This window comes from Malus sylvestris, chromosome 13, assembly GCF_916048215.2.
Source record: "Malus sylvestris chromosome 13, drMalSylv7.2, whole genome shotgun sequence".
Classification (NCBI taxonomy): Eukaryota; Viridiplantae; Streptophyta; class Magnoliopsida; order Rosales; family Rosaceae; genus Malus; species Malus sylvestris.
The window spans coordinates 39361815-39433903 of NC_062272.1; the positions used below are offsets into that span (position 1 = coordinate 39361815).

Below are 72089 nucleotides of genomic sequence, written 5' to 3' on the forward strand. Positions count from 1 at the left end.
ATAGGTGCGAAGAGTGATGTTAGACATCAAAAGTTTCCGAGGCAAGTCCATTGAAAAATCACTTTCTTCCTATATAGAAGTGAGAATTGAAAGAAACAGGACCAGGAATGTCACTGAGAAGCAGAGAGCAATGAGTGATGAGATGGTAAAGGAACTGAAGGCTGGCTTGCCCCTAAGAATTGGTTCGTCTGTATTCTGATCAAGTCCACCTGGTACAGTCGCTGATGTAGCAAATGCAACTGTTGCAATGAGCGCTGCAACAACAGAGCATCACTCCGAGGTTTTGATAAGCCAATTGCTGCCTTCTTTTATAAGACCTTGGTCTGTATGTATGAAGATCTCCTTTGTGGCCTAGCCCTTTTGTTGTACCGAACAAAGAAGTGACAAGGCATTGAGCTTTTGACCAACTGTGCATTCAATTAACATAACAGTACTCGTCAAAGATATATACATTTATGTTGCAAGACTATCGAAGTGAAGAGTTGTATGTAAGAGTTTTGAGACTTTTGGTGTCCCACATCGGGGAACCTTTAGTTCCCATTGCCATTTATATAGGTCTAGTCCTTTGTTCTAGTAATTAGAACGTGGACCATTTGAAAATGGATTAAAGGCTTAGGCCTTATGGTTGTGTGGATTAGGCTTATATAATATAGTCTAAATACAATTAATATTAATTAATCAAGACAAGGGCCTTGGGGCACTTGGGGCCTTGAAACAACCTATATATTTGCAATCACACTTTCCAAGTGAGATCATCTTTTCTTCCTCCTTCTCTTCTGTACAAACTTTCCAGAGAGTAAATACACAAAGCAATTTGCTAGAATTCTATAATCCAGTGCGGGTTATAGAATTGGGTAGTTGTATCCTGATCGAGCAGACTTTAATTTAGGATTAAGTTTTTAATTAATTTATAAATTAAAAACGTTTTGATTAAAAGACACAACTCTTAGAAGAGTTGTGTACTTTCAAATACGCAAAACATGTATTTGAAAGGGTGTGAAACAACCTATATATTTGCAATCACAGTTTCCAAGTGAGATCATCTTTTCTTCCTCCTTCTCTTCCGTACAAACTTTCCAGAGAGTAAACACACAAAGCAATTTGCTAGAGTTCTATAATCCAGTGCGGGTTATAAAATTGAGTAGTTGTATCCTGGTTGAGCAGACATTGTAGAACACAAGCACAAGAGTGGGACGAAAATACTGTTCGAAGGACATAACTTTTGCGCTAGTCTCTACCTATAGTTAATGAAGTTAGTACCATTTTAATTTTTGTATTCGTTTCTGTATTTCATTATGTATAAGCAAGTATTTTTGGTTAATAAAGTGTTAGAATTTCAAGTTCTATTTTTCTTGTTATTTTTATTTATTTCTGAATTGTTCTCCAACAATCTTCAAACAGTATGGAACAATCAAGAGCTAAACCTCATTGTAAAAAGTCTAAGAAATTTAAGGGTGGAGATTTCAAAAGATGGCAACATAAAATGCTGTTTTATTTGACAAATCTGAATTTGGCTAATGTTCTGTGCGAGACTGTGCCTACTACAGATGGAGAAAATATTTTTTATGCAGAAACTTTGACGGCTATAGATGTCTGGAATCATAATGATTTCTTCTGTAGAAATTATATTCTCAATGCATTAGATGATTCGTTGTATGATGTCTATGTGGTATGCAAAACAAGCAAGGAACTTTGGGAATCACTTGAGAAAAAATATAAAACAGAGGATGCTGGTTCAAAGAAATTTGTCGTGGGCAAATTTTTGGACTACAAAATGGTGGATTACAAGTCCGTTGTCTCTCAAACTAAAGATCTCCAGAAAATCATCCATGACATTCATGTTGAAGTGATGGTTATAAATGAGTCTTTTCAGGTGGAGTCTTTTATAGAGAAATTGCCACCTTCTTGGAAGGAGTTCAAGAATTATCTCAAGCACAAACGTAAAGAGATGACTCTTGAGGATCTCATTGTAAGGCTAAGAATTGAGGAAGATAACAGAAAGAATGAGAAGGGCCTGGTTTCGAGTATGGAAGCCAAGGCGAATATTGTTGAAGGAAGTTCATCAAAGCAAAGGCCGAAATTCCAAAAAACTAAGAAGAAGGAAAAGAATTTTGTCCCTGGTATGAAGGGCAAAGACTTCAAGAAAATCAAGGGATGGGTTTGTGGAAAGCAAGGCCATAGAGCATAACAATGTCACCATCAAAGGGATCAAGGTCCTGGAAATCAAGGCAACAACAACCGTGCAAACCTGATTGAAAATAATATGGATGCCTTGGCTGCAATGATTTCTGAAATCAACATTCTGACCACGGTGATTGGTGGATAGATACGAGTGCGACCCATCATGTAAGTGGTGATAGAAATATGTTCTCCTCGTACCAGAAAATTGAGGGGAACGGGTAGCTATTTATGGGAACTGCATCTGCATCTGTTGTGGCTGAAATAGGGAAATGTGTTCTGAAATTCACTTCTAGAAAGGAATTAACCCTCCTTGATGTGCTGCATGTCCTCGATATAAGGAAGAATCTTGTTTCTGGTCCTATCCTTCATAATAAGGTATTCAAACTAGTTTTTGAGTCCAATAAGTTTGTATTAACCAAGGGGGGAATGTTTGTGGGAAGGGGTTACCTTGCTGATGGATTATTCAAACTAAATGTACTTGCTAATGCTATGAATGAAATAAATAATGTTTCTGCTTATATTGTTGATTTGTCTAATTTATGGCACTCTAGGCTAGGACATGTAAACTTTCATTCTCTTTTTCGAATGCATAATTTAGGCTTGTTGCCCAAACATGATTATTTAAATAATATTAAATGTGAGACTTGTACCGAATCGAAATTTGCAAGTCAAAGCTTTAAATCAGTGCATGAAAAATCCAATGATTTGTTAGATTTAATTCATAGTGACTTGTGTGATTTTAGATCATATCCAACTCGTGGTGGAAAGAACTATTATGTAACATTTATAGACGATTTCAGTTAGTATTGTTATGTTTATTTACTTCATAGTAAAGATGATACCTTGGATATGTTTAAGACATATAAGGTAGAAGTTGAGAATCAACTTAATAAGAAGATTAAAGTCTTAAGGTCTAATTGTTGGAAATGTGCCCTAAAACCAATCATATGATGATACTTTACGGACATTTCAAATGTTAAACTAATCTAGTTTAACATATAAAGGGCAAAGATTATTGTTTGAGCCGTCTCATATAAATGTTATATGCTTAAACGATAAAGTCCAAGGAATATGTGATTGGGAGAATGCAATCTAATGAAGTTAGATTAATGAGACCATTCTTTCGTAGACACATCCTAAATGTTCCTGATCATAGGATTACCAATTGGGCATTGACAGTCCGTTAAGATCAGTACGTACTGTGTCTTCTCTCAGGGAGAGTGACTAGTCTCGAGTCATTGGTGTGTGTGACATCAAGACAAGTACGTAGGTGCTCAATAAGAGAATGAGTTCACTGAACGTGATCAACGAAGAGTTCTTATATTCCATGTCACATGAGAACTCATGGTTGGGATAATGCAAAGTAGTCCTTTGACCTGAGGCATCACAGTTGTCTTGTGGTTAAGTCCTTAATCTTTGATTATGTCTAATTCACCCCCTAGGGGTGTCACGGCATCGTTGGGGTTAAGCCACTTAGCTATGGAGACAAGTAAATGCGCAACAAGGGATCTCTAACCTTCAAACAGTTAAGGGAGAATACTCTATGATATGATTTGGAATCTCTGGCCAGAGTATGAATGAGATTGGGGAATGCGTTCCAAATCACATTCAAGGAAATCATATAAGCAAACGATTCACATTGGATAGTAGACATGAGTAAATAAACTATCATACCAAACAATGTGGTCAAGAGTATTAGATTAGAGAAGGACCGTATTGCATTTGTAATCCCGAACTGAATAGGTTCTCTAACCTCTTCTGATTAGCTTGGGTAACCATGACATGCTGCTAGGCGTCAACCATGGTTTGTGGAAGCCCTATACGTGTATAACCACTAAAGGGAGAATTGAAAATTGTTTCAATTCACAATCGATGTAAAATTGTTTTAATCGCCCACTGCCTCGCTAAAAGGAACCTAATGGATCGCACACCATAAAAGGTAGAGATTGAAGATTAAACGGAAATGAGTAAGAATGATTAAATGGTTTAATCATTTATTTATGGCAAGGATTAATTAATATGTTAATTAATCAAACGAATAAGTTCGTTAAAGACTTCGGGATAGTTTTGGACCTTAAGGCCCAATGGGCTTCGAACGTCAAGCCCATTAACTTAAGTTGTATGACAATTTAATGAATAAAGATTCATTAAGGCCCAAAAGCCCAAAACTCCCTAAATGGCCAGCCATATGTGTATGAATTAGGGTTTTGGTTGTTTAGGTCACTTAAAGAAGTGACTATATAAATGACTTTATAGCCAAATATTCATTAATGTGATTAAGGGTTTATTTTGGGTGAAAATGGGTGAGAATTGTCTCTCCATTTTCTCTCTAAAGAAGCTAACACCTTGGAGGGTACATCTAGCAATACTACTACTCCAAGGTCACTCATTTCTTCTACAATCAAACCTTGGTGAAGAGACTTAGAGGTTCCCTATTTTGGGAACTTGGAGAAACCTATTCTTCCATCCAAATCCATGGATCTAAGAAGCAAGGAATGAAGGCCCCTATCTCTTTGGGTGATTAGCCTTTGCTTATGCAAAGAGGAATCTACAAAGGTATTAATTTCAACTCACTTTGTTTTGAGTTGATTATTGGTTCACCAATCTACTAGGCTTTGAATTTCATGGGTAATGTTTTGTTTTTGAATGCATACAAGCATGATTCCGCCTTTAATTTGTTAATTGCATGCCATATGATGTTATTCAAATGAACATGTTTTTCAAAATAAATCCTTCACTAATAGGGGAGGAGAACATTAGTCTCATGCCTTTACTGAATTTTGTGCCACACATGGCATAATTCATCAAACAACAGCCCCCTATACACCGCAACAAAACGATGTTGCCGAACGAAAAATAGGACTTTTAAAGACATGATCAATTCCATGTTGAATAGCTCTTGGCTTCCACACAATTTGTGGGGTGAAGCTGTACTTACTGCAAATAAAATTTTGAATCGAATTTCACCTAAAACGAGGAAGGAATCACCATATGAATTATGGAAAGGAAGAACCCCCAACGTTTAAATTGCTTAAAGTGTGGGGTTGCCTGGCAAAAGTACAAGTCCAATTGCCAAAGAGAACGAAATTAGGGTCTAAAACTATAGATTGTGTTTTTATTGGTTTTGTATCTAATAGTTCATTTATAGATTCTTAGTTTTCCATTCCGAAGTAAGTGATATACATGTCAATACTATTATAGAATCTATAAATGCAACATTTTTTTGAGGATATATTTCCATATAAAATGGGCAAGTCTAACATCTTGGAAAAGAGATTACATGGTGATGTATCTGAGGTTAATGACAAATCTAGTGAACATGGTGATGGTTCATCCACATTTAGAGTTCAAGAAGAAGAACTTGAACCTAGAAGGAGTAAAAGGACAAAAATTCGAAAGGACTTTTAGCCTGATTTTGTGACCTTATTAACTGACACCGAGTCTCAATCATTCAAGGAGGCCATGTCCACTCCTGAAGCTCCATTTTGGAAGGATGCAGTTAACAGTGAGATAGATTCCATTATGAAAAATCATACATGGGAATTAGTCGATTTGCCCCCTGGCAATAAGCCAATTGGGTACAAATGGAACTTTAAGAAGAAATTAAAACCATATTGTACAATTGACAAATATAAGGCTCGCTTGGTAGCTAAAGGATACAGTAAAAAACATGGTTTGGATTTCTTTGATACATACTCACTTGTAACGAGAATTATGTCAATAAGATTGTTGATTGCTATAGCTGCACTCCATAACATGGAAATTCATCAAATGGATGTAAAGACTGCGTTCTTAAATGGAGACTTAGATGGGAAAATATATATGGAACATCCCAAGGGGTTTGTGGTTAAAGGTCAAGAACACAAAGTTTGTAAACTTGTGAAATCGCTATATGGGCTTAAACAAGCTCCAGAGCAATGGCATGAAAAATTTGACCATATTATAATCACTCATGGGTTTAGGATAAATGAGTGTGTTAAGTGTGTCTAACAAAAACTCGAAATAATGCTTGTGTTATGTTGTGTTTATAGGTAGATGATATGCTTATAATGGGAACTAACAAAGAGATAATAAATTGGACCAAGAAAACATTGAAATCAAGTTTTGATATGAAAGATCTTGGTTCTTGGTATAAAAATCAAAAGAAACCAAGAAGGTTATATTCTTACACAATCCCATTATATAGAAGCTACACTTAAGTATGGTCATTTGGAAGGAAAAGATGCAATTACTCATTTTGATGCCAATAGCAAACTAAAGAAAAATAGTGGTGATGCTATATCTCAACGTGAATATTCACAAGTTATTGGAAGCCTTATGTACATTATGAATTGTACAAGGCCTGATATATCATACTCAGTGAGTAGACTGAGTAGATATACATGCAATCCTGGGCATGATTATTTGGAAGCTTTAATTCGAGTATTAAGATACTTAAAGTATACAATGAATTATGGATTGCATTATATGAGGTATCCTCCTGTGCTTGAAGGATATACTGATGCAAATTGGATATCCGATAGTATTGATACAAAATCCACAAGTGGATATGTATTTACTTTGGGAGGAGTAGCAATATCTTGGATATCTTCCAAACAAATGTGCATAGCCCGATCAACAATGGAATCAGAATTTATAGCGCTCGATAAGGCTAAAGAAGAAGCTAAGTGGCTAAGAGATTTTTTGGAAGATGTTCCCATATGGCCTAAACCTATAACGACAATATGTATACATTGTGATAGTTTAGCTACACAATATCGAGCTAAAAATAGTGTATACAATGGGAAGTCTAGACAAATTAGACGAAGGCATAATACAATAAAGCAATGGCTCTCTAGTGGTGTAATTTCTGTTGACTATATTAAGCCAAAAGATAATATTGCAGATCCGCTTACTAAAGGTTTGTCTAGAGAGCAAGTTAAGCATAAATCGAAGGGAATGGGTTTAAAGCCAATAGCGTAAAATGAAACAGCTAAATGGAAACCTAACCTAATTGATTGGAGATCCCATGGTCTAGGTTCAATAGGCAAACTGGTTTGGCTAGATTCAACGAAGAAACCCACTTACATACCCATTCCTATGATGGAAGAAGTGTGGTGACTACTAATGGGTGTAGGATACTTTAGTTTAATGTTATTGATACTTGTAAATCAAGTGGAATAGTAGTAGCCTATTCTTAATCAAAATCACCTATATGAGAGTAAATGTGGGGTCGCATTTATGAGAATTACATGGCTACATTCTTTAAAGCTCTCAGGAATCCAGGATTTGTTCAGGACCAAAAAGAACACAAACGTATGAATTCATGATGTGTTGGTGTGGCATATGTTTTGCTTATTGTCTTGGTTTACTGCGGAGATGAACAATTCAAGATTTTATATTCATTGCGTCATCTAGTAAATCCGATAAGTATATACTAAGGTAGGTTCAAGTCCAAAAGACACCTCACCTGATGTATGTCACATCTATTGTTTACTTTTGTATCTTAGTTTCTCTAGGACCACATAGTCATCTCAGAATTTGGGGTATTGTAAGAGTTTTGAGACTTTTGGTGTCCCACATCGGGGAACCTTTATTTCCCATTGCCATTTATATAGGTCTAGTCCTTTGTTCTAGTAATTAGAATGTGGACCATTTGGAAATGGATTGAAGGCTTGGGCCTTATGGTTGTGTGGATTAGGTTTGTATAATAAAGCCTAAATACAGTTAATATTAATTAATCATGACAAGGGCCTTGGGCCTTGGGGCACTTGGGAGGGCACTTGGGGACTTGGAAGTTAAAATTAATTAGATTCATTAATTTTAATTTAGGATTAAGTTTTTAATTAATTTATTAATTAAAAACGTTTTGATTAAAGGACTTGTGTACTTTCAAATACGCTGAACAAGTATTTGAAAGGATGTGAAACAACCTATATATTTGCAATCACGGTTTCCAAGTGAGATCATCTTTTCTTCCTCCTCTTTCGTACAAACTTTCTAGAGAGTAAACACACAAAGCAATTCGCTAGAATTCTAAAATCCAGTGCAGGTTATAAAATTAGGTAGTTGTATCTTGGTCAAGTACACATTGTAGAACAACAAACACAAGAGTGGGACGGAAATACTGTTCGAAGGACATAGCTTTTGTGCTAGCCTCTACCTGTAGTTAATCAAGTTAGTACCATTTTAATTTCTATATTCCTTTCTATATTTCATTCTATATAAGAAAATATTTTTGGTTAATAGAGTGCTAGAATTTCAAGTTCTGTTTTTCCTGTTATTTTTATTTATTTCTGAATTGTTCTCCGACATTGTAAAAACCTGAAGTATTTATGGGAGATCAATAAATAGTTACTTACCCTGTACCACTTGATTTCACATTGCATTTGCATTGCGGCGCCCGGAATAAGCCAAGGTCGGTACTGTCCACACGTAGCGGCAAGATGCAATGCGCTGTTACCTTGGTTGTCCAACTGACCTGCAGGAGATTGTATACATGGGGTTGCCTGTTCTCAACAGCTAAGAGAACAACATTATTTGCATCGGAATCCACGTCCTGGAGAGCTACTAGAAACTTGTCGAGGATTTTTTCTACTATTTCGGTCACTACCATCTTTGCTGCAATTCATTTAGGTGTCTGCTTTTTATCTGCTTCATGAATTACATTCTTGCTATCTCTCCCGAGCTTTTTGTGTTTCCTATCATTACCGTTGTTGAGCTTAGGCTCGCGATCATGTACATGATCGGGTGACGGGGACGAGGAGGATGTTTTCTCTGGCAAGATGGAATTAGGAACTTCAGATTCTTCTTTATGTTTGCTTGGGAGAGTTTCCTTGGGATTTGGCCGGTATTTTGATACTCGTATAAAGAAGTGCACTGGACGAGTTTATTCATGACCTTATTAGCCCATATATGTCGCTCTTTCGTCTCTTGGATTTTCTTTATCTTCCAAATTCCTGGATTCTCCATTCAACAAATAAACAACACGATTGTAGAAGCAATATGTTTTTATTTAAATATTTAAATATATTTAGTTTTAGTTTTATTACAACCATTAAATATATATTAAATTATTTTTTAACCTTATCTTTTGATAAGGAGTAATCTCCTCCATTAAATCTTGAAACGTGAGAAAGCTTCTCACCTTAAGTAATTGGGATCCCTTCTCTGAATAGAGAAGAAGATCAGGTCTGAGTACATGCTTTTGCTCCGTTTTGAATATTTACGTTTTTTATTTTGTCCGTTTTGATTTCTTCCCTTTGATTCTTTACGATTTTCAAGCCCCTGAGTCTCTCAACCCCACAACGTCTATTTTATCTTTCTGTATATATATAGATCCCCTATATTGAAGGAAAGGCAGACAAAAAGAACATCTTATATATTTTTCTTAAAAAATTGAGTTCTGAAAGCAACATATAGAATAGGGTGTGAGTTCAAAGGTTCTTTCATGGTGCAAGGAAGAACTTATCAGAAGAAGGTTCTGGTGGTGACAACGTGGTATTTGTGAACTGCTTGCACACTTTGGGCAGAGCTGCGAAACGTCTTAAAGAGAGCAACTTAGTTTGTGACTCATCCCAAGAATCATTCATCACTCAAGGCTTCTACATTTTTTGGGTAACTTCGTTCCTTTTCTATTTCAATTTTCAACAATTTTAAGATGAACTCAATCTGCCATGGAATCTGAAAACAACACCGCACCCGACCTTAACAAGCCTTCAAAGTTTGAGGGTCTCCACTTTAAGCGTTGGAGACAGAAGATGTTATTTTTTCTCACCACAAAAAAATGGGCTTCCTTTTGGACCACTGTAAAACCAACTCTCCTTGAAGAGCCCACTATTGCACAAACCAAAGCTTCACAAACTTGGATGGATAATGATTTTCTTGCTAAGAATTATATTCTTAATGGATTGTCTGATGACCTTTATGACTACTACTCTGATTATGGCATTGCTAAAGATTTATGGGAGGCACTTCAGAAAAAATATGACATTGAGGAAGTTGGGGCTAAGAAATTTGCTGTTAGTCGTTATTTGAAATATCAGATGGTTGATGATAAATTTGTTGAAGCACAATCTCATGAATTACAAAAAATTGCTCATGAAATTATTTCTGAAGGCGTGGTGTTAGATGATCAATTTCAGGTTGCCGTCATCATTGATAAGTTGCCACCAACCTGGAAAGATTTCAAGAACTCACTCTGCCACAAGACAAAAGAGTTCTCTTTGGAAATCTTGGTCACTCGACTTCGCATTGACGAAGAGGTGGAGTTGAAGTTCACCTCTGGAAAAACCATGATACTAAAAGATGTGATGCATGCTCCTACAATAAGGAAAAATCTTGTCTCGGGCTTTCTTCTCAACAAGGTTGGATTCACTCAAACCATTAGAGCAGATACATATACTCTCACTAAAAATGGGGTTTTTGTGGGAAAGGGATATGCTACTAATGGGATGTTTAAATTGAATGTTGATGCTAATAAAATGTCTACTTCTACTTACATGTTGTCTTCTTTTAATACTTGGCATGCTAGACTTTGTCATGTTAACAAACACTTGGTTAAGAACATGAGTAACTTAGGCTTTTTACCCAACTTTTCATTGAATGATTTTGAAAAATGAGAATATTGTAGTCAAGCTAGAATCACTAGAACTTCACATAAATCTATCAATAGAGAGTTTGAACCACTTGACTTAATTCATTCCGATATATGCGAATTTGATAGAGTGTTAACTAGAAATGGAAAACGTTATTTTATTACCTTTATTGATGATTGTTCGAATTACTGTTTTGTCTATCTTATGAAAAATAAAAGTGAAGCTATTAACATGTTCAAAACTTTCATGACTGAAGTTGAAAATCAATTTAATCATAAGCTTAAAAGATTTCGTAGTGATAGAGGACAAGAATATGAATCCACTAAATTTGTTATTTTGTTTAAGTCTCATGGAATTATTCATGAAACTAATGCTCCTTATTCTCCTGAAATGAATGGTAAAGCGGAAAGACAAAATCAAACTCTTTGTGAATTGACTATTGCTACATTACTTAGTTCTGGAACTGCTTCTTATTAGTGGGGTGAAATTGTGTTGACTATATATATGTTATGTGTTAAATAGAATTCCTAACTCAAAAATGAATATTTCTCCTTATGAAATTTGGAAAAATAAGAAACCAAATGTGTTGTATTTTAGAAGTTGGGGTTGTTTAGCTTATGTTCGTAAACCTGATCTAGAAAGATCGAAATTGGCTAGTAGAGCATATCAATGTGTGTTTATTGGATAGATTTTATGATTTGAAAAACCATATCATGATTGAGTCACTTGATGCTGATTTTTATGAGAGTAAATTTCCTTTTAATCTTCGAAAGAGTGGGGGTTCTAATTCTTCTAGAATTTATGCACCTACTGTTGTAGAACATAGTGAATCTGCATTAGAACCTAGGAAAAGTGAAAGAGCTCAAATAGCTAAAGATTTTGGGCTTGATTTTCATGTATGTAACTTACAAGAAGATGTTCAAAATGTGTCCTAAAGCCACTCATATGATGATACTTTACGGACATTTCACATGTTAAACTAATCTAGTTTAATATAAAGGGCAAAGATTATTGTTTAAAGCCGTCTCATATAAATGTTATATGCTTAAACGATAAGTCCAAGGAATATGTAATTGGGAGAATGTGACCTAAAGAAGTTAGATTCGTGAGACCATTCTCTTTCGTATACATATCCTAAATGTTCCTGATCATAGGATTGCCAATTGGGCATTGACAGTCCCTTAAGATTAGTTCGCCATGTCTTCTCTTAGAGAGAGTGATTGGTCTCAAGTCATTGGTGTGACTGACACCAAGACAAGCATGTAGGTGCTCAATAGAGAATGAGTCCACTGAACGCAATCAACAAAGAGTTCTCATACTCATGTCACATGAAAACTCATGGTTGGGATTATGCAAAGTAGTCCCTTGACCCGAGGCATCATAGTTGTCTTATGGTTAGGTCATTAATCTTTGACTATGTCAAAGTCACTCCGTCAAAGGGTGTCCACGACATAGTTGGGGTTCAGCCACTTAGCCAAGGAGGCAAGTGAATGCACAAAAAGGGATCTCTAACCTTCAAACCGTTTGAGGGAGAATACTCTATGATATGATTAAAAATCTTTGGCCAAAATATGAATGAGATTTAGGAATTCGTTCTAAATCACATTCAAGGTAATCATATAAGTAAGAGAATCACATTGGATAGTAGACATGAATAAACTATCAAATCAAACATGTGGTCAAGAGTATTGTATTAGAGAAAGACCGTATTGCATTGTAATCCCAAATTGAATAGGTTCTCTACCTCTTCTGATTAGCTTGGGTAGCCATGACATACTGCTAGGTGTCACTCATGGTTTGTGGAAGCCCTAAAGGTGCATAATCACTAAAGGTAGAATTGAAAAGTAAGTTTCAATTCACAATTGATTTGAACAGTTCTAATCACCATTGCCTCACTAAAAGGAACCTAATGGATCGTACACCGTGTAAGGTAAATATTGAAGAAACAACGAAGATGAGTAAGGATAATTAAATTGTTTAATTATTTATGGCTAGGATTAACTAATATGTTGATTAATCAAACGAATAAGTTTGTTTTAGACCTCGGGTTAGTTTTAGGCCTCAAGGCCCAATGGACTTTGAATGCCAAGTCCAATAACTCAAGTTGTATGACAACTTGAAAAACACAAAGGGCATGAAAGCCCAATGAACCCACATGGCCGGCTATAGAGAGTGTGAGGGAGTGTTGGTTTTAATTTCAATTATGCCACTCAATGTAAGTGGCTATAGAAAGGAAATTATAGCACATTCCCTCATTAAGGGTTTTCTAGAGAGAAAAGAGAAGAACAAAAAAACTCTCTCTTCTCTTAGGAGGCTGGCCACCCTAGTAAGAATGGACTAGCATCCATATCTTCCTAGGTCACTCATCTCTTCCTCAATGCTCTCCTTGGTGTGGAAACTTAGAGGTTCCCTTTCTTGGGAACTTGGAGAATCCATTGCTTCACCCATATCCAAGAAGTCATGGAGCCAAAAAGCAAAGTTCCTCAATCCACATCCATGGAGCCAAGGAGCAAGGACACTAAGGATAGAAGGCCCTCACATTGGTGAATATCCTTTGCTAAGCAAAGAGGTGCTTAAAATGTATAAAAGTTTCTCAACTCTTTTCTTTAAGATTCGAGTTTAGTCTTGGTTCACCACAACTACTAGGCCTTGAATTTCATGGGTAAAGTTTTGTTTTTGAGTGCCAACAAGCATGATTCCGCATTTAATTGTTAATTGCATGCATAAATGTTGCTCAAATGAACTTGTTTTCAAAATTTTTTCCTTCAAGTGGTATCAGAGCCTAGGTGTAGTAGTTGGTGAATCCTTTTGGGTTATGTAGTTCATAGTCTGTAATTCGAATTTTGTAATTGTTACAAGCTTTATTCTTGTTTCTTTGAATGTAAATTTTGCTTGAAAATTTGTCATCTCAAATGTTGTAGATGTAGTTCATATGAGTATGAATTTTGGATCTAAAATTTGGTGCCATGTTTATGGGGAAATTCGGCCAAATCCAAAGGGTGGATTTTTGGGTTCATGTTTGTCTTGTTAAAAATGTTTTAAAGTGACTTTTGGAACCCCCTAAGTACCCTAGGATGTTAACCCTCTATTGAGTAGTGAAAATTTGAGTTTTATTGAGTGAAAACATTCATGGTGCTCTTATGGGTTTTCATGGATGTTCATCAATGTTCTTGCTTTGTTCTTGTTGTTCATACCAAGAACAAAAAGTTTGTTGTTTTGATTCAAAAGGTGTTTGGTTGTATATTTGTTTTTGTTAGTGATGGATGGTATGATTTTTCAAACAACACTCATACTTTTTTTTACTATTCACACCATACCAATCACTTACAACTTTCAATCACCTTTCAAACACACAAATTAACTCACACACACCATTATTACTCACCATGACCGGCCACACCTATAATGGGAGTACTATTGGGGCTTTTATGCAATTACATAAAGTTTTGATACTTTTGTGTTTTGCACTTTGACCCGAAAGTTTACGTTTTTACGTAAAGGCCCAAAATCACTAAAGGACAAATTGTTTTGCTCCTTTAAAGAAGTTTTTGTATTTGTTGAATTTTTTGGGTTCTAGTTGTAATTACATGAAGTAGTAGACTTTTGTGTTTTTACAAAGTGACCTAAAAAAGTTTGTATTTTGCAATATAGCCCAAAAGTTAAGGCTATTGCATTTTGGCCCAAATTAGTTGAGAACAGAATAGTTTTGTCTCTTTAAATAAGAATTGGATTGTCATTTCATTTAGCTCCATTTAAATCTATTCTATGGATACAAAACCCAAATCACAATGTTGCATTCAAGTTTAATTAGTTAAAACGTTAATTAATTAAAGAAATGGTGATTATGAACCTAAGCCTACGATAATTGAGCTATGTGAAAGGTCGTCTCTCAAATTTGTTTGAACCATGGGAATGTGTAGATTAGTTTTTGGTTGTAATTTGATATGATCAAATTTTGTAAAAGAGCATAAGCTCTTCTTTACTTTGAAGTACTCCTCTCTTGTTTTATTTGATGTGCCTGAAATTGGAGTAGTTGGGTCCAATGCTCAATAAAAAAACACGCCTTAATGTGATTAAACGCGTAAGTAAAATCAATCACCATCCCTAGAACGACATCCAACACTAGACTTCTGTTGGATCAAATCAAGGGTTCATAGTCATCCTAAGGCCCTAAGGCAACTATATAGTCCATCTATGAATGCAAAGCTTTTGTTATTAGTACCATATACTCTTGCTTTAAAAATCGTTTTACAAGCATAGTGGAAGTATCATATACTACTAAATCAATCACAAGGACCAATAGTTGTAATAGGATCGAATTGTTTTAATGAGATTAAAATGCATGCTTATATGTGATGAGACCTAAAACCCCTCAACTAAACCGTTATTAATTTGACAAGTGTGAGAGTGCTTTGAACACTCTTTCGTGGTCTTCCACCATGGTAGGCTCCAATCATTTGTGACTCATACACTAACTTCACCCTATCATGGGGGAGTACAAAGTATGTGCTTACACTCAGGAGGAGTTCTATACGCATACATGATATTGTGAAGGTAGGCAACAAGAACGATCAACATCATATTATTGTGAGGTTGTTCTTGAACCCCTACCCGAACTTGCATGGTGGAAATGACTTAACTAAGTGCAATGGAGCCAACATCATATCATTGCGAGGCATCATTCTCTAGAGGCCAAATAAGATGGGTACTTACATGAGATGTAAATGAGTAAGAGTACTCTGTCATTATTATTGATGCTAGCCAACATCATATCATTGTGAGGTGGGCTTGGTAATAGTGAGCCTCCCATACCCTACTAAGAGTTTCCTCCAAAACTCTTGAATTCCAATAAGGGATATGGAATTTGACAAAAATAGTGGGTGGTGCTATTTGATTTAAAGACCTAGATCAAATAGCTTAAAACCAATCAATTTATATTTGTTATGTATTTATTTATGGATATATTTGCAAAAGCTATCCAAAACTCGACAAAGAAAAAACCGAAGGCTTTAGTTTCCTAACTTGGTACCACAATCCCATAGATTGTCTTGAATGGATTGTAAATGTACCTAAGTAGTCTGATCGTCATAATCTTCCTATTGATAATGTATCATAGGAAGAACATGTTAGATAAGGCCATCATAAAGAGGACAACACAAACAACAAATGCTTATTCCTTTGTTGTACGAACGAAGGAACTTGAGAAGATTAGCACAAAGACATGGACACTTTTAGTGACATAATTCTTCCATTACAATCTTCCTATTAATAAAGTTGTGTGTGTGTGTGGTGTTGTCAAAGATAGAGTTTGAAAGTATAAGTCACTCTAGTATAATCTGGACCACGAACACTATGTACAGGTTCAAGTTGAGAAACACCTTTACTTATGCATAGCTTTATAATATATTGATTGATTTATAGATTTAAACAAAAACAAGTGGGAGATTGTAGAAGCAATATGTTCTTATTTAAATTTTTATATATATAAATATTTATATTATGTTTTATTACAACCATTAAATATATATAATGTAAATTGTTTTTTAACCTTATCTTTTGATAAGGAGTAATCTCCTCCACTAAATCTTGAAACGTGAGAAAGCTTCTCACCATAAATAATTGGGATTCTTTCTTTGAATAGAGAAGAAGATCAGGTCTGTATGCATGCGTTTGCTCTGTTTTGAATATTTACGTTTTTTATTTTGTCCATTTTGATTTCTTCCCTTTGATTCTTTACAATTTTCAAGCCCCTGAATCTCCCAACCCCACAACATCCATTTTATCTTTCTGTATATATATATATATATATATATAAGCCCCTTGTATCGAAGGAAAGGCAGACAAAATCAACAGCCTATATATTTTTCTTGAAAAAATGAGTTCTTAAAGCAACATATAGAAAAGGGTGTGACTTTGAAGGTTCTTTCATTGTGCAAGGAAGAACTTATCAGAAGAAGGTTCAGGGCTGGTTTATCTTGGGGACGACATGGTGTTTGTGAACTGCTTGCACACTTTGGGCAGAGCCGTGAAACATCTTAAAGAAAGCGACTTAGTCCACGACTCATCCCAAGAATCAATCATCACTCAAGGCTTCTACATTTTTCGGGTAACTTCGTTCCTTTTCTATTTCAGTTTTCAACAATCAACAAAGTGGAAGATTGATACTGACCAATTCCCAGAATGATGAGCAAGGCCTTAATCATAAGCTTCCGAAACAAAACAAATGAGACATAATTAAGTGGAAATGAATAAATTTCCTTCGCCACTCCTTCTGGTTGGTTTGCATCAGCAATAGAAAGGTTATGATCAACTCCGGAGTGCCGGACAATTCATGAAACACTCTACAAAAGTATGGCTAAATTCTAGGGTATATTAGTTCAAACACATATATATGTTTAGCATATTTGATTCTTCTATTTTGTTCTATATAACTTTTAATGGTAATTTTGTTAGGTCGATATTATACGAAAAGTTACGAAGGGGGTATTAGGAGAGTCCAAGGGTTTTGCTCCACTTCAAAAAAATTTAGTGGTCGAAGGAAGGAGGTATAGGAAAAGGTTAAGACTAAGTAAGAATGTTGTAAAGCCTAAATCAAGGATAGGACCAATGAAAACTGTGAGAGTATTAAATAGCAAAGAAGGAGAGTTGGATAATTATAAACTTGCTAGAGTAAGGGAAAGGAAGACAAGAAACTTGAACCAAGTAAGGTTCATCAAGGACGGGAATGAAAATGTTTTAGCTACAAAGAATGTTGTTAAAGACAGATGAAGAGCTTATTTTCATATTTTTTTTAAAGAAGGACACGAAGGAGTACTTCTTCGAGTGAGTTGAGTATTGTCGATGCAAATTTCCGCCGTCTTCAGTCTTGACGAAATGCACCTGCCAAACAATTAACACCTTTGATCAAGGAGCAATGGATCTCTGATACCTAAGTTAGTTTCTCAAAGGAGAATAAAGTGTTCAGGCTTTATAGGGTTGCAAAAAGCTTATCAAAATTTGGTAGAATATGGGGTATTTATAGGGATAGGGCTGGCCATAGTGTTAGGGTTTATGGAGAAATATTCTCAAGATATTAAATAGGAAATAATATCTTGAGATAATGGAGTAATTATCCCTAATTGATTTAAATTGGGATTACATACTTGATTGGAGTCAATCTTCAATTGGAAATGTATTAAAGATCGGATTTGGATAATTAATCCTTATCTTTAATACTTTGACTTTTCCTTGCCAAGGGCATATGAGTTATGGGTTGTTGTATTCAAGTGCTAAGACCTTCAGGGGTGCGAGCTGCGCGTGGGAACATCTAAGAAGCCTGCCCATTTATTGAGGGCAATCTTGTCTTTGTTGAGCAAAAGTCCACGTGTCGCTTCTAGAATTTTTGGGATTATTTTAGGCTCCATAAATGCCCCTACACCTACTTGGCTGCACATAGGAAAATGGCAGTAGTTGTAGAAATCCCAAGCTACTTAGGCTTGTAAAGTTGTTTCCCATTTTGAACTTGATCTCCTTTCTTGATTTGGAGATAGACTTCTTCTAGGAAATGGAAAGCAATTGCCCCCAATACCTATTTAATTCTGCCTTAAGCAGGAGATTAAATAAATTTGGAGAACCATCATTATTCCGACAAGGAAGAGAAGCTAGAGGAAATTTTTCTTCCCCCTCCCCTAGCTTTTTTCTTCTCTTGCCCTTGCAAAGAGTCATCTCGTTGTAGTTCTTCTTCCCCGTGCTGCACCAAGGTTAAGACAATTTGAATTTTCTTCTTCTTGATTTTTTTGGGAGTCTGGGGATTGAAAAAATTGGCTCAATAGGGGCCGAGGTCGTGTAGAACACGTGGGAGGGGTGCCACAATGCTGATGTGCATAGTGGGCTATGCAGTACAGGGTTAGCTCGGCTTGGGCCGAGGTGTTGGGGGCGTGTTGTTTGGCTCAGAATGGCTAGGCGTTAGGGTACGAAGAGGCCAGCTTGGGCCAAGCCTTCAAGGTGTCAAGGCACGGACCCATGCAAGTGTGAGGTGATAGAATGGGAGAAACCGGTTGGGGCCGGCTCTCGGGCCTTGGTGGTTTGGGTCGAAAGGCCTCGACCTATTTCTTAAGGCGCATGGAGCGCGAAAGAAAAGGGAAGAGGATGTTGGGTCATGCTATTTGCAAGAAATGAAGAGTGTCGTGGGGCCTGGCTTACCACTAGGCTCTTGCGACTTGGGCCTAGGCTGCGAGAGAATGCGAGGGCCATGGGGCCTAGCGCAGGGACGCTAGGCTCACGATCCTTTTATTTTTATTTTTTGTTTCTCTTGTCGTGAGCTGCCTTCTAAATATTTTTCTTCGTACTTTTTGCAGGCACTTTGAGATGTCTTCCTCTGATCGCATAAGTGACTAGTATCCTCCACTTTTGTACCGTCAAGGTGGTTCTTCCGGCAAGGTGGGCTATTTCAAGGCTACGCATGTCCAGATCAATTCTGATGAGTTGTTTTGGGATTTTCTTGAGGTGTACAAACATGTGATTTCGTTAGGGGTTCGCATCAAGCTGGTGAAGGATGATAGCGGCCATGAACCGTACGACGAATGTGCCACTGCTAGGAAGAGGGCTATCAAATTCCATCCGTATTACTTCGTGTTAGGATTCACTTTCCCATGTCGTGCCTTTTCCAAGAAGTTATCTAATCCAGGAAATGCAAGCTTTCTCAGTGCTCCCTGAATGCAATTCGTGCGATGGTGGGGTTTATAAACTTGAGTAGGTTCTTTGATCTTGGCCTGACCATAAGTGAGTTCTGGTACTTCTTGGAAATTGGCCACAAGGACGGCATGAGGCAGCTGAGATCTCACCATAGGCTGCTCAATGCTCCTTGAAAAAGTGATGATCAGTAAGAGAGGGACACCTTGGAGCTAAGTGGAGATTAGGAGGTTGACTCCTCTCATGATCTGCGCGTTCCAACTGTCTTTATCAGTGGTAAGTGAACTGCTTCATTCCTGGCTTGCTTGAATTTTTGTTGAGTCACTTCATGACTTCAATTTACTGATCGTCTTTCGTATTTTGTGTAGATTCATAATTTGGCTTAACTCCAAGAACTTTGGCAGATATGAAGAAAGTGCACATTGCCTTGGGATTCTTGTTGAGTACCATGAGTGGCGTTGGCTGCTCAGCCTTTTGTTGGGAGAAAGGCTAGCTATCTCTGAAGGAAGAGATAAAGTGGATAAAGGATGATGAGCTTGCTCGTCCGATCGCTGCTGTAGAGCCTGCTGCCAATAAGGGTGTAAAGAAGAGATCTTCCTCACCTACTTGTGAGCTTTCAGCCGAGAAGAAGCCAAATACTTCTTCTACTACTCGTGGGGGTTCATCTGCTACTATGAAGCTTGTCATTGATCTGACTTCTCCTAAGGGGACAAAAAAGTCCGTTAAGTATGAGCTTGTGAAACCTACATCTCCAAAGGTGACCATATCCATTGCTGAGAGGCTTGCCCAGTAGAAGGGTTCGGTGGTGCCCCTAGTGTCTGGGTTTGTATCGAAGCATTTGTCAGGAACTAAGGTTGGCTCGGCTTCTGAGAAGCTTGCCGCTATAAAGAGCGGTATGGTGGATTATGCTGCTAAAGTGGTGCCTGGCCTGTTCCTTATTCTGCCGTGATTGACTCGTATGTTGGAAACGAGAAATCTGCTAACACGAGCAGTTGACTCGTATGTTGGAAACGAGAAATCTGCTAACACGAGCAGTTGTGAGAGTTCTACTGAGTCTGAGGTTGGTGAGTTTCCCAAGGTTTGTGCACTGCTGAAGGCTGACCTGCTTGAGGACGTTAATGCATACGCCAAGTTCGTTGATAGTGTCAGGAAAGTTATCATCCACTCAGACTCATTTGCGAAGCGTCCTGCCTATTTGATGAATGTCCTCCTTGATTGTTACAATGCATAACACTTTGATCCTGGTAGCTGAGTCTATGCGCGTTGATCAGGATGTTGTCAAGTGTACTAAAGAGGCCGAAGTGGCGTTGGTGGCTGAGCTTTGCTCGGTTACTGAAAAGATCGAGAAGCTCGAATCTAAACTCTCCGTTTTGAAGGGGTCTAGTGTCTCTGCCTTCACTTCTTTCTAGTTGGAGATCGCTCATTAGGAGGTCACCTATTTGAAGGCTAAGCTTAGTACGACTCAGGCAATGTTGGAAGTTGTAGAGAAAGAAGTTAGTCATGTTTTTTCGGTGGTCGAGGACCATGAACGTGTCAATTCAAAGCTATGATCAACTTGTTTCACCAAGGACAAGGATTTTATCTTCATGTATACTATAGTGTCTCATCTCAAGGATGTTGCCAATAAGCTAGAGTCCAAGGAAGTGGATCTGCAAGGTGTGTTGTCTGCTAGCGAGAACTTGAGAAAGGAACTGGATAAGCTGCAGGGTGCTCACACTGGGCTTATTGAGGAGAATGTGCAACTAAAGAATGAGAAAGCCAATCATGAAGTGGCACTTGTTTCTTGTCAGGCTGATTTCTACAAGCTTGGCTATGTAGACTATCTACAGGACAGGTCGTCGGACTATGAGTTTTCTGAGAAAGACTTCAAGACTTCCTCTATTGAGGGTTAGGCAGTCAAGGCAGGGGCAGCTGAGGATGAGCTGATGGAAGCTTTTGCTGCTAGGAGCGGTACGGCTGCTGAAGTCGTGGCAATTGAGGAACCAATGGTTGCGCAGGCTGCCAATGAGTAGTCATTTTGCTTAGACTTAGGAATTTTCTTCTCTTCCTTTTTTTTTTGCTTTATTTGAACTTTGTTGGCCTTCGAGCCGGTTTATCAATTTGGTAGAAATTTAATAAACAGCTTTCCTTGCTTTGCATCAATCATTCTATTTTGCCATGTTTTTTGTGAAAATTTACTGTGGGACGGGCGGCTGGGTAAGCTGCTTTAACAAAGCAGTCATTCCCATGTCATCACTTAGATTTTAGTTTCAACTTAGGTGCTTCGGGAGCCTTGCCTGCTTGAGGCGCCTTGCAAAACTTTACCGTAAGACGGGCGGTTATGCTGGCTACTTCGATGGAACAATCGATCCCACGTCATCATTTTAGGCTTTAGTTTCAGCTTTGGGGCTTCTAGAACTTTACCTGTAAAAGGAAAAAGGTGCGAGACTTTTAACTTATAGACCATGCAGCCGAACTCGTTGCCTTCGTAGGAAGCATGCGAGTTCGCGTACCTACTATAGTCGTGAATCTTAGCTTTAGTGGCTTCATGAGCTTCATCCCTCCCAAGGAATGTTGTGAAGTTTTTAACTTATAAAGTCGTCGGCCAGACACTTGCTTCTTGTAGAAAGTAGAGGAAATCAGCATAGCTGCTATAGTCGTACCTCGACTTTAGTGGCTTCTTGAGCTTTGGCCCTCCCTAGGCGTGTTGCGAAGTTTTTAACTTATAGAGCTCGATGCCGGACACATGTTTCTCATAGAAAGCAGAGGAAATCCGCATAGCCACTATAGTCGTACTTCAGCTTTATTTCTTGCAAAACTTAAACTGTAGACCGTTAGCCGAAAACACTGCTTTTAAATAAGCAAACGAGTCCGCATAGTCATAACAAATCTAAGTCTCTTCTTACAGATTGCCTTAGGCTGCCAGTTGTTGGGTCATCAGCTGGGCGTCTTGCTTACAGAAGTAGACGACTTGCATGACCACTCTAGGCGACATCCCTGGCTCTCGAAGGCGTTTTAGGTGTAAGGTGTAGGTAGAATCGTGCTTCAAAAACCGTATCCTTCCGAGTGGTTGCTTGATCCCCCAGGTCGCTTAACTAGTATTGTAACACTTTAAAACCAAGATACATTCATGAAGACTTGCACATTCAGGATAGACCATCTAGTCATCCGAATTCTTCTTGTATGCACTTAAAAACAAAACTTTAATCCATGAAATTCAAAGCCTAGTAGTTATGGTGAACCAAGACTCAACTCAAGAGCAAAGTAAGTTGAGAAATCTTATACCTTTGTTGATTCCTCTTTGCATAAGCAAAGGCTAATCACCCAAGGAGAGGGCATTCATTTCTTGCTTCTTAGTGGAGGAAAAATTTGTGAAAATAAGTTCATTTGAGCAACATCTATGCATGCTATTAACAATTAAAAGGTAGAATCATGCTTGTATGCACTCAAAAACAAAACTTTAGCCATGAAATTCAAAGCTTAGTAGTTGGGTGAACCAAGACTCAACTCAAGGAAAACATTGATGAAGAGATGAGTGACCTAGAGGAAGTAAGATTGCTAGCTAATTTCCCCTAGGATGGCCGGCCTCTTAGAGAGAAAGGGAGAGTTTGTGTTCTCTCCAATTTCCTCAAAGAAAACCCTAATGATGAAATGACTATAAAGTTGCCTTCATACCATCTCACAATGGAGTGGCAAACTTGTAATTAAGGCAAGTTACCTACCCTTCTCTATATGGCCGGCCTTAAGGGTTCATTGGGCTTTCAAGCCCTTTGTGTTTTCAAGTTGTCATACAACTTGAGTTAATGGGCTTGACATTCAAATCCCATTGGGCCTTGCGGCCCAAAACTAACCCGAGGTTTATAACAAACATATTCGTTTGATTAATTAACATATTAATTAATCCTAGCCATAAATAATTAAACCATTTAATTATTCTTACTCATCTTCGTTGTTTCTTCAATCTCTACCTTACACGGTGTACAATCCATTAGATTCCTTTTAGCGAGGCAGTGGGTGATTAGAACTCTTCGACTTGATTGTGAATTGAAACATACTTTCAATTCTCCCGTTAGTGTTTATACACATTTAGGACTTCCACAAACCATGAGTGACACCTAGCAGTATGTCATGGTTACCCAAGCTAATCAGAAGAGGTGGAGAACCTATTCAGTTTAGGATTACAATGCAATACGGTCTTTCTCTAATACAATACTCTTGACCACATTGTTTGGTTTGATAGTTTATTCATGTCTACTATCCAATGTGATTCTCTTACTTATATGATTAACTTGAATGTGATTTGGAACGACTTTCTAAATCTCATTCATACTCTGGCCAGAGATTCTTAATCATATCATAGAGTATTCTCCCTCAAACGGTTTGAAGGTTAGAGTTCCCTTGTTGCGCATTCACTTGCCTCCATGGCTAAGTGGCTTAACCCCAACCATGTCATGGACACCCTCTTACAGAGTGATGTTGACATAGTCAAAGATCAAGGATCTAACCACATGTCAACTATGATGCCTCAGGTCAAAGGACTACTTTGCATTATCCCAACCATGAGTTCTCATGTGACTTGAGTATGAGAACTCCTTGTTGATCGCGTTCAATGAACTCAATCTCTATTGAGCACCTACGTACTTTTCTTGGTCAGTCACACCAATGATTCGAGACCAGTCACTCTCCCTAAGAGAAGACATAGCACGTACTGATCTTAACAGACTGTCAATGCCCAATTGGCAATCCTATGATCAGGAACATTTAGGATATGTATACGAAAGAGAATGGTCTCATGAATCTAACTTCTTTAGATCACTTTCCCAATTACATATTCCTTGGAATTATCATTTAAGCATATAACATTTATATAAGACAACTTCAAACAATAATATTTGCCCTTTATATTAAACTAGATTAGTTTAACATGTAAAATGTCCGTAAAGTATCCTCATATGATTTGTTTTAGGGCACATTTTCAACAATCTCCCACTTGCACTAGAGCCAATCAAGTTGGTCATTTGTGATGATACCTCTTCTAAATTCATTTCATAAATGGCTGAATAGTAAGCCTAGACAATGGATATTTATATGTTATCCATAGAATTCCTTGAGAATAACCACGTCACCATTATACATGATTCTCAATCATGTGGTTCCGTCTCTCATTTGAGTTCAGATCTTGATGAGACCTTGATTCCTTGGCTTAAGCTATCGCCCCATTAATGTCGTAGTATCGGCACACTAGAGACACTTTTTGGTTAGAACCGAATAGAGAGTTCATAAATGAACTTTCCCATCCAAGTAAGCTTCGATATGGCGATATATTTTGCATGATGGAACACACTAAAGTCATTACTTTTAACGTTTCCACCCAAATATCTCTTTAGTTATAATAAAGAGATATCTAATTATCTCTTCATTCAAAATGAAGGGACATCCAATGTTGGATACGATATTAGATTCATAATCTAATATGTTTACGATTCCTTTGCATTACTCTAATTCTTCCTCATCCTTGAGGAATCTATCCTTTAGTATTTCTTAAATACTTAAGGACTCTCTTGACAGTTGCCATGGTTCTGATCCTGAGCTTGCACTGATATCATCTTGTACCGTTCTAGGTACAACTCATATCAATATTTTTCATACAATATGAAACACGTAAATCACCTTTCTGTGTATGCATAAAGGATTCTATTCACACATTTTGTTTCTTTGGGAGTCAAAGGGTACGTTCCCTTTGAGAAGAGCAACTTCCTAGTATCATTAGAGTTGTCCTTCTGATTGAAGTTTATCATCATATGAGAAACTTCCTAGCATATTTTGTCTATCGTTAGGGCTTGATATAATCCAATTATATCCTGAAATCTATCGTTATAGATTTCCATCCCATGTATATAGATTATGTCTCCTATATACATTCTATCGTTATAGAAAGTTAAAAGTCACAAATTTAATGAAGAAGAATTCCTAAAATTAATGTATCATATATATGTTCAAATTTAGGAATACGATTAACTCCCACTAATCTTTTGTAAACCTAGTAAACAAAAGATTCATTTACATCTTTATGAGAAATCAAATTATTTGATCTTTCTCTCATAAGAGGCTTATAGCTCCCACTAGCTTGCTAAGATTCATGATGGATGGATCTCTAGAACTTACATGTCTTGTGATTCCTAGTCTTAGACATATATTATCAAGATTATCTTGATAATGGTTTTGGAAACCCATATTATGTCCAAACATTGAATCACCTTTTAGTTGTAGCTAGCAATCTTCGAATTAATAGAAACCTAGACTACATCAAAGATGGTTTCATCCAAGTCAACTAATCTCGTTGATTGTAGTCACCTTAAGCTACCATTTAGCTGTGTAGGTTTCATTATTTCGGGTCAAATGGTACTATACCATTTCCTTGAGTATATCTCATATATACACTCAATGTAATCATAAGGATTTTCATTCTTATTTCTTTCGAATTAAGAGGTGTAACTCTATGACATAGTCATAAAGTTCAAACCATTCAACTGAGACGGTCTATAAATCCTTCTCGATTACCTTGGAGCTTGTGGTGTAGGAACTAGGTTGTTATAATTGTTGATTATTATCTTGTCTCTCAAAGAACCCATTCTTTAAATTCTATCTCTTGTTCATTTGCTCTATCTTAGGCAAATCCTAGTGTAGGATTACAATGAACTACCCAACAAACAACATTTGTTAGTTGGTTTATAGAAGTGATATCCAAAGGTTGATTTAAGGATATCCCACAAGATTGTTCTCAAACAAATATTGCTTATTAGCACACAACCCCAAATCTTAACACGATTAAGACTCGTCTTTCTTTCCAACCATATCCTATGGAGTCATGAAAATTTTGGAAGATCTTCTAATTGACAATCATGTTGTTTTAGAAGTATATATCCTATATATGGGTATTTGATAACATCCAACAAACTAAATCTTATTCGAGTTCGTTCTTCTCCCAATGGAGAAATCCATTATCTTATGATGCTACCTTCCTTGATATCTTTCAAGGAAACTCATCTAAAGTGTCAATTTTCCTTGGATCAAATCTAAGGAGGTAAATACTTTAGACGTCTTACTCATCAACTTACATTCTTGAATTCTTTGAAACCTTTTGCAAAGTATTTCGACTTGTGTTTATTCAAAATAAACGATAGTCCAATCGAGAGCAATTTTCGGTGAATGTCATATAACATGAGTAGTATTATGTTGTGGACATGTGCCACTAACATCTAAGTGAATTAACCTCAACAACTTTGTGATTCTTTATTCTTTCCAAAAGAATAAAGATTCAAACATTTCGTCCCTATACAATTTTAACAAGAAGGCATTGGATCCGGATCTAATGATCCAAAGCATCCATCTATGACCAACTTGTAATTTATGTTTTTACAGGTATCGCAACTAAGTTGGGTGATAAGTGAATTTTATATTATATATTTAACCCTATTCTTGGTATATTTTGGTTAATATTTTGGAAGAATTTTGATACTTTAAATTGTATTTTCAATATAGGATTTTCGACTTCCTCTATAACAAAACATGGACAAATGGACGAATTTTGGAGTAATTCCAGTTGGAAGACGTTCGTGAGTTACTTAGCTTGGTCGTATCAAAATTTGGGATTTTTTCCATCAAGCGGTTATTTGCTGGCGATAAAATAAAGGAGCGATGCGCGGTGCTGGAAAATGACATTTCTGGGCTTAAAGTGCGTTTTTGGAGCTCAAGATGACCTCGGATGGTTTCATGGCCTTCTGGAGATGTGTTCGGAAGGTCCTTATCTTTAAAACAAGCTATCTTGGGCCGGATTTGGAAGAGATCTGAGGCTAAAACGTGGCTGGATAAATACTTGGCAGATTCTCCTAGTTTAATTAGGGTTTTATTTTCTAAGATATTTTATTATTTTTCTTAGTTTCCTAGTTGGAATAAAAAACCTATGTCTTAGGGTTTGTGGGGGCGGAGCAAATATATTGCTTGGGCCGTCTACAGTTTTAGACTACGCTTATTATTATTCAACTTCAAAGACAAAGAACTTGGCTAGGGTTCTTGGAGATTTTCTACTTCAAGGTGCTTTCATTCCTTTTATTTGTAATAATATTTTCCATGATTTCAATTATGAATATGCATAACTAATTCTTTTTGCTAGGGCGAAGCCTTGAGCCTTAGCATGAATATGTAATTTTTATTTAATTGCTTACGATTCATTGCGTGCGCACTTTGAATTATTGATCACTGTTTTAAACTATCTAATTATCTTGATGATTGGCCACCATTAGGATGTTTAGACAAGTAATTGGATGCAATTCGGTCGGAATATCACCGGAGGATTGAGTATTGCTTCTTGTGATTAATAATTGTAATTCCACCTAAGGCGAATATCACGTTCTTAGGGGTTGCATGGTTTTTAAAAAGGTTTTCATAAAACTTCATGAGTCTTGCATGTTCATATTCGATCTGAATATCACAGACGGATTGCATGTTAGATATATGTTCTTGCTTGAATATCACGAGGAGAATATATATTAGGAAAACCTAACCTTCGAAGTAGCATGTGTAAATCGTAAGTAATTGGTAGAAATTCATAAGATTGCTAGGTGATGGTGGAACCCTAGTGCCTTTATAAATTAGTATTTAAAAATCTTTTCTTCGATTATATTAGTTTTTAATTAAAATTCGTTTTTAATTCATCAAATCTCAAACTCTATTTTCTCAAGTTTTAATTCTAAGTATTTTGATTAGGAATTGTTTCTACATAAATTATCCAAATAGTCCTTGAGGAAAACGACCTTGCATGAGCATCTATACTACAATATCCTTGTATTCTTGCAAGTATTTCATGTAATTTTAACCCTATTTGCATAGACGTTAAAAATCCTATCAAGAAATTGGCGCCCTGCCGGGGACTATTTTAGATAAATTTTGTTTAAACTTTTTCTGATAATTTTTTTTTTATATTATTTTTCGCCAAAAAAAAAAAATCAATTTATTTTAACGTTTTTGGGTTATTGCAGATTCTGTAAACTGCATGGTCCAGACTAGATCAGGAACTGCCCAGATTGCACAGTTTGATCCAGAACCTGAACGCACACTGCATAGACAGGAGAGAAAATAATTTGGTTTGGGACTGTGAACTGAGGCACGTTTCTGCAAGAATTGTTTACTAGTTTTGTAGACAATAAAATCACAATGGCGTTGCAATTGCCTGCTGCAGGCAGGCCACTCAGAGAGTCATTGGCTGCTCGAGCCAACGATGTTCCTAATTGTATTGTGTATCCTGCCCAGGAAGATGGCGATTCTTTTGAGATCAAGCACCATATGCTTGAAATTTTACGTACTTTTCGTGGGCTGCCTAACGAGGATGCGAATTTACATGTTGCAAAATTTATCGTGGGTTGCAAAAATATTTTAATCAGGGGTTTTTCTGCCGAGGCTATTAAGTTACGTCTTTTTCCTTTTACTTTGAAGGATAAGGCTGAAACTTGGTTATTCACTCTACCAACGAATAACATTACTACTTGGCAACAATTGCATACAAGATTCCTGAACAAATATTATCCGGCATCCAAGACGTTGAATTACAAGCGGGAGATTATGACATTCACTCAAAAGCCAAACGAAGAATTTCATGAGGCATGGGAGAGATATACAGAGATGTATATAAAATGTCCACATGTTAATATTGATCCAGATACACAAATGAATATTTTCTTTGATGGGCTTAATCCTACATCCAAAAGCCATGTTAATGCATCAGCTGGGGGTTCATTGTCAAATAAATCTGCAAGAGAAGCATTTGAATTATTTGATACAATGGCTACAGAATCTCAACAATGGGCAGCAGAACATTCACAGAAAAAGGGCATTTTTGAGTTATCAGCAGGTTCTCCTAATATGTCTGCACAAATGGAAAAAATGGAGAAGAAAATTGATGCCAAGTTTGATATTATTCTACAACAGATAGCAAATTCTACACAGCAGCAACCACCTGCAGCAACAGTTTGCACTATCTGCAGCATGGCTACACAATATATTGGCCTGTCCACATAAAGAATCTTACCCAGAGCTTGTGGAGCAACATGTTAATATGATGAACAGCTATCAAAGGCCTAGGAATGATGCATATGCAACTCATTACAATCCAGGATGGAGGGATCATCCTAATTTCAAATGGGGTGATAATCAGAATAATTCAAAACCATTCCAGCATGTACAAAAACCTTTTGTGCCATCAAAACCATCCTTGGAAGATCAACTTTCTAAACTGGCAGCTAGAACACAAACATTCATGGAAGGCAGCAATCAAAGAATTTAAAATGTTGAAGCATCAATTAAAAGTTTGGAGCAACAGTTTGGGCAGCTAGCTGCACAAATTTCAAACAGAGAAAAAGGCAAATTTCCTAGTCAAACAGTGCCTAATCCAAGAGGACATGAAGACTGCAATGTTGTTCGGACTTTACGGTGTGGAAAAAGTTATGACAATCGTGCAAACTGTACTGAACAGAATCTGCCTGCAGTGCAGATTACTGCAGAATCTGAAATGCCAACCGCAGAACCTGACAAATCTGCAGAAAAACAGAATCTGCACAGTACAGAAACAGTCCCAAAACAGATTTCTCAACGTGTTTATGATCCTCCACTGTCTTACCCTGAACGTGTAATTCCTAAAGCAAGAGATCAGCAACTCAAAGATTTTATGCAGACATTATCCAAGGTTCAAATCAACATTCCATTGCTGGATGCAATCAAGAAAATACCATCATATGCCAAATTTTTTAAAGAAGTTTGTAGCAGCAAAAAGAAGCTTGCAGATTTGGACAAAGTTGTTTTGACATAACAGTGCAGTTTTGCTACACAAACTACCACCTAAGAAAAAACATCCAGGGAGTTTTAATATTTCTTGTACTATTGGAAATTCTGATTTTAAAAGTGCTTTAATTGATTTAGGTGCAAGTATTAATTTGATGCCTTTTTCTGTTTTCCAGCGATTAGGACAAGGAGATTTAAAGCCTACCTCAATTATACTTCAACTAGCTGACCGTTTAATCACTTATCCAAGAGGTGTTATTGAAGATCTTATTATTAAGGTTGACAATCTTTATCTCCCGGTGGATTTTGTGGTTTTAGACATGGATGAAGACCTTCACACACCTATCATTTTGGGGAGGCCGTTTATGGCAACAGCTAGGACTTTAATTGATGTGGAAGCTGGAACACTAACTTTACGAGTTCAAGACCAATCTGTGGTATTTAATTTGTTTGAGGCAGCAAAACGTCCTGCTGAACAGCAAGATTGTATGCGCATTGATGTGTTAGACAGTATGGTTCAAGATAGTTTTTATGCCAGTTCAACTACAGATCAGTTGCTGCACGTTTTACAAGGGAAAATTGGGACAGATTCTGAAGATGAAGGTGTTCTTGAGTACATTCATGCATTGGACAGTCTGCCCACACAGTTGCCAAGGTTTAGAAATGTTTACGAGAGCTTAGGGGAGCCAAAATAGCCCCTTAAGCCGTCCAGACAGCAGCCACCAAAATTGGAGCTAAAGCCCTTACCAGAACATTTAAAATATGCACATTTAGGGGCTGCAGAAACGCTGCCAGTTATAGTTGCAGCTGATTTAACTCCCACAGAGGAAGATACATTGCTTCGTGTTTTGAGGAAATATCAAGATGCACTAGGATGGACAATTGCCGACATCAAGGGTATTAGCCCAGCAATTTGTATGCATAGAATTTTAATGGAAGACGATGTGAAGCCAACAGTTGATGCTCAACGCCGCCTTAACCCAATTATGAAAGAGGTGGTCAGAACAGAGGTTATGAAATTACTTGATGCAGGTATGATTTATCCTATTTCAGACAGTAAATGGGTGAGTCCTACGCAGGTTGTTCCTAAACGTACTGGCATGACAGTAGTTAAAAATGACAACAATGAGCTTATTCCTACGCGTCTAGCTACAGGCTGGCATATGTGTGTGGATTATAGGAAGCCAAATGCAGGTACACGAAAATACCATTTTCCTCTACCATTTACTGACCAAATGTTAGAAAGATTGGCTGGCAGGGCTTTTTATTGTTTCTTGGATGGCTATTCTGGGTACAATCAGATTCCAATTGCACCAGAGGATCAAGAGAAGACAACATTTACATGCCCATTTGGGACATTTGCCTATCGGAGGATGCCATTTGGATTATGCAATGCACCCGCCACTTTCCAGCGTTGTATGATGAGTATCTTTTCTGGCTTAGTTGAAAGAATTGTGGAAGTTTTTATGGATGATTTTTCTGTGTTTGGAGATTCGTTTGATCAGTGCCTACATAATTTGTCATTGGTTCTTGAGAGATGTCAAGAAACAAATTTAGTGCTGAATTGGGAAAAATGTCATTTTATGGTAAAACAAGGAATTGTTTTGGGTCATTCAATTTCCAGCAAAGGCATTGAAGTTGACAAAGCTAAAATTGATGTGATTGCAAGGTTGCCACCCCCTACATCAGTCAAAGGTGTTAGATCATTTTTGGGACATGCAGGATTTTATCGTCGGTTTATCAAGGATTTCTCCAAGATCAACCGACCTTTGTGCAATTTATTGGCTAAAGATGCACCATTTAACTTCAATGAGGCTTGCTTAGAAGTGTTCAACAAGTTGAAATCACTCCTAACTTCGGCACCCATCATTGCTGCACCCGATTGGGGTTTACCATTTGAATTAATGTGTGATGCTTCAGATTATGCTATTGGGGCAGTTTTAGGACAGCGGAAAGACAAGCTTCCCCATGTCATTTATTATGCAAGTCGTACACTCAATGATGCACAGCTTAACTATGCTACCACAGAGAAGGAATTGTTGGCAGTTGTGTTTGCCTTAGAGAAGTTTCGGTCCTATTTGGTTGGGGCTAAAATAATAGTTTATACTGATCATGCTGCATTAAAATACTTGTTGTCTAAGAAGGATGCAAAGCCTAGGTTGATTCGATGGGTTCTTTTACTCCAAGAATTTGACTTAGAGATTAAAGACAAGAAAGGCAGTGAAAATGTGGTGGCTGACCATTTATCCAGATTAATTATTCCAGCAGCTAAGGAGGCAGATTCTCTACCATTGAGTGAGAGTTTTCCAGATGAGCAGCTCTTTGCTGCCCAAATTAATACACCCTGGTTTGCTAATCTTGTTAATTATTTGGCAACGGGTGTTGTGCATCCCGATTTTTCATTTCAGCAGAAAAAGAAGTTTTTGTCTGATGTCAAGCATTATTTATGGGATGAACCATACTTATACAAGTATTGTCCCGACTAGATTATTCGCAGGTGCATTCCTGAGGCTGAACAAGACAGTGTTTTGCGTTTTGCTCATCAATATGCATGTGGGGGCCATTTTGGACAGAAAAGAACAGCAGAGAAAATTCTGCAAAGTGGGTTGTTTTGGCCTACATTATTTAAAGATGCACATAATTGGTGCAGAGCTTGTGACAGGTGTCAAAGAGTCGGCAACCAATCCAAGAGGAATGAGATGCCCCAGCAAAGTATTCTAATTGTTGAGTTAGTTGATGTTTGGGGTATTGATTTCATGAGACCATTCCCATCATCTCACAGGAATCAGTACATTTTAGTTGATGTGGAATATGTTTCTAAATGGGTCGAGGCTATTGCAACACCAACTAATCAAGGATCAGTGGTACTGAAATTCCTCCAGGGGGTTATATTTCCACGTTTTGGAATTCCACGTGTGATTCTTAGTGATGGGGGGGAAGCATTTTATTAATAAACAGTTTGATGCTTTATTAGCAAAGTATGGGATTACTCATCGCGTGGCCACACCCTATCATCCACAGACATCTGGTCAAGTGGAAGTTTCAAACAGAGAATTAAAGCGGATTTTGGAGAAAATAGTTTGCTCTACACGTAAGGATTGGAGTTTAAAATTAAATGATGCGCTGTGGGCTTACAGGACAGCTTTTAAAACCCCAATTGGGATGTCACCATTTAGACTTGTGTATGGGAAAACATGTCATTTACCTATGGAACTAGAGCACAAAGCGTTTTGGGCCATTAAGGAGCTAAATTTTGCATATGATTCAGCTGGGGAGAAGCGTAAATTAGAGCTCAATGAGCTCTATGAGATTCGTAATGATGCATATGAAAGTTCAAAAATCTACAAAGACAAGACTAAGGCATTTCATGATAGTAAAATCCTTCGCAGGGAATTTTACACAGGGCAAAAGGTGTTGTTTTTCAATTCCAGATTAAAGTTGTTTCCAGGCAAACTTAAGTCACGTTGGACAGGGCCATATGTGGTCACTAAAGTTTATTCGCATGGGGCTATGGAGATAAAAAATGAGATCACAGGTCATGAATTCAAGGTCAATGGTCACAGGCTCAAACCATACTTGGAATCACCCTATGACACAGCACGCGAGTCATTAACTCTGAGGGATCCAGTGACTTAGCCACCAGATTTCTGCAACGTCTAGCTACAGACTTTAAATAAAGCGCTTATTGGGAGGCAACCCAACTTTCTAACTTTTTCTTTACTTTGTTTCGTTTTTCTTTCATTACTTTCAATTTCTAGTTGCATTTAAATTCCTAGGCTGCATTTCACGTTCATTAAAAGTACCCCAAAAAAAAAAAAAAAAACAACAAAACAAAACACAAAAAAAAAAAAAAAAACAAAAATATTACTTTTACTTGTTTTATTTTAGTCTACTGATAGTACTTCTACATTATATCCCTGATTTCAGCACTTGGGTTTTTCTTTGCAGACAGCAAACATGGCAAACCAGACCAACAAGAATTAATGCACAGAGAGATTATTTTAGCCTGAATCATGCATCCATTGAGCAGATCCACCTTCACATCAACCACATATGTGATTCACATAGCAGGGATGAGATGTTATACCTTCTTGATTTGCTAAGCGGCCACTCGAGTTTTGTCATCCAGCTGCTTTTGCCGATCTGGGGTATTTCCTGCCACAATGCAATCAAATGTTTGAGTTCAGTCGCAGTTAACCCTATATCTTTCTTATATTCGAAGGTTCCAAGGATGCCATTATTTAAGTTTGGGGGTAGTTCATTCTCTGTCCTCAGCACGGTTCAAGTCCAAATGGTCCATACATATGTTCAGGGGTGCCCAGATTTTTATTCAGTTCTATTACGGGGAGACAATGTTCAAAAGTCCGCCATCATCATTCACATCCAGATCAACATTTTATTTCTTGTCGCATTCTCAAAGTTCCAATTCTCAGTTTCGAAATATCACCAGAAAGATGTGTTGACGCCATACATGCGCTAAGTAACATGAGAACAGAGGGATGCGTTTTATACCTGTTGCAGTCACAAGAGCTTGACCGTTGATTTTTCCTTTGTGATTTGTTGGATTTACAGCTCGAGTGTGTACTTCTCTCGGTTATCAACTCCATCCGAGCTGCATATACACAGAGACGGACATTTCAGATATGCAGGGACATTCCACCATTCTTTGCATCGCCAAGGTAGAAAATACGAGAATCGCCGCAACCACACACAGATCTCACACATGCAAGACTAGCACAGTCGTTTAAGGGCAGGTATATTTACCTTTGGTTTTCGATGTGTGTCCTTTCTCTCTTGTGTGCTATCGTTCTTCAAGCCCTCAGAGTCAATTCCTGTGCATAAATCAGACACTAAAGTATTATCTTTCTTCGCCTTGTGGTCATGCAAATACACGACAATGGAGCACAAACGCTAAATTAAAACCGAAGTTTGGGGGTGACTGTTTTACCTACAGAACAGAGGAGTCTCGGATGATCGACATTGGATCTATAACTTTTGGGTGTTGATATGTCTCCCTTGTTGTAGATCCGTGGCCTCTCGCAACAACAAAATGCATGCATGTGTTAGATCTTGTTTCCTTTCACCCAAATACATCACGCTAACACGGAAGTAACACAAATTGAGGAGGATTTTTACCTTCAACATCTTCCCTTTTCAGCTTACTCTACCACGGCTCGGGACTCACAGAGGTTTGTTTGTCGCGGTTCTGGAAGACTACGGAGACAGCTCTTCGAGAGGATGCAAGAGTTGCTGTGACATGGCGGTTTGACTTACTGGTTGGGTTGCGAGTTTTGAACATGGCAAGAGCTCCGTGAGTCTCTTTGGATTTTTCTAGAGAGAGGGAGACGGAAAATTTTTTCATTTCAGAGAGAAGGTTTTGTTCTGGAGGTATAGCTTGTGAGAAATGATACAGCTTATGGATTCTAAAAAGAAAAACCATCTGACATGACAATGGGTGCCCTTTCAGCGTCTCCATTGGAATCCTAAGGTGTTCCTTACACGGATGTATGACATGTGTTTTCATCGTGTGGCTCTGTGTATATTTCTGTGAGGATTGTTTTGAAATGGGGTACTCCAAAGCCGTTTGGCTCTCGATTTGGTGAAAAGCAAAGACCCGTTTGGGCTCATTGACTGACAAGGACAAGATTGCTCGTGTCTTTTCTTATTCAGACATGGGAACTCACACATTACCACTTTCCAATGCACATGCCAGCTGCATGCCATTCCAATTTCACATAAGCATCCAATGTTCCTTTCGGCTTTTTGGTTTGTTGGCTTTTTGATTTGTTAAGTCAGGTGATTTTTTTTTTTTTTTCCTTTGTTTTTTTTGTTCTATTCTTTATTTCATTTTTTTTCTTTGTTTCATTTTTTTCTTTTATTTCATTTTCTTCTTTTTCTTTTAGTTTTTGGTCTAGACTTTTGTTTATATCTTTTCTAGTTTTGCTTTTCGTTTTTTTTAGTTTATATTTATTTTCCACACCTTGAGGACAAAGTGTGAAATAAGTTTGGGGGTGGGAAAGTAGTAAAAATTTAGGGTTTTTATTTTGTGTCAGTTAAATTTTTTAGTTTTTAAGCTAATATCCATAGATTATTTTAAACATTAGAACAAATGGACATTGTAAAGATTAAACCCACAGTAGAGTCTTTTCTATTTATCGTTACTTAGACACTAATTCACGAATTATACTTTGACAATTGCACATCACACCAACATGGTTTGTGGGGAGTGAGATTGAAACACTTGCTTTTTGTCCAAGTGTATTTTTATTTTTGTTCTAAATAAAGTAAAGTTAGTATGTGTTATAAAGTAATAATTGTCTCACCCGAGGTTCTGCCTAGTAACCGGGCCAGTCCTGCCTAATCAGCAGTGATTCTCGCGTCAAACGGTAGAATTTTGGCATGAGGCAGGGTGGTTAGTTGGTTTCGTAGCCTTTTCAGCTCGGGTTAATAAGTCCTTAGGGGTGTTCTACACCTAGTGCCCTAAAGCCCTAGTGGTTTGGGAGTCATTGACCTAAAGCTCGCTACATGGGTTGGATAGAAAGCTTAAGTGAACCGACATTGCACGACCACTACTGTTACTGAAAAAAAAAATGGAATCAATTGAAGAGAAAAAGAAAAATAGTTATATTTAAAGTTAATATATGTGAAGTATGAATAAAGGGATGAGAGGTAAGAGTTTTGGTCGAGTCTCTTTAACTATGTTGGTTCACTTTACACCAAAGGAAATTTGTGAATTCTTTTCTAATTGATTCTAAATGGCTTAGACTCTGTGGTGGGATTGGTTGAAACTTTTGAAAAGATGTTCTGATTTTTAACATTTTCTATGGATTGCAACTTGAAAGTGAGAATTTTGTTTTAGCTAAGTTTTAGTTAAGTGTCCAGTTTGTTAGTTTTTATTTTTGTTTTCTAGTTTTATTTTGCTTGAGGACAAGCAAAAAGCTAAGTTTGGGGGTATTTTGATAAGTGAATTTTATATTATATATTTAACCCTATTCTTGGTATATTTTGGTTAATATTTTGGAAGAATTTTGATACTTTGAATTGTATTTTCAATATAGGACTTTCGACTTCCTCTATAACAAAACATGGACAAATGGACGAATTTTGGAGTAATTCCAGTTGGAGGACGTTCGTGAGTTACTTAGCTTGGTCGTATCAAAATTTGGGATTTTTTCCATCAAGCGGTTATTTGCTGGCGATAAAATAAAGGAGCGATGCGCGGTGCTGGAAAATGACGTTTCTGGGCTTAAAGTGCGTTTTTGGAGCCCAAGATGACCTCGGATGGTTTCGTGGCCTTCTGGAGATGTGTTCGGAAGGTCCTTATCTTTAAAACAAGATATCTTGGGCCGGATTGGGAGGAGATCTGAGGCTAAAACGTGGCTGGCCAAATACTTGGCAGATTCTCCTAGTTTAATTAGGGTTTTATTTTCTAAGATATTTTATTATTTTTCTTAGTTTCCTAGTTGGAATAAAAAACCTATGTCTTAGGGTTTGTGGGGGCGGAGCAAATATATTGCTTGGGCCGTCTACAGTTTTAGACTACGCTTATTATTATTCAACTTCAGAGACAAAGAACTTGGCTAGGGTTCTTGGAGATTTTCTACTTCAAGGTGCTTTCATTCCTTTTATTTGTAATAATATTTTCTATGATTTCAATTATGAATATGCATAACTAATTCCTTTTGCTAGGGCGAAGCCTTGAGCCTTAGCATGAATATGTAATTTTTATTTAATTGCTTACGATTGACTGCGTGCGCACTTTGAATTATTGATCACTGTTTTAAACTATCTAATTATCTTGATGATTGGCCACCATTAGGATGTTTAGACAAGTAATTGGATGCAATTCGGTCGGAATATCACCGGAGGATTGAGTATTGCTTCTTGTGATTAATAATTGTAATTCCACCTAAGGCGAATATCACGTTCTTAGGGGTTGCATGGTTCTTAAAAAGGTTTTCATAAAACTTCATGAGTCTTGCATGTTCATATTCGATCTGAATATCACAGACGGATTGCATGTTAGATATATGTTCTTGCTTGAATATCACGAGGAGAATATATATTAGGAAAACCTAACCTTCGAAGTAGCATGTGTAAATCGTAAGTAATTGGTAGAAATTCATAAGATTGCTAGGTGATGGTGGAACCCTAGTGCCTTTAGAAATTAGTATTTAAAAATCTTTTCTTCGATTATATTAGTTTTTAATTAAAATTCGTTTTTAATTCATCAAATCTCAAACTCTATTTTCTCAAGTTTTAATTCTAAGTATTTTGATTAGGAATTGTTTCTACATAAATTATCCAAATAGTCCTTAAGGAAAACGACCTTGCATGAGCATCTATACTACAATATCCTTGTATTCTTGCAAGTATTTCATGTGATTTTGACCCTATTTGCATAGACTTTAAAAATCCTATCATTGGGATTAGTCACTACCTTGCAATCAATTAGATTCCAAAGCATCCATCTATGACCAACTCGTAATTTATGTTTTTAAGCATCGTTATATTCTAAACAGTTAACACTACCACATCATCTCTACTATAGAGACAATCAATTAGATTACAATAATCCAATTATTCATTAATAAAGAACAATTTTTTGTCAAACAAAACATTCATCCATCTCGTATCATGATGGAATTAAGTTCCTTTATTCAAATTGAAATGTAATGACAATCTTTGTTTTCCAATTTCTTTGGTAGTTCATATGAGGATGTAAGTACAATCTGCTTTCGCAGAGATCTATATTTGATTCACGTTCCGAATGTGAAGTACTTTTCTTCTCTCATTTATCTTCTACTTCTTATTAGCCACACTTTTATAACGATTGTAAAACATAGTTACTAATACGAAATCAAGCATTCAAGTAGAAGAACCAACTATTTTAAACTATTCAAGAACAATTTACAACACCTTCGAAAGGTGTGTTCTTGACACTTGTAAGACATTTCTTGCAAATACCCCTTCCAATGTCCATCCTTTCATAAAGAAAGTTTGTTCTATTGGAGTTATTTTGCCTTCTTCATCTAACTTGTCCTTTGACTACAATAGTCATGGTCCCTAAACTCCCACTATCTCTATTGAAACTTATTTCAATTGTGTTTATACACATCAAACAATTTGGAGACTGTGCGGTTACTTTTCACTATATAATTTACTATAAACTTAGTGAACCATTTGGATAGGGACTCAAAGGTGAAGTCCTTGCCTCGTTTTCGTCTCTTGAAGTGGTTTAACACTTCAACATTCAATGATTCAAAATCATCATAAGTCCATGTTGATGGACTATTTTTGTCAATCAACCATTATGTTCTAAACATAATTACAAACTTTCAAGAGTTGTTCAAGGCAACTCTTATTTCTTCATACAACAATTTGTAAGTGAAGAATCATGGCACATAAAGTGTCTATGCCCTTGTGCTTACTTCTCAAGTTCCTTGTTCATTTAACAAAGAAACAAGCATTAGTGTTTGCGTTAACTCAGGGTTGTTCAAAGCAATTCTTATTTCTTCATACAACGATTTGTAAGTGAAGAATTATGACACTAAAAGTGTTGCCCTCTTTATGATAGACTTATCTAACATGTTCTTCCAATGATACATTATCAATAGGAAGATTGTGAGGATGAGACTACTTAGGTACATATACAATCCATTCAAGACAGTCTATGGGATTGTGGTACCAAGTCCAGAAACTAAAGCCTTCAGCTTTTCTTTGTCAATTTTTGGATAGCATTTGCAAATATATCGGTAAATGAATAGATAACAAATATAAACTGATTGATTTTAAGCCATTTGATCCGGGTCTTTAAATCAAATAGTACCACCCACTATTTTTGGAAAATTCCATATCCCTCATCGGAATTCGAGAGTTTTGGAGGAAACTCTTACTAGATTATGGGAGGCTCACTATTACCAACCCCACCTCACAATTATATGATATTGGCTAGCGTTAATAATAATGAGAGAGTACACTTACTCATTTACATCTCATGTAAGTACCCATCTAGTTTGGCCTCTAGAGAATGATGCCTTAGAATTATATTATGTTGGCGTCATTGCACTTAGTTAAGTCATTCCCACCATGCCAGTTCGTGTAGGGGTTCAAGCCTAGCCTCATAATTATATCATGTTGGCTAAACTCGTTGCCTACCTCACTTCATCATGTATGTATATAGAACTCCTCCTGAGTGTAAGCACATACTTTGTACTCCCCCATTATAGGGTGAAGTTGGTGTATGAGTCACAAACGATTGGAGCCTACCACGGTGGAAGGCCACGAAAGAGTGTTCAAAGCACTCTCACACTTGTCAACTTAATAATGGTTTGCTTGAGGGTTTTAGGTCTCATCACATATAAGCATGCATTTTAATCACATTAAAAAAATTTTGTCCTATCAAAACTATTTGTCCATTTGATTGATTTAGTGGTATATGATACTCCCACTATGCTTGTAAAATGGTTTTTAAAGCAAGAATATATGGTACTACTAACATAAGCTTTGCATTCATTGATGGACTATATAGTTGCCTTAGGGCCTTAGGATAACTATGAACCTTTGATTCGATCCAACACGAGCCTAGTGTTGGATCTCGGTCTAGGAATGGTGATTGATTTTAGTTACACGTTTAATCACATTAAAGCGTGTTTTCTTATTGGGTGTTGGACCCTACTACTCCAATTTCATGCATATCAAATAAAACAAGGAAAATGGTACTTCAAAGTAAAGAAGAGCTTATGCTCTTTTACAACATTTGATCAAAACATATTACTTTAAAGTAAAGAAGAGCTTATGCTCTTTTACAACATTTTATCATATCAAATTACAACCAAAATCTAATCTACACATTCCCATGGTTCAAACAAATTTGAGAGACGGCCTTTCACATAGCTCAATTATCGTAGGCTTAGGTTCATAATCACCCTTTAATTAATTAATGCTTTAACTAATTAAACTTGAATGCTACATTGTCATTTGGTTTTTGTATCCATAGAATTGATTTAGATGGAGCTAAATGAAATGAAAATCCAATTATCATTTAAGGATACAAAACTATTTTGTTCTCAACTAATTTGGGCCAAATGCAATAACCTCAACTTTTTGGGCTATATTGCAAAACATAAACTTTTGAGGTCACTTTGTAAAAACACAAAAGTCCACTACTTCATGTAATTACAACTAGAACCCAAAAATTTCATCAAATAAAAAAACTTCATTAAAGGAGCAAAACAATTTGTCCTTTAGTGATTTTGGGCCTTTACGTAAAAACGTAAACTTTAGGGTCAAAGCACAAAAACACAAAAGTATCAAAACTTTATGTAATTGCATAAATGCCCTAAAAGTACTCCCTTTGAAGGAGTGGCCGGTCATGGTAGTGTGAGGGAGTGGTCTTTGATGAAAAACAAAGTCTTAAAGTCAAGCATGTTGAAAAGGTGATGGGTATGGTGTTGAAAAAAATAGGTATGGGTGTGTAAGATAAGTACCAATCATGTACAAAAAATTCAAACATATTTTCAACTTTCAATCACACTTTCAAAAATTTCTTGTGATTGAAAAGTCTCACCAACCAACACAAAACAAAGACTTTATGTAATCAACCAAAACTTTGAATCAAAATACCAAACCTTTTGTTCTTGGTATGAACAAGGCAAGAACATTGAAGAACATCCATGAAAACCCATAAGAGCTCAATGAATGTTTTCACTTAATAAAACTCAAATTTGCACTACTCAAAAGGGGGTTAACATCCTAGGGTACTTAGGGGGTTCCAAAAGTCACTTTAAAACACTTTTAACAAGACAAACATGAACCCAAAAATCCACCCTTTGGATTTGGCCAAATTTCCCCAGAAACAATGCACCAAATTTTTGCTCCAAAATTCATGCTCGTATGAACTACATCTACAACATTTGAGATGACAAATTTTCTAGCAAAATTTACATTCAAAGAAGAAAGATTAGAGCTTGTAACAATTACAACTTTCAAATCAAAGACTATGAACTACAAAACCCAAAAGGATTCACAAACTACTAAACCTAGTCTCTGATACCACTTGAAGGGAAAATTTGTGAAAACAAGTTCATTTGAGCAACATCTACAACATGCAATTAACAATTAAAGGTGGAATCATGCTTGTATGCACTCAAAAACAAAACTATAACCCATCAAAATTCAAAGACTAGTAGTTATGGTGAACCAAGACTCAACTCAAGAACAAAGTGAGTTGAGAAATCTTATACCTTTGTTGATTCCTCTTTGCATAAGCAAAGGCTAATCACCCAAGGAGAGGGCCTTCATTCCTTGCTTCTTAGCTCCATGGATTTCTTGGAGGAGAATGGTTGAAAGGATTCTCCAAGTTCCCAAACTAGAGAACCTCTAATTTTTCCACACCAAGGAGAGCATTGATGAGGAGATGAGTGACCTAGAGGAAGGAATATTGCTAGCTATGTTCCTCGAGGGTGGCTGGCCTCTTAGAGAGAAATGGAGAGTTTGTGTTCTCTCCAATTTCCTCAAAGAAAACCCTAATGATGAAATGGCTATGAAGTTGCCTTTATACCATCTCACAATGGAGTTGCAAACTTTCAATAAAGGCAAGTTTCCTACCCTTCTCTATATGGCCGGCCTTAAGGGTTCATTGGGCTTTCAAGCCCTTTGTGTTTTCAAATTGTCATACAACTTGAGTTAATCGGCTTGACATTCAAATCCAATTGGGCCTTGCGGCCCAAAACTAACCCGAGGTCTATAACAAACATATTTGTTTGATTAATTAACATATTAATTAATTAATCCTAGTCATAAATAATAACATTTAATTATTCTTACTTATCTTCGTTGTTTCTTCAATCTCTACCTTACACGGTGTACGATCCATTAGGTTCCTTTTAGTGAGGCATTGGGTGATTAGAACTCTTCGAATCGATTGTGAATTGAAACATACTTTCAATTCTCCCGTTAGTGTTTATACACATTTAGGGCATCCACAAACCATGAGTGACACCTAGAAGTATTTCATGGGTACCCAAGCTAATCAGAAGAGGTGGAGAACCTATTCAGTTTAGGATTACAATGCAATACGGTCTTTCTCTAATACAATACTCTTGACCACATTGTTTGGTTTGATAGTTCATTCATGTCTACTATCCAATGTGATTCTCGTACTTATATGATTACCTTGAACGTGCTTTGGAATGACTTCCTAAATCTCATTCATACTCTGGCCAGAGATTCTTAATCATATCATAGAGTATTCTCCCTCAAACGGTTTGAAGGTTAGAGATCCCTTGTTACGCATTCACTTGCCTCCATGGCTAAGTGGCTTAACCCCAACCATGCCGTGAACACCCTTTGACGGAATGACTTTGACATGGTCAAAGATCAAGGACCTAACCAGAAGACAACTATGATGCCTTAGGTCAAATGACTACTTTGCATTATCCCAACCATGAGTTCTCATGTGACATGAGTATGAGAACTGCTTGTTGATCGCGTTCAGTGGACTCAATCTCTATTTAGTTCCTACGTACTTGTCTTGGTGTCAGTCATACCAATGACTCGAGATCAGTCACTCTCCCTAAGAGAAGACATAACATGTACTGATCTTAACGGACTGTCAATGCCCAATTGGCAATCCTATGATCATGAACATTTAGGATATGTATAAGAAAGAGAATGGTCTCATGAATCTAACTCTTTAGATCACATTCTCCAAATTACTTATTTCTTGGACTTATCGTTTAAGCATATAACATTTATATGAGACGACTTCAAATAATAATCTTTGCCCTTTATATTAAACTAGATTAGTTTGACATGTGAAATGTCCATAAAGTATCATCATATGGTTGGTTTTAGGGCACATTTCCAACAAATGGGAGATTTTCCCAAGCATTCCTTCACATTGCTAAATGTGGACCAATAGTGCTCTGACCTAGCAAAGATGCCATTAATCCGCATCATCTTTAATGGAGGTTCAGTGTTGGCTTCCGCTACTTGGATATGCCATGCAACTGGTTTGTCAAGGTACTCATTGCACCAGCCTTCCTTCGTCAGCTCCTCGAGGTACCGCTTCCATTTCGGGCAGTTATTGGTAGTGTGACCTAGCCCTTAGTGGAATGCGCAATACTTTGTCTGATCCAGCTTGGTAAGATCACCCTTCATGGGTGGTGGTAGTTCGAACCATGGTTCATTCATGAGCTTATGGAGAATATGGCCAATCATAACTCTGAACTTGGTGAACGCCTTAGGTGTTATGTCATCTCTGTTTGGGGAACGGTCCCTATGCTTGTCCCACAGAGCGTGTTTCTCTACCAAAGCATATAAAGCTGCCAGGGTCAACTCATCGCCCATGATCAATTTTCTAAATAAAGGGTGATTTGCTAGGAGCCCCTTTTAGAAAGCTGAGCATGCAATGTTGTCATCGCATCGGATGATCTTTGTGTTCTTCACCTTGAACCTTTTAATGTAAGTGCGAAGTGACTCATTCGAGTCTTTTTTCATGTTGAAGAGGTGGTCAAAATTCTTCTTGATCGAGCAATAAGACGAATATTTCTTAGTGAAAACCAAGGAAAGTTCGCTGAAGTTCCAGATTGATCGAGGTGGTAGGGTAGGGAACTGGTCTTATGCCTTGCCTTGGAACGTTGTTGCAAAAATTTTGCATATGAGAGCGTCATCATTGGCGTAGAGGGTCATGATGCTCTGGTAGTGCATCAGGTGCCTATCCAAATCTTCATTTCATTCAAAGTGAAATTTGGCAAGCTAAACTTCTGTGATGGTTCAGTCTACTCAATCTCATCTATGAACATGACCTGTTCAATACGTTGGAATTCGCATAACTGCTTTACTACGAGCCTTTGTACTTCCTCTTGGATTTGCGCCCGGTGGGGCAACAGAGCCTCGAGCTGCCCCTCGTGTTGACCTGCGGGTCCATGTTGCTTTTCGGCATGTCTTGCTTGCCTGTGCCGCAGTCGTGGTGCACGTGGTTCATCCTGTGCTGTTCGCTGTTGCGTAAGGCGAGTTCTGCCAGTGGAACTTGAGCTTGACTGCTCTTATGCTTTTCTATGTCCATCATGTGGTTGCCTACTCCTATGCCTCGTAGGAGGATCTTCTTGTGGACCTAGCCATGTATGGACGCTTATCCTAGAATGCCCTGAGTGCTCGTCGAAGTGTGTACCCAACCTCGAATGCACACTGACTCGTGAGTCGAGTTGAGAATGAACACTTATCTGCACATCTAGGCAAGAGAAGATGTTTCCTTGAGGGCCTAAATAAGAATGTATACTACCCAAACACATGGTTCATGGCAGGCTGAGCTGGAACGTCGCTGGAATGAGTCACGTTCTTCTGCCTTTGTCCTGCTTCAGGACACCTCATCTAGGGCGTGTTGTATCTTGATATGCTCGAGGAGTTAGCTCACTAAGGTGGTCTGTTGTGCGAGGGCGCTTATTAAATTAGCGATCCGCTAACTCAGGTACAAAGCTTGAGCCCAGAGTGAACATTCCTGTAAAAATATAGGGTGAAAATAACCCTGAATCGATCACGGGACCGGTGGTCAGAACCTAGATCATAAGAGATGGCTTGGATTGGATTAGACCGCAGGCCGGGTCGTCGGAGTAGGTCACGGGGTGGGCCAACCCAGCTGGGTGGCTGGCACATATGCGGGGGTGCGCTAGGGTCATGTGTGGGCTTGCTGATGCTGGGCTGCGCCATGCTCCTCATAAGCTTGGGCTCGGTTGGCAGCCATGTAAGCTCGAACTACCTCGGTAGCGAGCTAGGCCTAGGTTGTTGTGGTCTAAACTATTGGATGGGCTTTGGCTACTGTGGCTTAGGCTAGTGGATGGGCTACCTGCCTATGGGCTAGTGGATGGACCTGGGCCTCCTGCTCAGGGTTTTGGTCCTTGCGCTGGAAGGGCAGCAATGTGGGGGCCTAGGCCATGGTTGCTGGGTCATGGCAGTGGTGGTGATGCGGCTCTGTGGTGGTGAGGCTCCTCTTGCCATCACCTTAAGCCTTAAGGACCTCCATCGTGGGGCTACGTCCTCATCTCCACTCTCTGATCCAAATCCTTGTACGTATGGAGTTCCGTTCATCGTGGTTTCTGAATTTCCTACCATTGTATCTTTTCTCCAGGGATTGATCAAGAAACTTTTCTAGGAAAAATTAATTGATACGACATGTGAGAAATTCAACATAACAAAAAAATTCCAAGAAACCAAATGTAAGAGGCTTCTTCGAGTATTTGAATCCCCTCTAAATGAAAGCACCAATTTATTGATGCAAATTTTCGTCGTCTTCGATCTTGACGAAATGCACCTGCAAAACAATTAACACCTTTGATCAAGGACATAAGCCTCACGTGCCCACGAGGTGGTGGGGGTTAGGCCAATGGATCTCCGATGCCTAAGTCAGTTTCTCTTAGGAGAATAAAGTGTTTATGGCTTTTTAGGGTAGCAAAAAGCTTGTCGAAATTTGGTAGAATATGGGGTATTTATACGGACAGGGCCGACCATAGTGTTAGGGTTTATGGAGAAATATCTTGAGATAATGGAGTAATTATCCCTAATTGATTTAAATTGGGTAATTAATCCTTATCTTTAATGCTTTGACTTTTTCTTGCCAAGGGCAGGCAAGCTATGGGTAGTCGTATTCAGCTGCTGGGACTTTCAGGGGTGCGAGCTATGAGTGGGAGCATCTAAGAAGCCTGCCCATTTATTGAGGGCAATCTTGTCTTTCTTAAGCAAAAGTCCACGTGTCGCTTCTAGAATTTTTGGGATTATTTTAGGCTCCATAAGTACTTCTTTAGGTGAAATGAGTAACTCGGAAGAGTGTAGAAATTACTCATTCTACCGCCAAATTAGGAAAGAGAAAGTGGTTGTAGCTTTGGAAAATATAAAGCATAGAAGAGCAGTGGGTCCTGACGATGTATCGATCAAAGTGTGGAAGGTCTTGGGAGAGTCGTGTATAGCATGGTTCACAAATTTTTTCAATAAGATTTTGAAAAAACTAAGAAGATGCCAAATGAGTGGAGAAAAAGCACTTTGATGCATATCTACAAGAATAAGGGCGACATGCAAAATTACATAAACTATAGGGCTATTAAGTTAATGAGTCAAACGTTGAGCATAGACTAAGGCAAGAGATACTGATCTCAGACAATCACTTCGAGTTCATGCCAGGGTGCTCGACAATGGAGGCAATCTATCTCTAATAGATATCGATGAAATGATATAGATAGATGATGAGTCAATATTATACTATATATTTTACCCTTATCTTAGTATTCATTTATTGGTTATTTTGGTGAGATTTTGATACTTTGAATTATATTTCTAATGTAGGACATTTGATTTCCTCTTGAGAAAAAAGTAGTTAAACGGATGAATTTTGAAGTGATTCCAAGTGGAGGATGTTCGTGAGTCTGTTGACATGTTCGTATCAAAGTTTTAGATTTTTCCACAAAGCGGTTTATTTATGGCGATGAAATAAAGGAGCAGCATGCAGTGCTGTCAAAGTGACATTTTGGCTTATGTGGGCTTTTTGGCATCCAAGATGCAATCTTTTGTGTTTAAGACCTTTTGCAATTATGTTCGGGACATCTCAAGCTTTAATTCTAGTCATTTTGGGCCAGTTTTGGAGCCTTGAAGATTCAGAAACGTGGCTATTTTGAGGCTGTGCAGAATTTGGGCAAAATTTACTAGTCAATTTAGGATTATGTTTCCCTAATTTATTTTAATTTATTTCGTTTCTTAGTATGATTCTAAGACCTTTTCTAGGTACCGTTTTATTTTCTAGTAGTATAAATAAGGCTTTTTAGCCATTAGGGTTTAAGAAAAAGAAAGGAAAAGAACACATAACACATTTGGAGAACTTTACTAGGCTTTGACGATTTGTATTTCAAGGTGTTTTCTATCCTTGTTTTTAATAATATTTTATTTTATGATTGTTCGTAACTATTTTTCGTTTACTAGGGTGAGGCCACGAGCCTTAGCAAGAATATGTAGTTTGTTTTCAATTTACTTGTGATATTATGCATGCAGGTTTTGAATTATTAATCATCGGTTTAAACTATCTAATTATCTTAATGCTTAGCTACCATTAGGATATTTAGAAAAGTAATTTGATGCAATTTTGGTCAGAGGACGGTCCCTGAAATTGATGAAGGCTTCTTGTGGTTAATATGTGCAAGTTCACTTAGGATGAATAGCATGCATATTTAGATTTGATCTGAATATCACAAACAGGTTGCATGTTTGATATACGCTCTATGTTGGGGGTCCAAGTAGGCATACTTTAGGAAAACCTAACCTTCAAAATATGCATGTATAATTCATAAGTAATAGAAAGAATTACATAGAATTGTGAAGGTGACGGCGGAATCCTAGGCTTTGACAATTTAATTTTGAATAACTGTTTTCTTTTAGTTTATTTTATTTTTTTCACTTTATTTAATTATTTTCTATTAAATTCGTTTTTATTATTTGAAATCACAAAATCACTTTTTTTTTCAAAACTTCATTTTAAGTAATTAATAAGATTTGGTTTGATACAAATTATTCAGTCAATCCCTGTGGAGAACGACCTTTCTAAAGTCATCTATACTACAATTACCTTATACTCATGCAAGTATTTTAGTGTTTTTTATCCCTACTTTTGTAGGTAATAAAAATCCCTATCAAGAGATGCAAAAGAATTTGCACATGGTCCAAACATAAATACTTTTGAGGATCCTAGAGAAGAAAGGAGTACGAGTAGCATATATCCAAGCAATAAATGATATGTATGATGGAGGAAGAACTGCAGTAAGAGCTCAAGAAGGACAAACTGAAGGCTTTCCCGTAAGCATAGGGTTATACTAAGGCTGCTTTAAGTCCTTACCTTTTTGCATTGACAATGGATGAGTTAACGGGATATATTTACAATAATATTCTTTGGTGTATGTTTTTCACAGATTAATAATGCTAATAGATGAAACGTATGAGGGTGTAAATGCGAAGCCTAACCTTTGGTGGGAAGTGTTGGAATTTAAAAATCTTCGCCTAAGTAGATCAAAGACAGAGTATATGGAATGGAAGTTCAGTGGACCGGAACGAAGGTCCAAATGAGATAGGAATGAGGATTGGAGATTAGGAAGTAGCAAAGAGTTGCAAAAAACAGAGAATTGGATGGAGATCTCAATTATAGAGCATAAGTTGGATGGATGAAGTGGAAGAGTCCTTTGGGTGTGTTATGCGACTGTGGTTTAGGTGTATTTTTTCTATGATGTCAAACTCTATCACACTCTTATTTAAAGTAGATTCCCCTAAAAGAAGTAGAGTAGTTCCGGTGCAACCACATATATCCTATGTTCATGAATTAAATTCATTTTGCTACGGCTAAGATGTAGCCTAGCCATGAATACTCCAAGTGTATAATTATATTGATTTTTTATTTGTTGAGTGTTCGTTACTATTTTTAGTGCATGCAATTAACTGGTCAATAATTGTTTGATTAGAAGAATTAGGTTGAAATTGGAACGAGATATCTAATATATAGCTTCTTGTAGTGAATGTGATGTCTTGAATGAATGCCAGAAATGGACTACCATAATTCATGTAGTTTTTCTTGTGGATTTTCCATAATAGGTAATGGGTTCTTGTTTTTCTACATTCATTGCTTGGAAAAGAATTGGTTGTCAGTCAGGAATACTTTTAGTTGAGGCTGGAAAGGAATATCAAATAATTTAGGGTAAATCAATTGTCAACATGCCTAGGTTAATATGCCATAGATTTCAAGTGGGATTGGTTAGGTTAAGTCGGCATCTTATGAAGGAAGATTTTGTGAAAACATGTTCATTTAAGCAACATCTATTAGCATGCAATTAACAATTAAAGGCGGAATCATGCTTGCATGCACTTAAAAACAAAACATTAACAATGAAATTCAAAGCCTAGTAGATTGGTGAACCAAGACTCAACTCAAATCAAAGTGAGTTGAGAAATTTATACCTTTGTAGATTCCTCTTTGCATAAGCAAAGGCTAATCACCCAAGGAGAGGGCCTTCATTCCTTGCTTCTTAGATCCATTGATTTGGATGGAAGAATAGATTCTCCAAGTTCCCAAAATTGAGAACCTCTAAGTTTCCACAGCAATGATGGATTGATGAAGAAATGAGTGACCTAGAGGAAGCAAGATTGCTAGTTAATTTCCTCTAGGGTGGCCGGCCTCTTTAGGGAGAAAAGAGAGCTTGGTGTTCTCATCTTTTCTCCAAAAAGAAACCCTAAATGAATTTTGGCTATAAAGTCACATTTATACCTTAATTCATTGGAGTGGCAAACTTGTAAATAAGTCCAAAACCCACTCCATCTCTAAATGGCCGACCATTGGGTTTCATTGGGCTTTTAGGGCCTTTGTGAATTATTAGTCATTAAGTTGTCATACAACTTAAGTCAATGGGCTTGACGTTTGAAGCCCATTGGGCCTTGAGGCCCAAAACTAACCCGTGGTCTTTTAACGAACTTATTCTTTTGATTAATTAACATATTAATTAATCCTTGCCATAAATAATTAAACCATTTAATTATTCTTACTCATCTCCGTTATTTCTTCAATCTTTACCTTACACGGTGTACGATCCATTAGGTTCCTTTTAGCGAGGCAGTGGGCGATTAGAACTCTTTCAAACCGATTGTGAATTGAAACTTACTTTCAATTCTCCCTTTAGTGATTATACACGTTTAGGGTTTTCACAAACCATGAGTGACACCTAGCAGCATATCATGGTTACCCAAGCTAATCAGAAGAGGTGGAGAACCTATTCAGTTTAGGATTACAAATGCAATACGGTCTTTCTCTAATACAATACTCTTGACCACATTGTTTGGTTTGATAGTTTATTCATGTCTACTATCCAATGTGATTCGTTTACTTATATGATTACCTTGAATGTGATTTGGAACGCCTTCCTAAATCTCATTCATACTCTGATCAGAGATTTTCAATCATATCATAGAGTATTCTCCCCCAAACGGTTTGAAGGTTAGAGATCCCTTGTTGCGCATTCAATTGCCTCCATGGCTAAGTGGCTTAATCCCAACGATGCCGTGGACACCCCCAAATGGGGTGACTTTGACATAATCAAAGATCAAGGACTTAACCACAAGACAACTGTGATGCCTCAGGTCAAAGGACTACTTTGCATTATCCCAACCATAAGTTCTCATGTGACATGAATATGAGAACTCTTCGTTGATCGTGTTCAGTGAACTCATTCTCTATTGAGCACCTACGTACTTGTCTTGATGTCACACACACCAATGACTCGAGACTAGTCACTCTCCCTGAGAGAAGACACAACACGTACTGATCTTAACGGACTGTCAATGCCCAATCGGCAATCCTATGATCAGGAACGTTTAGGATGTGTCTACGAAAGAATGGTCTCATGAATCTAACTTCTTTAGATTGCATTCTCCCAATCACATATTCCTTGGACTTATCGTTTAAGCATATAACATTTATATGAGACGGCTCAAACAATAATCTTTGCCCCTTTATATTTAAACTACATTAGTTTAACTTTGTGAAATGTCTGTAAAGTATCATCATATGATTGGTTTTAGGGCACATTTCCAACATCTTAATGATTTATTTATGTTGCTTTATTTTCATTCATCTTTCATATTTATTTGCATTAAGTCCTTTGCATGTCTAATTTGTCATCATAATTCTTGTTTTATTTATTTTTTATATATTACGATATTAAATTTAAATTAAGAAAAAATTAGTATCTGTTGACAAAAATCTTATTAGTTTTTAAATTTTGATCAAAGTCCCTAACATTAATATATTAATGAATTACATGTAAGTTACATAATTTTTATAACAAAAATTAGTAATTGATTTAGAGTTTTAATACTCACCCTTTTTTTAGTACAAGATATATTTTACACTATGGGGAGGGGGAGTTCAGTTAAGCCACAAAATGGGCAACCTAATTTGGTATCGAATTCGCTATCTACGAGATTCAAACCTAAAACCTCTCACTTACGAGTAAAGAGGAATAGCACCAGACTGTAGTACTAACTGGCTACTCATACTGCCACACCCCGACCCCTATCGAGGCATGTTGGCCGTCACATGATGGTGACGTAGCCATGTTTGCTGTGCGGAAGTGAGCGTGATATAAAAATACGGATAAATGAAAAACAACTAACTAATTTACACTAGACTAGCATATCAGTGCGAGGAAAGTGTTTAGAGAGTAGTACACACATAACCAGAGCGTAGTTATCAAAATGCAATCCAAAAGTCGAATTACTAGTTATACAAATCATAAAAGAAACCTTACACTGATGGATGTCTGTCAGAACCGCCATGGAGTCCTCGTGAGCCACCAACAAGAACTTCTATCTAGAACCTGAAGGGGCGCAAAATAGAAAGTGTGAGTGGGCAAAAATAAAGCGTTTCAAAACAATTTATCTTTCCAAAAGTAATAACCCCTCACTATAGAACCTGTATAATTTCCCAGAAAATAGTACTACGTAAGAATATAAGAACCATGCTCGAGAGTAGCAAAATCCACATATATGCCATGTCAATCATCTCCATAATGCATAAGTAAGCCAAGTGAAATGAATCAATATAAAATGACATATCAGCCTGAGTCACCTAACATGACCTGTACGGCTGAGTCTATAACTCATCAGTCAAGTCCTGCACATGAGTCGAAACCACCTACTATGGTCTGTACGACAGGTTATGTGTAAATGAATATGCTCAAATGCTACGATCACGTGAAGGCTGTGCGAAGTATCACAAGTTACCTACGAGTCTGAACCACCTAATGTGGTTTGTAAGATAGGCTGGCACCTGCCTTTGATCCAAGGTGAGCGTACGGTGCGGGAGGTGAATGATCACGTGAAGGCTAGGCCCAGGCCTCGAGCGGAGCACTAACACCGGGGTGCAAGACAATGAATTACGCACAACAACTCATCATTAACTACTATGTAATCATACCAACCATGTGTATTCACCTGAACTTACCTTGGCCTCCGTAATAGCATGCAATATTATGCAAAGCGTTGATGCACAAAATCAGCGAGGACTTTGGTACAACAGAAAGTGTTGAGTTTGTGACCTTCGCTAGATTGCTCCGGTCACTAGTGTAGATAAATATGTAAATGGATAGAGATAGGGAAGCAAACACAAGATGTACGTGGTTCACCCAGATTGGCTACATCCACGGGGTAGAGGAGTTCTCATTAATTGTGAAGGGTTTACACAAGTACATAGGTTCAAGCTCTCCTTTAGTGAGTACAAGTGAATGATTTAGTATAAATGACATTCGACAATATTGTGAGAGAATGATCTCTATTTATAGAAGAGAGTTTCTAGTTTCATTCTGACATTGACACTGTCGTGTTATGATTGGCTTCTGATGCTGACACGTGTCGCGCTATGATTGGCTTCTGATGTCGACACGTGTCGCGCTGTGATTGGTCTCCTGGTTGGAGGGAAACTCTTCTGGGTCCTTGATGGTATAACGTTGACCGGTGCTCAATAGTTTCAGGATTGGTCAAGTATGGTACAAACAGTGCTCCCCTAAGTTCCTGAGTGAAGGAAGCTCCTCGGTTAGGGACTTGCAAGATCCAAGCCATTGAGTAATCATGAAACTTCTAAGTACCGAAGTGTTGTATCATTTTCACTTGGTTTATGTGTCTCATATGTAGATGTGGCATCTTCTCTGGAAGTACTTTTCCTCCATCCAGGAGTGGTATCTTTAACCGATGAAGATGCACAAGGTAATGTATCAATTTCACTTGAAGCTTACTTGTAGTTTCGGGCTTGGTCAAGTGCGATACAGAACCATATAGTAGGAGTCTTCCAAGTCGCCGAGCTAAGAGATTTGCCGAAAGAGGTAACAGACAAGTTAAGCAATCAGACTTCTAAGCAAGCTACCTGGATCGGAGGTTCGACTTCGGCTTCCGGTTGATTGTTCTCCTTCTCCTTGTGTCGTAAACGGGAACAAGGATAAGGAGAAGCAAATGGAGAAGAGATGATATGAGATATTTTTGCTTTTGAAGAAGTAACTTTCCACAGGCTTATTCTTGAACTGGGCTGGAGGGTTTTCTGGTTTCCTCCAGAGTATAAGGCCGACTCAAGAATTTAAGGGTCAAAACAAGTCCATCAAATCAAGAGTGTATTTGACCTTGATGATATGGGATACTTTTGCTGTTGACGAAGTAATAGATGAATCGGCATGTGTTCTGTTGCGCTTGTCTCCACATGCATCCTTGTATCATTCTTACTTGCCCTATCTGTTCCTCAGGCAGATGTGGTATCTTTTTTGGAAGCATAAGATGTTGAAGATGAGTACTTGAGAGCAATGCCAGGTAAGTAATCAGGCAAGGGGTTCCAGGCAGTCAGTCCCTGACTGGAAGTTTGATTCCAAGTGCTGACAGATTGCTTTCTTTCTCCTTGTCTTACAGGTAAGAACAAGGGCAAAGGAAAAGACAGGGAAAAAGCATGATATGAGATACTCTTGCTTTTGACCCTGATGATATGAGATACTCTTGCTCTGGTGTGGCTGGTTTGCATAGGTATTATTGGGGGGGAAGAAAGCTGAGTATTTCGAGAGGCTTCGTTGGGAGTGCCCTTTTAGATATGAGGAAGAGTTGAGCATTTTTATAGGTCTGCCTGTCTGTGGAGGATGGAGGTCGACATATATAGGAGTCTCCCTAACAACAAGTAGTAATGCTATTCCTCTACCCTTCTTGGTCGTAGCAATGTAGTGGGAGCTGCAAGCTTCACGTGTTTTAACTTTGTCAGAGCACTTTGAAAAAGTGGTATTTGGTATCTAGAAAGCTGATGTTGCATGTGAAGATTGCAGACAAGCTTTATCCAAGGAAATCTAGCTCTCGAAGTTCGAAGAGCGATGCCTCTTCGGTTTTCGAACAGACAATCCTGTCGGGGATCTGGCTCTTGAGATTCAGAGAATGGTGCCTCTTCGATTTTTGAGAAAACAATCTTGTTGGGAGTCTGACTCTTGAGATTCTGAGAGCAGTGTCTTTTCGATTTTTGAGAAAGTAATCATATTGGGTGTCTGGCTATCGAGATTCGGAGAGTGGTTCCTCTTCAATTTTTGAGCAAGCAATCTTGTTGGGAGTGTTTTCTCGAATGTGAGTAAAGGTTGGGCCCATTTGCCAGTCTGTCATGCCACGGAGCACGGAGGTTGACACACATTGGGACTTTCTAGTTATCAAGTAGTGGTGTTGTTGCTTTACCCTTGTGGGTAATAGTAGGGTAGCTAGACCTTCAAAATTTATGTGTCTAAACTTTGTCAGAGATCTTTAGCAAAGTTATCTGTGGTACCCGAGGAGATGATGTTGCATGTGGAAAGTGGTGCGTCTTCAAAATCCGGAGAGTGGTGTCTCTTCGGAATCTGGAGAGTGGTGCCTCTTCGATTTTTGAACCAACGGCCCTGTTGCCTTTTCTTTTATAAGGGCACCAATTGTGTGCAAGGAGTACATTCAGAGAGTTATTGCTTATAGGAATTTTCCCCTTACTTCAGAGATTTATTGCACCTCATTTCTCTTTCATCATTTCTGAGAATGTCTGGCCCATCCGACCGTCGTTTTGACTTGAACTTTGGTGAAGAGGCATCCATGCCTTCTCAAGACAACATATGACGCCCATCCTTCTTATCCCCTATTGGTTCTCTTACCGTTGGGGACTCTGTGATGAAGAATGATATGACCGCTGCAGTGGTAGCCAGGAACCTTCCCATTCCCAAAGATAACAGACTACTTTCCAAACGGTCTAATGAGTTGGTTGTTAAGGATTCTCTGGCTCTCAGTGTTTAGTGTGCAAGTTCTGTGTCTAATATGGCCTAACGCCTATTTGCTCGAACCCGCCAAGTTGAATCATCGGCGGCTGAAGTGATAAGTCTCAAACAGGAGATCAGAGGGCTCAAGCATGAGAATAAACAGTTGCACAGGCTGGCCCTTAACTATGCTACAAACATGAAAAGGATGCTCGACCAGCTGCAGGAATCTGATGGTCAGATTTTGCTTGATCATTAGAGGTTTGTGGGTTTGTTCCAAAGGCATTTATTGCCTTCGTCTTTTGAGGCTGTACCGCGTAATGAAGCTCCGAATGATCAACCTTCGGTGCCTACTTGTTTTGGGGTTCTGCCCAGTACTGAGGCTCCGAATGATCACCCTCCGGTGCCTACTCTTTCTGGCGCTCTGCCGACTGCTGAGACTTCTCATGAGCAACCTTTATGAAGGCTCCCTCTTGTTTGTTTATTTTGATTCATGTATATGTACATATTTGTAACTTATCGGAGATATCAATAAACAAGCTTTGCTTCATTTCAACGTATTGTGTTAAATACACCAAGGCCTTCTTCACTAAGTTCTTTGAATTTTTTCTTTTGTTGAAGTTTTGAGAGTGAAGGATGTATGTTGAGGTAGTGCTCCCTTAATTTCCCAAGTGAGGAAAACTTCTTGGTTGGAGACTTGAAAAATCCAAGTCACTAAGTGGTCATAAGACTTTTGAGTATCAAGGTGCAGTAGCCTATGGTAGGTGTCCCCCAAGTCTCCGGTCGAGGGAGTTGAAGAATGAGGCATTTCCTTTCTAAGTGGTAGCCCAAAACTCCTCCTTCATATATATTTGTTATGAAAGTTGTTAGGCCCAAAGAAGATGAGGCCTAGGCAATTTTTTTTTTTCGAATTTGTTTTTCGTTTCGAATTTTTGATGAATTTTTGAATTTTTGAATTTTTGAATTTTTGAATTTTTGAATTTTTGAATTTTTGAATTTTTGAATTTTTGAATTTTTGAATTTTTGAATTTTTGAATTTTTGAAGTTTTGAATTTTCGAATTTCCGAAAATATATATATATATATATTTTTTTAAGCTTTGTAGGTGAAGCTTTGGTGTTGAAGCTTTGTAGGTGAAGCTTTGAGATTGAAGCTTTGTTGGGCACCATGAATTGATTTTGCTTCACACTATCTTGATCAAGATAATGTGAAGCTTTTGTAGGTGAAGCTTTTGTGTTGAAGCTTTGTCGGTGAAGCTTTTGTGGGTCAAGCTTTTGTGGGTCAAGCTTTTGTAGGTCAAGCTTTTGTGGGTCAAGCTTTTATGGGTGAAGCTTTTGTAGGTGAAACTTTTGTGGGTCAAGCTTTTGTGGGTGAAGCTTTTGTGGGTGAAGCTTTTGTGTTGAAGCTTTTGTAGGTGAAGCTTTGGAGTTGAAGCTTTGTAGGTGAAGCTTTGGAGTTGAAGCTTTTGTTGGGTACCATGAATTGATTTTGCTTCACACTATCTTGATCAAGATAGTGTGAAGCTTTTGAGAATTTGTAGTTGTCCTCCATTGATGAAGCTTTTGTTGGTGAAGCTTTGGAGTTGAAGCTTTTGTTGAATTTCCTTTTTTTTTTCTTTTTTTTTTTTGGGAAACTAGAAATTTGAAAATTTGGAAGAGACAACATATACAAATTTTGCTTCCACCCTGTTGAGCAAGAGATTGTGATGCAAGCCACACCTTGTAGTAGTCGAAGGTTTGGATGAACCATATAAATTGAATTTTCTTCAAACAGTCATGAATTTGCTTCGAAGGTTTGAGAATTGTAGTTGCCTTCCATTGATGAAGTTTTTGTTGGCACCATAAATTGGGTTTGCTTCACACTGTGTTGATCAAGAGTGTGTGAAGCTTTTGAGAATTATGGTTGAACTCTTTTGATGAAGCTCTTGTTGGCACCATAAATTGGTTTTGCTTCACACTGTCTTGATCAAGAGTTCGTGAAGCTTTTGAGAATTGTGGTTGCCCTCCATTGATGAAGCTCTTGTTGGCACCATAAATTGATTTTGTTCACACTGTCTTGATCAAGAGTGTGTGAAGCTTTTGAGAATTGTGGTTGCCCTCCTTTGATGAAGCTCTTGTTGGCACCATAACTGGGTTTTGCTTCACACTATCTTGATCAAGAGTGTGTGAAACTTTTAAGAATTGTGGTTGCCTTCCATTGATGAAGCTCTTGTTGGCACCATAAATTGATTTTGCTTCATACTGTCTTGATCAAGAGTGTGTGAAGTTTTCTCCGAGTTGTAGTGTTTGCATTGTTACAGTGGGGAAATGTTTGAAGTAGATGCAAGAAGGCTAAATGGCTTGATCTTCGTATGCCATGCACTGAAGTTGTTGTTGGCTTGCAATAAGGCTTTGTTGGTGACTATAACTCTTGTTGGGCATAAGTGCTCCCCTAATTGAGTTGTCAAGCTTGAGGGTTTTTTATTATTTGTGAATGCTAGGAGTTCATATGTACAAGTTGTACCACTCGTCTTCTGGTAGGTGGAATGAATGGTGAGTTGTTTTCATCACTTGGTTGGTGGTACGAATGTGAGTTCATTCATCACCTTCCATCACATTTTATCACCTGGTTGGTGGCACGAAGATAAGTTCCTTCTTCCCCTGGTTGGTGGCATGAATGGCAAGTTGCCAAATGATATTAGAGTATGGGTTGTGCATTTCATTACCTAGTTAGTGGCATGAAGGAGAGTATGGGTTGTACATTTCATCACTTGGTTGGTGGCATGAAGATGAGTTCATTCTTCACCTGGTTGGTGGCATGAAGGAGAGTATAGGTTATACCTTTCTGAAGGATGATTTTGTGAAAACATGTTCATTTGAATAACATCTATAGCATGCATTTAACAATTAAAAGGCGGAATCATGCTTGCATGCATTAAAAAACAAAACATTACCCATGAAATTCAAAGTCTAGTAGATTGGTGAACCAAGACTCAACTCAAAACAAAGTGAGTTGAGAAATATATACCTTTGTAGATTCCTCTTTGCATAAGCAAAGGCTAATCACCCAAAGAGAGGGCCTTCATTCCTTGCTTCTTAGATCCATGGATTTGGATGGAAGAATATGGTTCTCTAAGTTCCCAAAATTGAGAACCTCTAAGTCTCCACACCAAGGTTAGATTTAAGTAGAAATGAGTGACCTTGGAGGAGTAGGATTGCTAGATACACCCTCCAAGGGGGCCGGCTTCCTAGAGAGAAAAGGAGAGACATGTTCTCTCCAATTTTCTCCAAAAGAACCTTTTTTGAATTTTAGGTTATAAAGTTCTTTATATAGTCACTTCTTTAAATGACCTAAAGAACCAAAAACCCTAATTCAACACACATGGCCAGCCACATAAGGGATTTGGGCTTTTGGGCCTTTGTGAATCTTTATTCATTAAATTGTCATACAACTTAAGTCAATGGGCTTGACGTTCGAAGCCCATTGGGCCTTAAGGTCCAAAACTATCCCGAGGTCTTTAACGAACTTATTCGTTTGATTAATTAACATATTAATTAATCATTGCCATAAATAATTAAACCATTTAATTATTCTTACTCATCTCCATTGTTTCTTCAATCTCCACCTTACACGGTGTACGATCCATTAGGTTCCTTTTAGCTAGGCAGTGGGCGATTAAAACTCTTTAAAATCGATTGTGAATTGAAACTTACTTTCAATTCTCCCTTTAGTGTTTATACACGTTTAGGGCTTCCACAAACCAAGAGTGACACCTAGCAGCATATCATGGTTACCCAAGCTAATCAGAAGAGGTAGAGAACCTATTCAGTTTAGGATTACAAATGCAATACGGTCTTTCTCTAATACAATACTCTTGACCACATTGTTTGGTTTGATAGTTTATTCATGTCTACTATCCAATGTGATTCGTGTGCTTATATGATTACCTTGAATGTGATTTGGAACGACTTTCCTAAATCTCATTCATACTCTGGCCAGAGATTCTAAATCATATCATAGAGTATTCTCCCCCAAACGGTTTGAAGGTTAGAGATCCCTTGTTGCGCATTCACTTGCCTCCATAGCTAAGTGGCTTAACCCCAACGATGCCGTGGACACCCGCGGAGGGGGTGACTTTGACATAATCAAAGATCAAGGACTTAACCACAAGACAAACGTAATACCTCAGGTCAAAGGACTACTTTGCATTATCCTAACCATGAGTTCTCATGTGACATGAATATGAGAACTCTTCGTTGATCGTGTTCAGTGAACTCATTCTCTATTGAGCACCTACGTACTTTTCTTGATGTCACACACACCAATGACTCGAGTCTTGTCGCTCTTCCTGAGAGAAGACACAGCACGTACTGATCTTAACGAACTGTTAATGCCCAATTGGCAATCCTATGATCAGGAACGTTTAGGATGTGTCTACGAAAGAATGGTCTCATGAATCTAACTTCTTTAGATCGCATTCTCCCAATCACATATTCCTTGGACTTATCGTTTAAGCATATAACATTTATATGAGACGGCTCAAACAATAATCTTTGCCCTTGATATTAAACTAGATTAGTTTAACATGTGAAATGTCCGTAAAGTATCATCATATGATTGGTTTTAGGGCACATTTCCAACAATCTCCCACTTGCACTTGAGCCAATCAGCTTAGTCATCAGTGATGATACCTCTTCTGTAGTCATTTCATAAATGGCTGAATAGTAGGCCTAGACAATGGATATCTATATGTTATCCATAGAAGCAACCTTGAGAATAACGACGTCACCATTATACATGATTCTCAATCATGTGGTTCAGTCTCTCATTTGAGTTCGGACCTTGATGAGACCTTGATTCCCTAGCTTGAGCTATCGCCCCATTAGTGTCATAGTGTCAGTACACTAGATACACTTTCTGGTTGGAACCGAATAGAGAGTTCATAAATGAACTTTCCCATCCAAACAACATTGTTGTAAGCTTCTATATGGCAATATATTTTGCATTCATAATGGAACACACTAAAGTCATTACTTTAATGTTTCCATCCAAATATCTCTTTAGTCATAATAATAAAGAGATATCTGATTATCTCTTCATTCATAATGAAGAAACATCCAATGATGGATTAGATTCATAATCTAATACATTTACGCTTCCTTTACGTTACTCTAATTCTTCCTCATTCTTTGAGGAATCTATCCTTTAGTATTTCTTAAATACTTAAGGACTCACTTGACAGTTGCCATGGTTCTGATCCTCGGCTTGCACTGATATCGTCTTGTACCGTTCTAGGTACAACTCATATCAATGTTTTTCATACAATATGAAATACATAAATCACCTTTATGCGTATGCATAAAGGATTCTATTTACGCATTATTTCTTTGGGAGTCAAAGAGTACGTTCTCTTTGAGAAGAGCAACTTCTTAGTCTCACTAGAGTTGTCCTTCTAATTGAAGTTTATCATCATATGAGAAACTTCCTAGCATCTATTGTCTATTATTAGGGATTGATATAATCCAATTATATCATGAAATATATCATTATAGATTTCCATCCCATGTATATAGACTATATCTCCCATATACATTCTATCTTCATATAATGTTTCAAAGTCATAACTTTAAAGAAGAAGTATTCTTTTCATTTCCAAAATTAATATATCATATATATTTAAATTTTAGGAACATGATTAACTCCCATATACATTCTATCTTCATATAATGTTTTAAAGTTATAACTTTAATGAAGAAGTATTCTTTTCATTTCCAAAATTAATATATCATATATATTTAAATTTTAGGAACATGATTAACTCCCACTAATCTTTTGTAAACCTAGTAAACAAAAGATTCATTTACATCTTTATGAGAAATCAAACAATTTGAACTTTCTCTCATAAGATGCATATAGCTCCCACTAGCTTGCTAAGATTCATGATGGATGGATCTCTACAACTTACATGTCTTGTGATTCATAGTTTTAGACATATATTATCAAGACTATCTTAATAATGGTTTCGGAAACCCATATTATGTCCAAACATTGAATCACCATTTAGTTGTAGCTAGCTATCTTCGAATTAATTGAAACCAAGACTACGTCAAAATGGTTTCTTCAAAGTCAACCATCCTTTTGATTGTAGTTACCTTAAGCTACCAATTAGCTATGGGGTTTTCATTATTTCGGGTCAAATGGTACTTTACCATTTCCTTGAGTATATATCATATATATACACTCAATGTAGTCATAAGGATTTTCATTCTTATTTCTTTCGAATTAAGAGGTGTAACTCTATGACATAGTCATAAAGTTCAAACCATTCAACTGAGACGGTTTATAAATCCTTCTCGACTACCTTGGAGCTTTTGGTATAGGAACTAGGTTGTTATATTTGTTGATTACTTTCTTGTCTCTCAAAGAACCCATTCTTTGAGTTCTATCTCTCGTTCATTTGCTTTTAGGCAAATCACATTGAAGGATTACAATGAACTACCCAACAAAACAACATTTGTTAGTTGGTTTATAGAAGCGATATCCAAAAGTTAATTTAAGGATATCTCACAAGATTGTTATCAAACAAATATTGCTTATTAGCACACAACCCCAAATCTTAACATGCTTAAGATTTGTCTTTCTTTCCAACTACATCTTATGGAGTCATGAAAAAATTGGAAGATCTTCTAATTGACAATCATATTGTTTTAGAAGTATATATCCTATATATGGGTAATTGATAATATCCAATGAACTAAATCTTATTCAAGTTCGTTCTTCTCCATATGGAGAAATCCATTATCATATGATGCTTCTTTCCTTGATATCTTTCAAGAAAACTATTCTAAAGTGTTACCATTCCTTGGATCAAATCTAAGGATGTAAATACTTTAGACGTCTTACTCATCAACTTACATTTCTTGAATTCTTTGAAACCTTTTGCAAAGTATTCAGACTTGTGTTTATTTAAAATAAACTATAGTCCAACCGAGAGTGATCTTCGGTGAATGTCATATAACATGAGTAGTATTATGTTGTGGACAAGTGCCACTAACATCTAAGTGAATTAACCTCAACAACTTTGTGATTCTTTCTTCTTTCAAAAGAATAAAGATTCGAACATTTCGCCTCTATACAATTTTAACAAGAAGGTATTGGATCCGGATCTAACGATCCAAAGCATCCATCTTTCACCAACTCGTAACTTATGTTTTAGAGGTATCACAATTTAGTTGAGATTAGTCACTACCTTGCAACCTTTTGGGTTTTAAGCATCATTATATTCTAAACAGTTAACACTACCATATCATCTCTACAATAGAGACAATCAATTAGATTACTATAATCCAATCAGTGATTAATAAAGAACAATGTTTTGTCAAACAAAACATTCATCCATCTCTACTATAGTGACGGAATTAAGTTCCTTAAAATTGGAATGTAAAGACAATCTTTGGTTTTTCCAATTTCTTTGGTAGTTCATATGAGGAAGTAAGTACTATCTGCTTTCGCAGAGATCTATATTTTATTCACGTTCCGAATGTGAAGCACCTTTTTCTTCTCTCATATATCTTCTACTTCTTATTAGTCACACTTTTACAACGATTGTAAAACATAGTTACTAATACGAAATCAAGCATTCAAGTAGAAGAACCAACTGTTTTGAACTATTCAAGAACAATTTACAACACCTTCGAAAGGTGTGTTCTTGACACTTGCAAGACATTTCTTGCAAATACCCCTTCCAATGTCCATCCTTTCATAAAGAAAGTTTGTTCCCTTGGAGTTAATTTTTCTTTCTTCATTTGACTTCTCCTTTGACTACATTAGTCATGGTCCCTAAACTCCCACTATCTCTCTTGAAACTTATTTCAATTGTGTTATACACATCAAACGATTTTGGAGAGTATGTGTTTATTGTTCACTATATAGTTTACAATAAACTTAGTGAACCATTAGGATAGGGACATAAAGGTGAAGTCCTTGCCTAGTTTCCGTCTCGTTAAGTGGTTTATCACTTCAACACTCAATGATTCAAAATCATCATAAGTCCATGTTAATGGACTATTTTTGTCAACCAACCATTAGGTTCTAAACATAATTACAAACTTTCAAGAGTTGTTCAAGGCAACTCTCATTTCTTCATACAACAATTTGTAAGTGAAGAATCATGGCACATTAAGTGTCCATGCCTTTGTGCTTTCTTCTAAAGTTCCTTGTTCATGTAACAAAGAAACAAGCACTAATGTTTGCATTGATTAAGGGTTGTTCAAAGCAACTCTTATTTCTTCATACAACAAATTGTAATTGAAGAATTATGACATTAAAAGTGTTGTCCTCTTTATGATAGACCTTTTCTAACATATTCTTTTAATGATACATTATCAATAGGAAGATTGTGAGGATGAGACTACTTAGGTACATTTACAAGCCATTAAAGACAATCTATGGTTTTGTAGTACCAAGTACGGAAACTAAACTTTCGGTTTTTATTTGTCAAGTGTTGGATAGCGTTTGCAAATATATTGGTAAACAAATACATAACGAATATAAATTGATTGATTTTAAGCCATTTGATTTGGGTCTTTAAATCAAATAGCACCACCCACTATTTTTGGCAAATTCCATATCCCTTATTGGAATTCGAGAGTTTTGGAGGAAACTCTTAGTAGGGTATGGGAGACTCACTACTACCAAGCCCACCTCACAATGATATGATGTTGGCTAGCATTAATAATAATGAGAGAGTACGCTTACTCATTTGCATCTCTTGCAAGTACCCATCTTATTTGGCCTCTAGAAAATGTCACCTCACAATGATATGATGTTGGCTCCATTGCACTTAGTTAAGTCATTCCCACCATGCTTAGTTCGTGAAGGGGTTCAAGAATAGCCTCACGATGATACGATGTCGGCCATCCTCGTTGCCTACACTCACCTCATCAAGTATGTATATAGACTCCTCTTGAGTATAAGCATGCACTTTGCACTCCCCCATGATAGGGTGAAGGCGGTGTACAAGTCATAAACGATTGGAGCCTACCACGGTGGAAGGCCACGAAAAAGTGTTCAAAGCACTCTCACGCTTATCAACTTAATAATGGTTTGGTTGAGGGTTTTAGGTCTCATCACATATAAACATACATTTTAATCTCTATTAAAACAATTTTGGTCCTATTACAACTATTGGTCCATATGATTGTTTTTAGTTGTATATAATACTCCCACTATGCTTATAAAACGTTTTTAAAGCAAGAGTATATGATACTACTAACATAACCTTTGCATTCATTTGATGGACTATATAGTTGCCTTAGGGCCTTAGGATGATTATGAACCTTTGTTTAGATTCAACACGAGCCTAGTGTTGAATCTCGGTCTAGGGATGGTGATTGATTTTAGTTACGCGTTTAATCACATTAAGGCGTGTTGTCTTAGGGGCGTTGGACCCAACTACTTCATTTTCATGCATATCAAATAAAGCAGGAAAGAAGTACTTCAAAGTAAAGAAGAGCTTATGCTCTTTTACAACAATTGATCAAAATAAATTACTTTAAAGTAAAGAAGAGCTTATGCTCTTTTACAACATTTGATCAAATCAAATTACAACCAAAATCTAATCTACACATTCCCATGGTTCAAACAAATTTGAAACGGCCTTTCACATAGCTCAATTATCGTAGGCTTAGGTTCATAATCACCCTTTAATTAATTAACACTTTAACTAATTAAATTGAATGCAACATTTTCATTTGGTTTTTGTATCCATAAAATTGATTTAAATGGAGCTAAATGAAATGAAAATCCAATTCTCATTTAAAGAGACAAAACAATTTTGTTCTCAACCTAATTTGGGCCATCATGCAATAACCACAACCTTTTGGGCTATAAAGCAATTAACCTCAACTTTTGGGCTATATTGCAAAAACATAAATTTTTGGGGTCACTTTGTAAAAACACAAAAGTCCACTACTTCATGTAAATACAAGTAGAACCCAAAATTTAAACAATGCAAAAACTTCATTAAAGGAACAAAACAATTTGTCCTTTAGCGTTTTTGGACCTAAACGTAAAAACGTAAACTTTTGGGCCAAAGTGCAAATACACAAAAGTATCAAAACTTTATGTAATTGCATAAAAGCCCCAAAAGTACTCCCACTTGAGGGAGGGCCAGTTTTGGAGAAGGATAAGGAGTGATGTGTGTGTTGATTTGTGAGTTTTGACATAAAGCAAGCAAGTGGTGTAAGTGGTGTGTGTGAAAGGGAATTAATCCTTTCACACCCACCATTATTTCTATCACCATTTAAACAAATATCTAACACATTAAATCATTTGAAAAACATAAAACATAAACTTTATGAAATAAATCAAAAATTTGAATCAAAACACAAAACTTTTTTGTTCTTGGCAAAAATGTCAAGAACAATGAAGAACATTCATGAAAAACCCAAAAAATTTCCATGAACATTTTTCACCCAAAAACATCCCAAAACCACTCAAACTTTAGGGAAATAACATATAACCAAACTAGGGTACTGTTGACCCTAGAAATTACAAAGCCTACGTAGCGCGCAGGCCGAATATATTCTAAGCTAACTACGTCCTTCGGTGATTGCGGGGCGTGCCAACTCGTCGGCCGAGGCTCGGCCGAGGAGTAAATTTGATGATGCTGCGTTGGGTCGCGCTACTGACTTCTGCGTCTTGCGATTGCGGCCGAGAAAGGAACGCGTCTCGGCCTCTTGGGTTCTCGAGCCTGAAGACAAGGCTGCTATTTCTTACAAAGTTCACGAACCGAATTCGGCTTGCAATGTGCCGAATGTAATAACTGTAACACCTCACCTCGCCGAGAAGGCTAATGAGATGACCTCGACCAACAAGGATTCGAAAACCCTTCTCGACTGAGACTTGGATAGGCAATCGACCGTTCTCGCCGCAGTGCTGTTGATGCCAACGGAAGATACTGCGAGACCGACCGACTCTACGGTGACAGAGCTATCTATGCCGACTTAAGATATCACCGGTTGCTTCCACAGTGCTGTTGATGCCAACGGAAGATGTGTCAGCGAAAAAGGAAAAGAAAAAGATCTCAAGTTGTGAGAGTTTGCGCAGGGCAATTTTTGTGTTGATTTGCAGGGGTTTTTCTGTCGCAGAATAGCTTGTATTTATAGTATTTTGTACTTGCTTGGCACGAACTGCAACTCTGACTCCTTCAAAATTGATCCGTGTGAAATGCCAAAGCCTATCCTCCAGCTTTTGTGACTTTTCAAACCTAATAAAAGTTAGGCTTTATCATATCTCATAAAAAGCCTAGCCCACCTAAACTTCTTATCATCAAAACCCCATCTGACACCATCCATCACCATGTAAAAAGACCTAGTCTACCTAGGTTCCTTATCCCATCATTATCCAAGACCATGACTTTAAAATCATCAAATCCCCAAGTTTTTTCAATCTGCACGTTCATTGCTAAACATCCAAATTAATTTGAACTGTACCTCTTACTTTAGGATATAATTTGCATCCTATCCATCCCGTTTAAGAATATGTCAAGATAATTCAAATTAAAAGATAATTATGATAAAAACCATAATATTATCTTTTAACAAAAATATCTTCATTTTTCCATCCGACGGTTGAGAACTATGTTTACTCTACGGCCTCGATTACACGGGCCGATAGTGTAAATTTGGGTCCAAACATTGCCCCCCAGTTTCCTTGAACTTCGGCTCGTAAGCCGAATGGTTAAGGAAATTAGTCAGTTGTACCTGGCTTTCAACCGTTTGACATGGTATTCGGCTATCCACTCCATTCAAAAGAAAGTGGAGCTGAGAAACACCAAGCCACAACGATTCCAACTCCACCGAAGACGCTTATCACCGAAGCCACACCAAGCAACTCCTGCTAACTTTTCATTTGGGCCGAAGAATTTTTAAATTACTTTGACGGCCTGTTTTCTCAAAGTTTCATTCGGTCGAAAAACACAAGACCGAAGAATATATTTCATCGAGCTCGACAAACCGACTTCGGCCAAATAAAAATTCACCTCCTTAATATCCATAACCACCATGCTATGGGCAGGACGCCAATGCAAAGTCTTGCTGTCTAAATACCTCAACGCCAAACAAAATTCCTTGAGCCGAATATTAATTACGTAATCACCATTTAGACCGAGTCGTCATGTTATCCACGGTTCCTAGAAAAAACTCCACCGAATCACAACATCACCGAATGAAAGGGCCAACCCACGTGGAAGCCTACCACTTAAAATGGGTGGCTTTCATGAACCTGTCGTCATCTTTTTTGCATGCCATCTCTCTTTCTGCCTCATGTGATGGGATATTGTTGGCTATGCATATATATATATATATATATATATATATATATATATATATATATAATGAAGTTCCTCAAAATGGTGAAGTATCGGCAGTTGTGGGATTCGATCAAATGCGGTCTATTTGAATGATCAGACCATCAATAATCAAGGATTGAGTAACCACCAAGATTCGGTCGAAAGTGAGATTCAGCCGAGCTATACGGCCAAGGACAATAAAATCGAGAAATCATTGTCGATATCAACCACCAATATAGACCACCCCATATCGACTATTTTAAATGGCAACAAATTCAATTGGCAAGAAGGATGGCTCGATCAGGCAACAGAGCTCTTAGATTTGCTGTGGCATTCGAAAATCGAACCTGTCGTTTCTGCATATTGGCTGATGTTTCATCTCTGAGCAAAATGAACAATGGACTATCTTTTCTTTCTTCAGATGGTGCATCAAAAACCATGATCTCTGAGAAGCAAATCATGATTCCTCCCTTTTCCTTCTTTTCTACACGAAGTATCAAATTTCACCAAGCAACTCTTTTATGACTCGATCATTCTCGGCAAGATTAGATAAAAAAAACTTTAACCGCCGATTGATTGCCCCCCAATTTCCTTGATCTTCGGTCCGAGGGCCGAATGGTTAAGGAAATTTATGCTTGTATTTGAACTTCTGCAGCTACCAAATAACTTCATCGAATACATATTGATTCGGTATACAACATACTCGGCCTCTCCATGAACCAAAATATATGGTGTAGTATCCCAAATCCTTGGTTGAAACCTTCAGACCAAATGCAATATTTGATGTTGTTGACAAAATTTGGATACACCATGTCGTTTACCACATATCCCACACGCGAATAAATAAGAAATCACCAAATGAAATCCTCAAATCAAGGAGCAAAACAATAGACCGATCATTGAATGCTTACAAAAACATATGGCCGAGGAAACAACATCAGAACCATCACCGAATAACCATCATTCGGCGGAAAGCTACTTTAGAGTCTAATCACAATATTAGACTCCTCCTTATAGCTCCATACCAGATGCAATTGGAGACATATAGAGATATTATGGAAAACCTTGGATCCTTCAGCCTTCGGCTTCCAATCTTCCAAATATGCCTTGTACATTTAATCTGTCTCACCTTTCCATCTCTCCCCAAAAAGAGCAATGGGTTCGTCGAGCCGCCGAAGTCGAGCTCTCACGGCCATGTCGCTAGTGGGGACAACAAGAGTAGGACGAATAGCGTCGGTAGCGATATTAAAAATGACAGCATGCTAAAAACTTTTTCCCGGCGACCGAATTGATTCAAATATATATGGTCGAGAACAGACCTCCCCACCAAATGCAAAGTCCCATGGTGGATCAACTCCCCACAACATCCAATGTCAAGAACCTCCAAGTTTCTGCACAATCCATCGGTAGGCTCTTGATTTCACGAATTGCTTTTTGACTCGTCTCTTTGGCAGAAGCCACACGTAAATATAAGCTGCCGAGCTGAACTTTCAGATTGACTCCTTCGACTACTGCTTTCTCAAGTTTCTTGGTCGAGAAATACATGGCCGAGAAATGTCATCGATCTCGGCCTACACCCCACTGTCATCGAACTGATGTCGAATTTCCTACAGTCAACCGGCTATCATTATCATAGGCCATCCACTTTAAGGGCCATGAAAACCAAATGGGGTCGAAGTGGCTGAACCATATGGGGCCGAGAAAAATAAGCCGAATTCGAGAAGCATGGGGTCGAGGTTACACCATCATTCGGCTTTAAGACCTTCTATGAATACCACCTGGGGAAATGAAGAATTGGCATTCTGTGGCGTGCCAAAAATCACGACACTGCTTTTATCTTTTTATACGCAGCATGTGTCGAATAATCTTTCTCAGCGAGCAATCGCCGATTATACCAGATAAACTTATAAGTCCAAAATTGGCTCGGCTAAAACAACTTTTAAACCCAGGGCATCATCTTGATTCTCTCGGCCTCTCGGCCTAGACAACCGATTTTTGTTACGAGGTCAGAATGCTTGTTGCCCCCTATTTTCTTATGCATCATCGGCTCAAACAACCAGATGAATACGAATATATAAAAAGAAAACTGCAATCTACTATATGGTAATAAAAGTGGTCGATCCATGAGATGGAGGAGGCCACCGATGTTTTATTCCAAGCCGAGATATTTTTACATCAAAAATTTTACTTTGAGATTTGCCAAAGCCGAATAAAAAAATTTGCCCAAATATTTTTGACTCGACCAAATATTTTGCATTTTCGGCCGCCGAATGTGTGGAACAATTATTATGCCCCCCAGGCATAATTTCGGCTTTTAATTCAAATAACTTAGCCGAACATGATTTCTCCATATTGGCTTTATTGCCAATAATCATATCAATTGGCGTAGTTTCTCGGGCTAGGCCAATATCTCGGCCTCGTTCGTCACTGGAGCATTCTTTTGACGAATCTTTTTCCAAGTCAATTTTTGTATATAGCTTAGGGACTTGAATTTTTTCTTCTAGGCCTACTATATTTTCAGTCTCTACCGAAACAACAAGTGGCCTAGGTTTTTCTTCGGCCATTTCGATAATTTTCTTAGGCCGAATGTTGGTTATGGTCGGAGCGAAAAATTGCCCCCTGGTCTTTTCAACCAACCATTCTTTAAATGGAATTGATTGGTAGTCGAAAATGTAAGGAAAATGTTCTCTTGATAGCCAGACATTAAATCGAGCCCTGTCTTCGTTTATCCATTGCTCTTGTAGGGTAACAGGAGCTTTTATTTTCAACATGCAAGCGAATGACTTTTGCATCTCTCTATGGCCACGAAGAACTTTTTCTGCTTCCAAAGATTTTTTACATTCCTCATTATGTTTTTTCAATTCCTCTAGGAGCTCGTACAATCGGCTATGTTGAGCCAGATTGGAATCTTGATATATCATATGAACTTCGTAGTATTAGCACTGGGTCCCACTGGGCGTGCCAAAATGTTGACCCTAGAAATTACAAAGCCTACGTGGCGCGCATGCCGAATATATTCTAAGCTAACTACGTCCTTCGGTGATTGCGGGGCGTGCCAACTCGTCGGCCGAGGCTCGGCCGAGGAGTAAATTTGATGATGCTGCGTTGGGTCGCGCTACTGACTTCTGCGTCTTGCGATTGCGGCCGAGAAAGGAACGCGTCTCGGCCTCTTGGGTTCTCGAGCCTGAAGACAAGGCTGCTATTTCTTACAAAGTTCACGAACCGAATTCGGCTTGCAATGTGCCGAATGTAATAACTGTAACACCTCACCTCGCCGAGAAGGCTAATGAGATGACCTCGACCAACAAGGATTCGAAAACCCTTCTCGACCGAGACTTGGATAGGCAATCGACCGTTCTCGCCGCAGTGCTGTTGATGCCAACGGAAGATACTGCGAGACCGACCGACTCTACGGTGACAGAGCTATCTATGCCGACTTAAGATATCACCGGTTGCTTCCACAGTGCTGTTGATGCCAACGGAAGATGTGTCAGCGAAAAAGGAAAAGAAAAAGATCTCAAGTTGTGAGAGTTTGCGCAGGGCAATTTTTGTGTTGATTTGCAGGGGTTTTTCTGTCGCAGAATAGCTTGTATTTATAGTATTTTGTACTTGCTTGGCACGAACTGCAACTATGACTCCTTCAAAATTGATCCGTGTGAAATGCCAAAGCCTATCCTCCAGCTTTTGTGACTTTTCAAACCTAATAAAAGTTAGGCTTTAT

General features: G+C 37.7%; 1 protein-coding gene across 1 annotated transcript; it reads left to right on the forward strand.

The window, feature by feature from the left end:
* The first annotated feature begins 28619 nt into the window (after positions 1–28619).
* On the forward strand, positions 28620–32872 carry LOC126595477 (uncharacterized). Its single transcript, XM_050261758.1, has 4 exons — positions 28620–29429; positions 29935–30144; positions 30416–30872; positions 31014–32872. Exons 1-4 carry the CDS (start codon positions 28620–28622, stop codon positions 32723–32725), a joined length of 3189 nt encoding a protein of 1062 aa, XP_050117715.1. The 3' UTR covers positions 32726–32872.
* Positions 32873–72089: the final 39217 nt, after the last annotated feature.

Coding starts and splice junctions, on each gene's coding strand:
- LOC126595477 (XM_050261758.1), top strand. CDS start 28,620: ATGGCGTTGCAATTGCCTGCTGCAGGCAGGCCACTCAGAGAGTCATTG. Junction 29,430..29,934: donor AGCAACCACCTGCAGCAACA/GTTTGCACTATC, acceptor TGTACTGAACAG/AATCTGCCTGCAGTGCAGAT. Junction 30,873..31,013: donor GTACATTCATGCATTGGACA/GTCTGCCCACAC, acceptor ATGCACATTTAG/GGGCTGCAGAAACGCTGCCA.